Source organism: Bufo bufo, chromosome 5, assembly GCF_905171765.1.
Source record: "Bufo bufo chromosome 5, aBufBuf1.1, whole genome shotgun sequence".
NCBI classification, from domain to species: domain Eukaryota; kingdom Metazoa; phylum Chordata; class Amphibia; order Anura; family Bufonidae; genus Bufo; species Bufo bufo.
Window position 1 is genome coordinate 444091448 of NC_053393.1, and position 72089 is coordinate 444163536.

General features: G+C 43.0%; 1 protein-coding gene across 1 annotated transcript; it reads left to right on the forward strand.

Annotated features, from left to right (window-relative positions):
* Positions 1-19100: 19100 nt before the first annotated feature.
* Positions 19101-21066, forward strand: HOXA1 (homeobox A1). The gene is made up of 2 exons (XM_040432397.1): positions 19101-19770; positions 19999-21066. Exons 1-2 carry the CDS (start codon positions 19179-19181, stop codon positions 20352-20354), a joined length of 948 nt encoding a protein of 315 aa, XP_040288331.1. The 5' UTR covers positions 19101-19178; the 3' UTR covers positions 20355-21066.
* Positions 21067-72089: the final 51023 nt, after the last annotated feature.

Below are 72089 nucleotides of genomic sequence, written 5' to 3' on the forward strand. Positions count from 1 at the left end.
TCTATCTATCTATCTATCTCATATTGTGCAAGTCTGAGTACACAACACAGTGCCACACCAGACTTGCAGGGCTGCTTAAGCAATAATGCAATAATATCTAGATGTGCTGGATGCAATTCTTCCTCAAGTCATAAATCAAATGCTTTCTATGAATGAGAATGTCATCAAGGAGATCAATTGCAGCTCATACAAATATAAAAGCCCTCTCTTACGTATTGCTCCAGACTGGGGATTCCATCCAGAAGCTCAGAGCTACAAGGCGTTTAACCATAATTCATTTTTATTGCCCTATTAAAACAACAGCTTGGTTTTAGTGCTGCGGCGGCTGCAATAAGGAGAGAGCCTGTACTGTTCAGTCCTATTAGTGTCTGGGAGATCTTCCTCTCCTGGTAGGAAGGGGAGCCCTGTAATTAGAACCCAACCATTGCCTCGAACTGCACAATCATTTTTTTGTGGTTACAAAATTCTAAATGTTTGATATGAGAATCAGATTATTTTTTTCTATTTTGTGGTGTTTTACCTCGATGTATGCTGATGCACCAGTAAAAACTGTTGTTTTCCACGGACTACATTCATTTTCTCATTATTATTCCCAGAGTCTGTACATAGAACGTGGTTTTATTTATTTATTTTAATTTAAGTTTTGGCACAAAAGAATTCCAGGGATAGATGGTTGTGAAAAGAGACATTCCTTTCATAGTTTTGTGCTATATTCATTATAATTTGCATTGAACTCTGGATTCTGGCCACAGATTCCAGGGCTTTGTTGCTGACAGTAAAGACAAAAGATGTGTCTGTCTATGTAAAAGAGAAGCAGTGCGTTTTCTAGTGGAACCTGAACTATTGTCATGGTAGAATATAAAATGCACTTAAAAAATGTTAATATATATATATATATATATATATATATATATAAAATATATTTTATATTATACCATTAGAATTGTTCAGATCATACATATTCCACTAGTATAGGGTATATTGTTCAGGTTCCACTAGTGTTTAGATTGATTCCTAATTTAACTATAAATATTTACAAATAATAGAAACCTACCTGATATTTCAAGGAATAAATTAGTATGTAAATGCCTTGAACTATTTTTTGTTTTTTTAAATTCCATTAAGAAATTATTATTATGATTTTTTTTAATTTACTTTTTTACCAATATGATATAAACTATTTGGAGTCTGGGTGAAATTTACAGAATTTTATTATTAAGTGTATGGCTTGTTGTCTTTTAGCCTAAAACTTTTTCTTTAACCACTAAAGGCATTGACTCTAAACTATATCCAAGAGAGGGGGGGTGATATCAGATTACAGGGTATATTATTTACTTGGACACTCACTATGGTGTGGAAGCTATTTCAGGAGGATTAATAAAATATCTCATCTGACAAATAACAGAGTGAAACAGCTAGACTTAATGTCATAACTTAATAACAATAATACAATGCACTCATTATTGATTAGAGGTTTACAAATCAGAACTTTTAGGATTAATATAGACATATTTTACAGGAGCACTGCAGCTATACAGCCAGATAAATAAGAATGAATATATATATATATATATATATATATATATATATATATATAATTACATTACATACATAGACACACACACAAAGACATAGCTCTTTCAGCCACACACACACACAAGGCACTGGTTGCAGGGGAGCAGCTTCTCCAGGGAAACCACGCCTTTCCTGTGACGTCACACCACATCTCCCTCCTCCACAGCTTATTGTTAGGAGGAAATGGTGGTCTGCACACAGCAGGGCCCTCACTCCCATGCACAAGCCTTTCTCTGTGTAAAAGAGAATTCTACAGGGCTGAGATTGTCCTGCTTCTTTTTACTCTCCTTGTAAAATATGGAGCAGGGTGCAATATCATTCACTGAAAAAATACATCCTAGAATGCTAGAAACACTACCATATCAGGATGGGAAAAGCTGACTTGGGCTGCCTTCACACACAGCAGATTTTGTTGTAGAAATCACTTCCATTCATCTAAATGGGGCTTGCGGAAATCCATGTTCTTGCTACCAAAATGACCCCCAGTCAAGGGAACAGAAGTTATTCTCAGTCTAAGGCCTCTTTCACACCGGCGTGTGCGGCCCGTTGCCGTATTACGGCCCGCAAAATGCGGGCCGCAATACATGGGCGCCGTTCCGTGGGCATTCCGCATCACGGATGCGGACCCATTCACTTGAATGGGTCCGCAAATCCGGAGATGCGGAATGGTGCGAAACGGAACCACGGAACGGAACCCTACGGAAGCACTAGTGAGTGCTTCCGTGGGCTTTCGTCCCGTACTTCCGTTCCGCAAAAAGATAGAACATGTCCTATCTTTTTGCGCAACGGCCCAAATCGCGGACCCATTCAAGTGAATGGGTCCGCGATCAGCTGCGGTTGCCTCACAGACTGTGCTCGTGCATTGCGGCCAGAAAAAGTGAATGCGATAAAACAAATCTCATGTACATTTTGCTTTATTTTAGCCACAAAAATCTTTGCGGACATGGGATTAACTATTAGGGTAGCAGCAATGGCCCCAATAACTAAAGGAGCCCAGCTAATGATGTATATGGAAGAGTACACTGCTTGTTGCATTATTTCTGTGCTGAGACATCACGGATTCATTTCTGCACATCACCATGCGTATTATGATGCTATTGTGATATCACTGTGAGCCTTATTGGTGTACTGTGACATCATTGTGAACACTATGCCTGTGCTATAACTTCACCGATGTATGTGATCCCACCATTGTGACATCACTGTGTGCATTAGGAAAACCAGCATCATTAAACTCAGAGCTGAACCCGGACATATCCCCACTTTAACCAGTCCCCCTGATATGAGCATTGGCGCATTTCATGCTCCGATGCTCTCCTTTGCCTTGCGCTGAATCAGACAGGGCAAAGGATTTTTTTTTTTTAGATCCGGTGACATACTGGGCTCTCCATGGGTAAAGCTAGACGGAGGCTTCAGCCTGGCAGTGAGCCCGGTGCCGTCACTGGAACTAATGGGCGGGCATTAGCACTGCCCTAGCCTGCAAAACAACAAGGGCAACGCTAAAGCCCGCCCATCAGAGCGGGTGACATCACCGGAACACTGCTAGGCACAAGCCTCCGCCCGGCAGTGTAAAGAATATAAACAAACAGCCCTTGCTCTACGTGATACAGAGCAGGGCGAGGGATAGCATCGGAGCATGAAATGGGCATCTGGGTGAAAATGGGGATATGTCCGGGTTCAGCTCTGAACTCAAACAACCCGTTTAAAGATGATCCGTCAGCCTCACCTAGCATAAATGCCGGCTGTCGACTGGAGATAAAACGCTGCATGCAGCGGTATTTTAAATCAGGCCGAAACCCGGAATGCCAGAAAGCGGCCGGATCCCATTATAGTCAATAGCAGGCTGTTCTCTACCAGCAAAGCTTGCTGGAAATGTTCACCGGAGATGTGAACGTAGCCTAAGGCTCATTACGGGCTCATGCACACGACTGTATGTATTTTGCGGTCCACAAAAAATAAGAATGATATCTGTGTGACATCCGTATTACATCAGTTTTTTTTTTTACGGATCCATTGTAACAACACCTAAAAATAGGACAAGTTATCTTTTCTGCAGAATGGCCATGCGGAAACGTCCTTTCATTTTTTTTTTGCGGACCGATTGAAGTGAATGGTTCCGCATATGGGCCGCAAAATAAACTGAATGGACATGGAAAAAAAAATAGGTTCGTGTGCATGAGCCCTTAGAGTGTAGAACAGACAGCATCTGGGGTGAACATGGATCCATTAAACTCAATGAGCCAGTTCACATGTGCAATTTTCCATTAGTCTGCACAGAGAAAGGCCGAATGCACACGGCCGTGAGCGGTCCGTGGTATCCCGGCCTGGATTCCTGCTGACAGCAGGAGCGCACGGAGTCATTGGTTGCTATGACGCCGGGCACTTCATACACTCGTATGATCTATGTGTGCATTCGGCCAAAGTCGCAGTATGCACTAAGTATACGCAAGACTCGCCCTCTGAAATGAGTGGGTGCGCGATAAGAACAGACAGCACGTGGAGGCTATCCCTGTGCAGTCTGATTAGAAAGGGGTTTGAGTTTGCCGGGCAGAACATCCCTCATCTGAAAGGGCCCTAACTATGGTGAGGCTAAATAATATTACTGAGAGGAGCTCCTCCTGCATTTTCATGTATAAGGGCTCATGCACATGGCCGTAAATGTTTTGCGGCCCACAAATTGCGGATCCTCAAAACATGGATCCTGGCCAAGTGCAAGTCACCATTTCATTTTTTACTTTTGTAGAAATGTCCCTTGTCTGCAAAATGGACAAGAATAGGACATATTCTATCTTTTTGTGGGGCTGCGGAACGGATGTGGACAAAAACTACGGCCGTGTGCATGAGCCCTAAATGTAACTTATATCATCGTCTTTGTTTTGGACAACCTGTCCTTTTAGGCTGTGTTCACACATGATAGGTTCGCAGTAATCTCTGCAACTAAAAATCCATTCCATTCATCTTTGTTTCTGCAGAAAGTGCATGAATTTCCACAATTAATATTCAGATGATTGCGTCAACCTGTGGCGCAAATCTGCCGTGTGTGAAGATGCCTTAAAAGCACTAATAAATATATGACATTTTTATGTTAGAATCACACATGCAGTTTTTATGCTGTTTTTTTTTTTTTAACTAAAGCCAGAAGTGGATCCATCAAGGAGATGAATAACCTTGTTCACATTTCTGTTTTTCACCGACGTGTGCTGTCCACATTTTCACAGGTCCATGATGTGGACTAAGGCTGGGTTCACACCAGAGCGTTCTGAAAGGAGCGCTCTGTATGCGCGATTGTACGGGCGTTTACAAGCGCGCATACAGAGACAAGTGAACACACATTGTCGCGCGTTCCCGAAAGTCTATGTACGGGAACGCGCGACAAACGCCCCAAAAAAACGCTCATGTACTTGTTTGAGCGTCGGGCGTTTTACAGCGCGATCGTACGCGCTGTAAAACGCCCAGGTGAGAACCATTCCCATAGGGAAGCATTGGTTTCTCCTTGTTGAGCGTTTTACAGCGCGTAGGAACGCGCTGTAAAACGCTCAGGTCTGAACTGAGCCTTACATGCCCATCGAAGTCTACGGGTCCGTAAATATCACGTGGATGGAATCGGTGTTTGGTCCGTTTCTCACGGATAGGACATGCTTTTGAAATTAACTTTCAAGCAGAAAAGTGTATGGACACACGGACCAAACACAAATTGTTCACGGACATCTTCACGGAGGAAACGCAGACTGATCTTTTTTCACAGATGTCAAACGGATACGGAAATGCGAATGAAGTCCTTCTTTTATATTTCCGTTTTCCGTTTGAATCACCTCTTGGCTTTGACTCCAAAAAAACGCACCAAAAACGACACCAAAAATTGCACGTGTGATTCCAGCAGATTGCATTATGGTAAACCCTAACTTATCAGTGAATACAGTCAAGGTCCTTAGTCACATGATTTTTTTTCAAGCAAAACCCCCCCCCAAAAAAAAACCCACATAAGAATAAGGCCTCATTTTGTTTCTGTGTCCAATCTGCATTTTGTTTTGCACACGGACCCATTAATTTCCGCAAACCCCCCTCCCAAAAAAACAAACAAAAAACAAGCAAACAGCACACGGATGTCATTTTTGCACACAGTGAGGGATGTTTACTAAAGTTTTTGGGCAATATTGTGTAAAAAATTAGCAAATTGTGGCACATACTATATTTGTGCAATAATTTGCAACTTTTCACTTGTCTTTACACCTTTTAAAAAAGCTTACAGGCAAGTGTACAGAAACTGGCCTAAATGATAGTTCAAATCCATGGCAGCTCGTAGCTGGAGCCTATGTCTCCTAATAAATTTGGCGCATTCTGTGTTTGTGATGCCAGTCTTAGTATATCTCCCCCAGTTTGTTTTACCACTAGTGTTTTGTTCATGATATTTTCCCCCAATAGAGAAGATATGAAAATGCCTGAAAAAAAAAAAACACCCCAAGAGATACTGCATGCTGCACTTTTAAAATAAGCCAGAAAGACAAAAAACACCTAATGAATAAAAAATGCCAGTAGTAAAACACACACAAAAAAAAAACAACCACTTGTGTGTCCTGTGTTTTTTATATTTCCCATAGATCTTTAACACCTAAAAGCTAGCATTTTTACCACAATGAATGCATAAAAAAATGCAGGTGCAAAAAAAATGGCACTAAAAATGTGGGAAAGGGTAGTTTCGCACTGTGTTTTTCTGAAAAATGTTGCAATTTTTATGACCCTTTTTATGGCGGTGGATAAAAAGAAATTGGACATATAATTATTTCTAGCTGGATCCACTTCTGTCTTTGGCGCAAGCCTTATCTTCCTGTCTTTGCCTTATGTCTGAGCTGGAGACAACTGACGACAATTTGGCTATCCAGAGTATTATAGCTTTAAGTGGGGTACAGCATCGGACCTGACTCCAAAAATGCTGTTTGAGTCTATGCTGGATCAGCAGGCAAGGTGAGAAATGTATGGTAACCACGGCTGATCATGCAAATAGTTGGCTTAGGACTGGTCATCGATGCAGTGTAATGTGAGGGTTCTGATGATGGTGACCACAATCATCTTTGATAGATCTATACACAACTCAAGGCTTAAGGTAGATTTAGACACATCAATAATCGTCCAGATTATCGGTAAATAACCATTCCTATGAATGGTCGTTCCCGATCATCTGGCCATCTAAATCTGCCGCCGATCCTCTCGTTCATGCAGCTGATCATGGCTTCTGGGCAGCAGATCATGTGGTCTAAACGATAGCGATCCCTCGTCCTCATTCAGTGAAGGAGATCACCGCATGTAAATGCGCGGGCTCCTCCACTGAATGAGCAGCAGATCGTCAGGAAAGAACGCTTCCTTCCCAATAATCGGCCGCTCAGTCGGCCTGTGTAAATCCACCTTTATTGCTGGCTATATAGAATGAATGGTAGATGCCTCTGATTGAGGCCTCATGCACCCGCTAGTATGTATTTTGCGGTCCGTAAAAAAATGGATCCGCAAAAAATACGGAACAGAACAGCTGGCCCCTAATAGAACAGTACTTTCCTTGTCCGTAATGCGGACAATAATAGGACATGTTCTATTTTTTTGTGGAAAGGAAATACGGACATACGGAAACGGAATGCACAAGGAGTACCTTCCGTTTTTTTTGCGGACCCATTGAAATGAATGGTTTCGCATACGGTCCGCAAAAAAACCCGAACGGACACGGAAAGAAGATACGTTTGTGTGCATGAGGCCTTAGTTGGGCTTTCTCCATATCTAATGTGTATGCAGACCAATTAGAGGAAAGCATTTAACATGGCTGGATCCTTTGTTCCCCTGGGAGAGAAGCTGTTGAAATGATAAAGCTTCTGAACATGCCGGAATCTGCCGGAATCACGCAAGGCAGACAGGAGACACACAACTGACGGGGTGTCTGGGCAGTAGATGCCGGTAAATTGCATCTCAGATTCAGTAGTAGGTGCAGAAATAATGTGGATCACTGAAGGGCAGCTGCTGGATCCTACCAGAACACGACTAGGCCCCTTTCACACGAGCGAGTTTTCCGTGCAGGTGCAATGCGTGACATGAACGCATAGCACCCGCACTTAATCCTGACCCATTCATTTCAATGGGTCTGTGTACATGAGCGTTTTTTTCACGCATCAGTTCTCATATGTTCTATATTCAGCGTTTTATTACGCAGCCCATGCCCCATAAAAGTGAATGAGGCTTCAGGGAAAAACACATTGCATCCGGAAGCAAGTGGTTATAAAGGAAAATAATAGCATTTTTAATACAGAATGCTTAGTAAAATGTCGATTGAGGGGTTAAAAAAAAATACTAAAAAATGTACTCGCCTCATCCACTTGATCGCGCAGCCAGCATTGTCTTCTTTCTTCATCTTTCAGGACCTGCAAAAGGACCTTTGATGACATAATCGCGCTCACCACGTGGTGAGAGCGGTGACGTCAGCGCAGTTCCTGCTGAATGAAGATAGAAGGTCCTATAGGAAGAAGCAAGAAGACGATGCCGGCTGCGCGATCAATTGGATGAGGTGAGTTAATTTAATTTAGTTTTTTAACCCCTCAATCAAACAGTTTAGTAAGCATTCTGTATTAAGAATGCTATTATTTTCCTTTATAACCATGCTATAAGGGAAATTAATAAAATGAACAGAACAGAACACCTAACGCAAACCCGAACTTCAGTGAAGAAGTCCGGGTTCGGGTCTGGGTACCACATTCAGTTTTTTATCAAGCGCGTGCAAAACGCTGAACATCGGAACGCTATCGCAGTCAAAACTGACTGCAATTGTGTGCCTACTCGCGGAGTTTTCCCGCAATGCACACGCGACGCATCCGGCCTTACAGTATCAGGACTATTTATCTAATTGAAGCAAAATCAATTGTAAAAAAAAAAAAAGCCCCAAAACAAGAAACGCAATTCAGAGCCTTCACCCAGCCGACCACCCCAAATCATACTGGTTATATATGACAATGAACATAATGTGAAACAGCTTTCACATTTTTATTTGTCCAAGTCTTCCTTTTTTTTTTTATTGAATATAAATCCGTGTATAAATGAATTGTCCGTGATCAGAAAAACATGGATTCTTTCTTCCAAAAACAGCACCACACCTGTCCACATGTTGAGTGTAAGGCCGCATTCACACATCTATACGAGTGTATTACTGTACAGCGGCGGTGGCACGAAGTGCACGGCGTCATAGCAACCAATAACACCGTGCGCTTGTGCACTCAGCAGGATGGGTTTTCACGGACTGTGGTCCGTGAAAATCCACGTATGTGTGAATGCGGCCTAAACCTGTAGCTCAGCCCTATTTACTTCAGTGAAGCAGAGCAGTAATATCAGACACAACACATGGGAAGAAAAATCACCACAAACTTTAGCCCTTGTCTCGCCCCATAACCCAAAATGGAGACAGGATGGAAAGGAGGACCTATTTTAACAATTTATTTACTTGAATCTTGACATTTTCTCTCACTTTACCTCATAAAAATGGGTACAAAATAATGTATTTGTTCTGAAATAAAACTTGAACATCATTTTATGGATATTTTTAAAGGCTGTTTCATTGGGACACAGTTATGTAAACTGTGGCTTAGATGCTTTGTATGAGAGAGCCTGAATTGCCTGAAATCCACTTCCTTTCTCATCAGGGATTCAACTTCCTGCTCAATTAACTACCATGCTTTAAACTGCAGCTTTGCACCGCACCGCTGCGGCCAGTCACTGGCTGCAGTGGAACGTGTGAGCCCTCATCCACTGCAGAAGTTGACAAGTGGGAACCAGAGCGCTGAGACCACAGCAGTCGACAGAAGGAGATGGAACCCGGTGGTGGGGAGCAGGTGACTAAGCTTCCCTTCCCAGGTCTGGTGAGAAGTGTGGGGGAAGGGTAGGCAGAAATGCTGCCAAAGCTGGACAACAAGTTCAAGGAGCCCATACACATAAGGGTGAATTCACACGACCGTGTCCGTTTTGCGGTCTGCAAATCGCAGAACAGCAAAATAAGGATGTGGTCCATGTGCGTCCTGCACTTTTTTGGGGGGACCCATTGAAAAAAATGCCTATTTTTGTTTGCAAAACAGACAAGACAAGGACATGTTCTATCATTTGCGGCTCTGCCCTATAGAAATGAATGGGTCTCGTGCGATCTCCAAAAAAAGAGGATCATACGCGGACCGAAAATACGTTTGTGTGACTTCACCCTAAGGCCAGCTTCACAGATATTTGGCAGTCTGGCTCAGTTCCCCTTTGGCTGACTGTGCATCTCTAAGGAAAGGGTGGGGGGCAAGGATGGGAGAGAATAACCCACCTTGCATAGTTTCCAAAGGGATGTCTCGTAGTCATATATGGGGCCGGCGGTTTATAACAGTGACCATGCCAAGAAAGGATATAGGAGGATACTGCGTGGCTGCTGGCGGTTTTTTAGCACAGAATCTGTGCCACATTTCTGGTGTGAAAAGACACAGTGTGAACGGAGCTTTAGGCCTCTTTCACAAGTCTACGGACTCATGCACACGAGCGTAAGGGCTCAATGCCCATATTGCTGGCCGTTCCGAAATATATGGGCACTGGCCGTGTACACTTTGTGGTGCAGATGCGGACGCACTGACTAAAATGGGTTCGCAATCCGCAAGATACGACATCTTCTATCTTTTGTGGTGTGGAGGCACGAATCGGAAGCCCACTGAAGCACTATAAAGTGGGTCTGTGCCTCCACACCTCAAAAAGATAGAACATGTTCTATCTTTGGCCATACCTTGCCGATCGTGAACCTATTCAAGTCAATGGGTCAACATCTGCACCAGGAGTGCACACGGCTGGAGCCCGTGCATTGCAGACCTCTGACAATGTCTGCGAAGGGTCTGTTCTTTGTCCTTCGCGTGTCATCCATATTCCACATACACAACTAGCCTGAAAAAGAATTTCCAGAGTATCTTCTTCCAGTGGTCAGTAAAAAAATAAATAAATCACTGAGGCCGAACAGAAAATGCTATCGATCACTGAGAAGACGGCCCCTCTATACAGCTGAGATCAGAAAGAGCAGAGATATAATTGAATCTAATATAAGTTGTGAGTCCTCCTGCTCCATAACATGCTGCCTGCTGATTGCACTGCTTTTTGTCGCATGCCTTTTTCTTTAAACTACTTATATTCCACGTGAAATAATGAAGCTTCTTTTTTCCTAACTCTGCACTGTCATTTCTGTTATTCCTCCTGGAGATGTATGAATAAATTGGCAAATGGTTGTTACTATTCCCCTAGATCAGGGATGGCCATCCAGGGGCTCTCTAGCTGTGGTAAAACTACAGTTCCCACCATGCCCTGCTGTAGGCTGATAGCTGTAGGCAGTCTGGGCATGCTGGGAGTTGTAGTTTTGCAACGAGTGGAGAGCTGCAGGTTGGCCATCCCTGCCTTAGATAAAGGCACGCCCAGGTCCAGTTGATTGACTGTCGAGTTCTCCTCAGTGTCCCCTAAATCCCGTGCCTGCGCCGTCTCGTTTAGTATTCGGCGCAGGCACAGTGAGTGAAGGACGCGCTTCTGGTGCCGGCTTCCTTCCTTCTGCGCAGGCGCAGTGAGGAAGCTGGCAGCAGTAGCACATCCTTCACTCACTGCGCCTGCGCCGAATACTAAACGAGACGGCGCAGGCACAGGATTTTGGGGACACTGAGGAGAACTCGAAAGTCAATCAACTGGACCTGGGTGTGCCAGAGGGTGAGTAGACCGAGCCTCTAGGTCAGGCATGCTCAACCTGCGGCACTCCAGCTGTTGTAAAACTACAACTCCCACAATGCCCTGCTGTAGGCTGTTAGCTGTAGGCTGTTCGGGCAAGCTGGGAGTTGTAGTTTGCAGCAGCTGGAGGGCCGCAGGTTGAGCATGCCTGCTCTAGGTGCTGAAGCAATGCCCTAATAGCACATAGAGGCTCATTAGCATATTTTTAAAGTCTTTATTTTAAGGCCTATTGCACACGACCGTATGGCTTTTTCAGTGTTTTGCGATCCGTTTTTCACGGATCCGTTGTTCCGTTTTTTGTTTCCGTTGTGTTTCCGTTTCTGTTCCGTTTTTCCGTTCCGTTTTTCCGTATGGCATATACAGTATACAGTAATTACATAGATAAAATTGGGCTGGGCATAACATTTTCAATAGATGGTTCAGCAAAAAACGGAACGGAAACGGAAGACATACGGATGCATTTCCGTATGTGTTCCGTTTTTTTGCGGACCCATTGACTTGAATGGAGCCACGGACTGTGATTTGCGGGCAATAATAGGACATGTTCTATGTTAAAACGGAACGGAAAAACGGAAATACGGAAACGGAATGCATACGGAGCACATTCAGTTTTTTTTGCGGACCCATTGAAATGAATGGTTCCGTATACGGACCGTATACGGAACGCAAAAAACGTCCAGTAAACGGGAAAAAAAAAACGTCCGTGTGCAATAGGCCTAAGAGAACGGTGGCAGGCAGAGACTTGCATACTGTTATGTACTGCTGACATCAGCATATCGCTAATGTCAGTCACCTACATAACGTTATTTCTCATGACAGAAACTCTTTAAGAGCATTTTTTTCATGCTTTTTAAATGATAGGGGTTGTCCACTATATATAGATTTTTTTAATTCTCCCTCACCCAGCGGGACCTGTGAAGGGAACTGTACCTTAACTTACCTGCTCCCTGCCATTCAGTTCCAGGTGACATGTCCCCAAGCAGCATAAGGTTGTTTGGGGACACGTCACTCCTGAGGACAGTCAATGCCTGCAGCAGTGCACGTGACACTGCATTGTCCATCCAGAAGGATTACATATGGAGACTGAAAGTGCAGGGAAGACAGTCAGGGACCTATAGAGCAACTCCGCATAGGATTTACACATGTTTTAAAGGTATTTCCTTGGTATTATGAAAATCTACCCCCTTTAACAACACATCCGATGTAAAAGTATAACATAGTGCGAAGTAAAAATAAAAAAAAAACACAAGTATGCGCAGACTCTAAAATGCATTTTTTAGATGTATGGATCCCATAGAAATTAATTTGAGATCTGCAAACATGACGCTGGTTGTTTGGAACCGGTCAGTTACTGATTTGCATCCATATTTACACCAAAACCTAGAATGCATGCAAATAAATACAAAAAAATAAATAAATAAATAATGTTTCCATTACATTTTTCTACACTTTTTTCTGTGTTTATGACCCACTCCTGGTTTTGTCCTAATAATATGAATATCAAATAATGACATTTCTGCATCATATGAAATGGCCTATTCCTATAAAGTAATGGGAGATGTGGAGATGTCAGGAACAGTAACACCACAACAAGATTTCGGGCCAGATGAATCCACTGAGGTATGATAACCAGGCTCCCTGCCGGATGCTGCGCCTGATTTATGAAGAGGTGTAGAAGATGGCTTAGGGCTCATGCACACGACCGTATGCATTTTGCGTTCCGTGAAAAACGGATCCGCAAAAAATACAGATGACATACATGTGCATTCCGTATTTTGTGGAACGGAACAGCTGGTCCTCCATAGAACAGTACTATCCTTGTCCATAATGCGGACAATAATAGGATATGTTCTACTTTTTTGCGGAATGGAAATATGACATACGGAAACGGAATGCACATGGAGTAACTTCTGTTTTTTTTTTGCGAACCCATTGAAGTGAATGGTTCCGTATATGGTCCGCAAAAAAACCTAGAACGGACACGGAAATAAACTACGTTTGTGTGCATGAGCTCTTAGAAGATGATAAATGTGGCAGGGCTCCTGCCCCCACCCTCGTCACACCCCCTTTTTGGAAGAGTGGCATAGGCAGCGGAGTGATGGCAAAAAAAATTGCGCAAGTGCCATTGGAAAAGTCACATATGCGCAGTTTGCAACTTTTTCATGCCAGAAAACTGGAGGATTTTAATGATAAATTCCCCCCATCATCAAGTCAATGCAAGTCAATTGTCCCATTTACCCTTTTGTTGTAAAACTATCTCTCCAGCCTATTAACCCTTTAGATTCAATGGGACTTAAAGAGAACCTGCAAGTGAAGTGCAATCTACAGGCAGCATGTTACAGGAGGAGCTGATATACTGTAGTTCTGCAGGAGAAGATTCCGTAAAACTTGTAATTTATCAATTTATATCTCTGCTATTTCTGATTTCATTGTACACGGGGGAGGGGTTATCAGTGATAGATAGCACTCTCTGAATAAGGGTCCATTCACACGTCCGCAAAATGGGTCTGCATCCATTCCGCAATTTTGTGGAACAGGTGCGGACCCATTCATTTTCAATGGGGCCGGAATGTGCTGTCCGCACTTGCGGATCCGCACTTCCGTTCCGCAAAAAAATAGAACATGTCCTATTCTTGTCCGCAATTGCGGAAAAGAAAAGGCATTTTCTATGAGAGTGCCGGCGATGTGCGGTCTGCAAAATGCGGAACACACATTGCCGGTGTCCGTGTTTTGCGGATCCGCAAAACACATAAGGACATGTGAATAGACCCTAGGGCCTCTTGCAGACAAACGTATTTTCATTCTGTTTCCGTTCCGTTTTTTTTTTTTTGCGGACCCTGTATGGAACCATTCATTTCAATAGGTCCGCAAAAAAAAAAATGGGAGGTACTCTCTGTGCATTCCGTTTTCGTATTTCCGTTCCGCAAAAAAAGTAACATGTCCTATTATTGTCTGCATTACGGTCAAGGATAGTACAGTTCTATGAAAGGCCAGCTGTTCCATTCCGCAAAATACGGAATGCACACAGATGTCATCCGTATTTTTTGCGGATTTCTGTTTTGCGGACCGTATGAGGAACCATTCATTTCAATGGGTCCGCAAAAAAAACTTAAGGTACTCTGTGTGCATTCCGTTTCTGTATTTCTGTATATCAGTTTTGCTAAAAGATAGAACATGTCTTATTATTGTTCGCATTACGGACAAGGATAGTACTGTTCTATTAGGGGCCAGCTGTTCCGTTCCGCAAAATACGGAATGCACACTGACATCATCCGTATTTTTTTGCGGATCCATTTTTTGCGGACCACAAAATACATACAGTTGTGTGCAAGAGGCCTAAATGTGTATACAGAGATAACTGTCAGTCACTGATACCTGTACACAGGGAGGTGTTATCAGTGATTGATACCACTCGCTGTGTAGGTGCGTATACAGAGATAGCTGTCAGTCACTGATATCTGTACACAGGGAGGTGTTATCAGTGATTGATACCACTCGCTGTGTAGGTGTGTATACAGAGATAGCTGTTAGTCACTGATATCTGTACACAGGGAGGTGTTATCAGTGATTGATACCACTCGCTGTGTATATGTGTATACAGAGATAACTGTCAGTCACTGATACCTGTACACAGGGAGGTGTTATCAGTAATTGATACCACTCGCTGTGTATATGTGTATACAGAGATAGCTGTCAGTCACTGATATCTGTACACAGGGAGGTGTTATCAGTGATTGATACCACTCGCTGTGTATATGTGTATACAGAGATAACTGTCAGTCACTGATATCTGTACACAGGGAGGTGTTATCAGTGATTGATACCACTCGCTGTGTATATGTGTATACAGAGATAACTGTCAGTCACTGATACCTGTACACAGGGAGGTGTTATCAGTAATTGATACCACTTGCTGTGTATATGTGTATACAGAGATAACTGTCAGTCACTGATACCTGTACACAGGGAGGTGTTATCAGTGATTGATACCACTCGCTGTGTAGGTGTGTATACAGAGATAGCTGTCAGTCACTGATATCTGTACACAGGGAGGTGTTATCAGTAATTGATACCACTCGCTGTGTAGGTGTGTATACAGAGATAGTTCTCAGTCACTGATATCTGTACACAGGGAGTTGTTATCAGTAATTAATACCACTCGCTGTGTAGGTGTGTATACAGAGATGGCTGTCAGTCACTGATATCTGTACACAGGGAGGTGTTATCAGTAATTGATACCACTCGCTGTGTAGGTGCGTATACAGAGATAGCTGTCAGTCACTGATATCTGTACACAGGGAGGTGTTATCAGTGATTGATACCACTCGCTGTGTATATGTGTATACAGAGATAACTGTCAGTCACTGATATCTGTACACAGGGAGGTGTTATCAGTGATTGATACCACTCGCTGTGTAGGTGTGTATACAGAGATAGCTGTCAGTCACTGATATCTGTACACAGGGAGGTGTTATCAGTAATTGATACCACTCGCTGTGTAGGTATGTATACAGAGATAGTTCTCAGTCACTGATATCTGTACACAGGGAGTTGTTATCAGTAATTAATACCACTCGCTGTGTAGGTGTGTATACAGAGATGGCTGTCAGTCACTGATATCTGTACACAGGGAGGTGTTATCAGTAATTGATACCACTCGCTGTGTAGGTGCGTATACAGAGATAGCTGTCAGTCACTGATATCTGTACACAGGGAGGTGTTATCAGTGATTGATACCACTCGCTGTGTATATGTGTATACAGAGATAACTGTCAGTCACTGATATCTGTACACAGGGAGGTGTTATCAGTGATTGATACCACTCGCTGTGTAGGTGTGTATTCAGAGATAGCTGTCAGTCACTGATATCTGTACACAGGGAGGTGTTATCAGTAATTGATACCACTCGCTGTGTAGGTGTGTATACAGAGATAACTGTCAGTCACTGATACCTGTACACAGGGAGGTGTTATCAGTGATTGATACCACTCGCTGTGTAGGTGTGTATACAGAGATAGCTGTCAGTCACTGATATCTGTACACAGGGAGGTGTTATCAGTGATTGATACCACTCGCTGTGTAGGTGTGTATACAGAGATAGCTGTCAGTCACTGATAGTTGTACATGGGGTGGTCTTAAAGGGGTTTTCCGGTAGTAATGAATGTTTAACAAGTTTCTGCAGCATGGTCCTTCAACCATTAGTTTCCTACTTACCTGCTCCACGCCGCTCCGATGGTTCATGCTGCCTCCGCTCTCTCCATCTTCCTTTCCCAGAAAGTCAGTGATTGGCTGGAGCGGTGCATGTGACTATGCCCATAGCCAGCCAGATGTAGAGATAGAGAGAGCAGAGGCAGCGTGGTCCACCGGAGCGACGTGGCGAGGCAAGTATAAACCTTCTGTTTCAGGGGCCATGCTGCAGGAACTTGTTCGAAATTAATTTTTACCTGAAAAACCCTTTAATTTCAGAAAAATCTAAGGTTTAAGTGTATAAATGACATGTTATGCTGCTGAATCATTTACTAAAACTATACCTCAATCTGCTTAGAACCTCCTGCTCTGTAACCTGCTACCTGCAGACTGCATTGCATTTCATGGTGACAGGTCCCCTTTAATTACCAGAGGTCCTTTGGGGTATTCCAGGGTCTCATGCCACAGGCCTCCAATTTTTTTTGTTTAGCTAATTAACTAAATTGCAGAAATTTCTGTATGGGGTCTGCAGAAAACCATATGGCTGATGTGCTTGCTGCAGAATCAACTCCATTCTGACACATTTCCTGCAACAAACCAGCAATGTGTGAATTTACTCTAAGGAAGGTGAATAACGCCCTCTTGGCTGAGGTGTAGTACAAAGAGAGTCACTGAGTATATCACCCTGGTGGCAGTACCAGCAGAGGCAGTGCAGCCCAGGGGGAGGCAGGAGGGAGAGGGGCTCTGCACTGATGCACTCACCAGGAGTATACTGCCCACATACACACCCATTAGTGTACCCTGTACATGCCTATTGCATCGTGCGGTATACAGGACATGGAGGTGTATACCGTATACCCCTGATGCACTGAGTCAGCCACCATGTCAGCAATCCTCAAAGGTGTATAAAATAATGTATAATATTGTGGAGAAGAAGCACATGATACAGTAACAGACATGAGACAAGATACACACAGCACTGTCACCTACCTGTGCAGTCTCTGCTGGCTCCATGAAGTCCGGCCGGTGTGTGCTGTGTGTGAACTGTGCCCTCCTGATCGGTGCCTGCTGTGTGTGAACTGTGCCCTCCTGATCGGTGTGTGCTGTGTGTGAACTGTGCCCTCCTGATCGGTGTGTGAACTGTGCCCTCCTGATCGGTGTGTGCTGTGTGTGAACTGTGCCCTCCTGATCGGTGTGTGAACTGTGCCCTCCTGATGGTGTGTGCTGTGTGTGAACTGTGCCCTCCTGATCGGTGTGTGAACTGTGCCCTCCTGATCGGTGCCTGCTGTGTGTGAACTGTGCCCTCCTGATCGGTGTGTGAACTGTGCCCTCCTGATCGGTGCCTGCTGTGTGTGAACTGTGCCCTCCTGATCGGTGTGTGAACTGTGCCCTCCTGATCGGTGCCTGCTGTGTGTGAACTGTGCCCTCCTGATCGGTGTGTGCTGTGTGTGAACTGTGCCCTCCTGATCGGTGTGTGCTGTGTGTGAACTGTGCCCTCCTGATCGGTGCCTGCTGTGTGTGAACTGTGCCCTCCTGATCGGTGCCTGCTGTGTGTGAACTGTGCCCTCCTGATCGGTGTGTGCTGTGTGTGAACTGTGCCCTCCTGATCGGTGTGTGCTGTGTGTGAACTGTGCCCTCCTGATCGGTGCCTGCTGTGTGTGAACTGTGCCCTCCTGATCGGTGTGTGAACTGTGCCCTCCTGATGGTGTGTGCTGTGTGTGAACTGTGCCCTCCTGATCGGTGTGTGAACTGTGCCCTCCTGATCGGTGTGTGCTGTGTGTGAACTGTGCCCTCCTGATCGGTGTGTGAACTGTGCCCTCCTGATGGTGTGTGCTGTGTGTGAACTGTGCCCTCCTGATCGGTGTGTGCTGTGTGTGAACTGTGCCCTCCTGATCGGTGCCTGCTGTGTGTGAACTGTGCCCTCCTGATCGGTGTGTGAACTGTGCCCTCCTGATCGGTGTGTGCTGTGTGTGAACTGTGCCCTCCTGATCGGTGTGTGAACTGTGCCCTCCTGATCGGTGTGTGTGTGCTGTGTGTGGACGCTGATCTCCGTACCTGTGTATGTGCTGTGTGTGGACGCTGATCTCCGTACCTGTGTATGTGCTGTGTGTGGACGCTGATCTCCGTACCTGTGTATGTGCTGTGTGTGGACGCTGATCTCCGGACCTGTGTGTAGACGCTGATCTCCGTACCTGTGTATGTGCTGTGTGTGGACGCTGATCTCCGGACCTGTGTGTAGATGCTGATCTCCGTACCTGTGTATGTGCTGTGTGTGGACGCTGATCTCCGGACCTGTGTGTGGACGCTGATCTCCGGACCTGTGTGTGGACGCTGATCTCCGGACCTGTGTGTGGACGCTGATCTCCGGACCTGTGTGTAGACGCTGATCTCCGGCCGGTGTGTGGACGCTGATCTCTGCCCGGTGTCCGCTGCGGACGATGCGTTTACACAATGCGATAGATCAGCCCCTGCCATTTAAATGCCTGCGCTAGAGCGATCCATCACCGGGCTGTGCGGTGAAACTTTATCAGGCCGCGCTGCTATTGGCTGGCGCCGTCACGTGACGCAACTTGCCTGTACATTCATCTCTCGTTCTGCTGCTGCCCTATGGAGGAAGTGAGAAAGTTGGCACAGTCACCGTGGACTGGACAGACACCATCAGTCAGTGACAGATGGACTATGCCAGAATGAGCTCGTTCCTGGACTACCCCGGCCTGATGAGCGGAGAGCCCCGAGCCTTCCACCCCGACCACGGACTTACAACTTTCCAGTCGTGCGCCGTCAGTGCCAACAACTGCAACAGCGATGATCGCTTTCTGGTCGGCAGAGGGGTCCCGATAAGTCCTCATCATCATCCTCACCAGCCTGGAGCCTTCCAGAGCCACAGCAACCTGGCCGTGCCCTACTCCCACCCCAGCTGTGCCGCAGGCTATGGCATCCAGAACTTCAGTGCCAGCTATACCCACTTCCCCATCAATCAGGAGGCAGATGTCAGTGCAGGCTTCCCCAGCGCCGTGTACACTGGCAACATCACATCCACTGTGGTCCAGCACCAGAGCTATGTGGACGGCACCGGGTCAGCCCACTACCTCCACCACCCCTATGGACCAGAGCAGCAGAACCTGTCCATGGCAGGCTACACCAATAACGTCAGCAGCCTCCACCTCAGCCACCAGGAAGGGTGCCGCTCACCTTCTGCTGAGGTGTCTCCTCCAACACAGACCTTTGACTGGATGAAAGTTAAGAGGAACCCCCCTAAGACAGGTAAGTTGCTCCACTGGGCACACATGTGCTGGTACTACTACTGCCATATTGGCCCAGGCTTTGGTTTTGTACCTAACTCCACGTGTAGACACCAACCACTACTTGTATGAAAGTGCTGTATGGACTTACCTAAAACATAGACTCACTGTGGCCCATGAGGGGTTAACTTATTTTTTTTATTATTATTATTATTGTCCCCCCCAACTAATCTGTGCTTGTGTATTCCAGGTAAAGCTGGAGAATATGGATATGCAGGTCAACCCAACACAGTCAGGACCAACTTTACCACCAAACAGCTCACAGAACTGGAGAAGGAATTTCATTTCAACAAGTATCTGACAAGAGCCCGAAGGGTGGAGATAGCAGCTGCCTTACAGCTTAATGAAACCCAGGTGAAAATCTGGTTTCAGAACAGAAGGATGAAACAGAAGAAGAGGGAGAAAGAGGGTCTCCTGCCCATATCCCCCTCAGCCAGCACTGGAAGTGATGAGAAGTCAGAGGAGATGTCAGACAAATCCAGTCCCTCACCCTGTGCCCCATCTCCTGCTTCTTCTACCTCAGACCACCTCAATTCCTCCAACTAACCCCCCCCCCTTCCCCAAAGACTTCTCAAGCCTAGTTCTATATATGTGAAATGCCAGTTGGCATCAGTGTTTTGTTTGCACAAAAAGAAACATTTGGTATTGGAGCCAATGAACCAAAGACAACTCTATGATCAGTATTGACATGAAGACCAGGTATGAGCCCCTGGTCTGGTCACTGGAGATACCTGTCTGTCTACCTGCTTGGTGCCAATCTGGGTACCAGAACCTCTTGTTAAAAAAAAGGTGATGCACTATAGAGAAACCAAAGAAGTTTACAAAGCGGAAAGACTTATATTAATTTAAATGTGTTTTCTGGTTTATGTGTCAGATTGTAAATATTTCCTGCAGAGATTTATCTTGGAGACACTTTCTTTTTTTTGTATCAATTGTAATTATTAAAAATGATGATTTTTTTTGTCACTGGGGGGGAGATTATCAGGTAAATGAGGGCACACAATAAAACCATTAACTGTAATTCTTCCCCCAGGTTTCCCTGACTTGTGTCTGTACATGCATTTGGGTTCTGAATCATTCTTTCTCCCGGATTTAATTCCTGTATATTGTCTTTGGCAAATACTATGTATATGATGCGATCCCTGGATGAGTCTGTGCACGATGAAGAATGATCGGCTGTTTTCCATCTACACTGAGTTTTATCAGTTATTTCGATCCAGGATATGATGGTCAATGGACATGTGTAATATTCGGGAGGACAGGGTATAAAATGAGGGGTGCTAAGAACGAATAAACTTTTTAAAGTGCCAGAATTTTGTCTCATTCTTCCGATTATCTCAGAACTACTTCAGTTTTGTCTTTTATAGCAGGGACATTGTAGCGAGCCACCATCTATGAACTAAGGAGAAGGTTGCAGAAAGTTCCTATTTGTACAGATTCTTTTCAAGTGACACCTTAGGGGAACATCTTGGGTCAAGAACTGGTGAACTTTTCACCTTCACTTGAAAGTCTGACATGTGTAAACAGAGAAGACTGACAAAAATGTACAGCTTGTCTTCAGCCAGTCTTTCCACACATCAAACCATTTCAGGCTAAGTTCTCACATGGGTTCTTCATTCAAAGGGTATTTCTGCTGACTTTCTATAACCAATTCCAATCTATTCAGTTCCATAAATTGAATGAATACTATTTAACATGTGCACAGTTTCAGTGGGAAGTTGAGACTCTCTTTAAGTGAAAGTTTGTAAAGCCTGTCGGATTCTGCTAGGAAATAAGGAAACTTGCAGAAGCTGCTGCTAAACTTCAAAGGAAACCTGAGTGCAGCTCCTTGTTTCTTCTTCACAGTCTCTTTGTTAGCAGTTAGATACTAGGTAATGCAGATGTCTTTATTCTTACTTACTGTACTTTAATGTGTTAACTATCATTACCATATGAAGAAACCGGTTCCCCCTATCTGAAATCATATCTAAAGGGGACACTTGTGCTGCTCATGAGGCAGAAGCTAACTTCAAAGGAAGCTATAATTTAACCTGCAAGGAGCTATTCAGTTCATGGTAATGATGGCAAGACTTTACCTTGTAAGTCCAGAAGAAGAACATGGGAAAAAACACAACACATCACAAAGGGAGAGGTCACAGAAAGGACGAACATTGTATGAAATAACGGATTTCCTAGAGAGATTGGGTCCATATCCACGTTAAGTAGCATTGAATGGACTTCGGACTTGTCAGGACAAAAATCCCCCCCACTAGCATCAAGGATTGTGGCAGAACTTTCATGATCATCAGTGAATTTCAACTATCGATTCATAACATTGATAATAATTGTCATCAACCTCAGAAAACGTGGACACAATCTTTTTATTTATTTATTATTATTCGTTTCCACGAAAATATTTACATAATGTAATGTTAAAAAACAAAACAAAAAGCAAGCAAACAGGAAACGAAATAGCATTATTTATTTGTTTATGTAGAAAACTATAATATTTAATAATAAAATATTTTAAATATTGACAGCAAAAATATTCAGTCTATGTCGATTCAATAAACACTTCATCACTTTCTATCCCTCTGTGCAGTCTAGTTTATTTGGAGATATTACTGATGGTTACAATACAAGAGTATATATATATATATATACATATATATATATATATATATATATATATTACAATATACATAGTGTATATAATTCTATGTTCATATTTGTATATTTTCATATATTCCCTAGTTTACTTGTGAAGCAATACAGACACTTCGATGTCTTCCTCTGGGGTATTCAGATTCAGATTGAAACTGATCAATATTTGCTTTAGTCTAAAAGGTTTGTTGAAAAGGAATCTACAACAAAATGTTTAGCTGGCTACCCCTGTTTAATCTCAGGTTCACACAAAGTTCAGTCACAAATGAATTCAGGGGCATGTCCCATTACAGGGAATTCTAATGGGTTATCTGTCCATCAGCTACAGGCAGCAATTAACACAGGCTCCTCATTAGCCACTGCCTGCTAATCATCATTCCACCATGCACAATGTACAGTGTTACTTTCTAATGATCTGCCGCTACTTAGGGGCTATTATCAGCTGTTACATAACCCTGCCTACAGTTGCATTGTGCAGGAATATACTGTAATCATCTGCACACAAGGTTCATGGCATCAGAGTATAGATTGACATTTATGTTATGGTGATCCTCTAAATGCATTGCCCTCATTGTATGAGACTGACTATAATACTTGATATTGTTATATAATTATATTTTATTATAAGTTATTGTAATAATTCCACTTCTATATATATTACCAGGGTAGATCTATTGCTTTTATAGTTGCAGTGACAGCACACTATTAGCATGGTTTAAGAGTTCCCTATAGCAGGCTGCATAGCTTATTTTTTGGAAAGTCAACTGTAACAGAAATAAATTACATAATGGTTTTACATTTTTAAAAAGCTGCATAAAAAATGTCTCAAAATAATAATAACAATAATAATAATAATAATAATAATAATTAATAATAATATTCATATAGACTTTAATTGTCAGGATGAGGTATAGTAATGTAGATACAGTATATGAAAACCATAAAAAAAATTCTTAACATGTTCCTGTATATCATTTTCATCTTTAAACCGATAAAATTATTTTTAATGTATTATTAAAATATTATGGTGGGATTTCATGGACTTTCATGCGTCTTTTTTTCTGTCTCGATAAAAGTTAAAACTTCATACATGTTACAAAGGTAAACTTATATTTAAATCAGCTGACCTGGCTCCACTTAAAGGGGTTGCCTCACTTCAGCAAATGGCATTTATCATGTAGAGGAAGCTAATACAAGCCACTTACTAATGTATTGTGATTGTCCATTTTGCTTCCTTTGCTGGCTGGATTCATTTTTCCATCACATTATACATTGCTCGTATCCAGAGGTTACGGCCACCCTTCAATCCAGCAGTGGTGGCCATGATTGCAGACTATAGAAAAAGCTCCAGCCTCTCTGGTGGTTGGGACAGTGCGAAATCATATAGGCACGCATGCGCAGAAGCTCCCAATCCCAGGGCACCTCATATCTGCACTGCAGCGGTGGCCATATTTCTTGGAAACAAGCAGTGTATAATGTGATGGAAAAAGTAATCAAACCAGCAAAGGAGGCAATATGGACAATCACAATACATTAGTAAGTGCCTTATATTAACTTTCTTTACATGATCAATGTCATTTGATGAAGTGACACAACCTCTTTAAGGAACAGGTGAAATACTTCCCTTTTAGAACCGATGGTTTGGTGACTAGTTCATATTTGTGAAGTATGTTATTAGATGTGAAGATAAAAGATTATTTTTCTACTTTTGTGTAACTAATCTACTGTAAACCGATGGCCAACTGATGCATAACATGATGTCATTTTTTTTGGAGCAGGTTCTATTTTCATTTTAAGAACCAAAGACTTAGCGTACAGTTTCTGTCTCCTGTGCTCAATACATCCTGAAAGATCTTGACTGAGCCGAGACAAACGTATTAAAAACACCAACTTGTTGTGCAATACACATGATTTTTGTAGCAAGGTTTGTGACGGCCTTCATGAATACACCCTAAGGCCTCCTGCACACGGCCGTTTTTTTTCCCCGTTTACTGGCCGTTTTTTGCGTTCCGTATACGGAACCATTCATTTAAATGTATCCGCAAAAAAAACGGAATGTACTCCGTATGCATTCCGTTTCCGTATTTCCGTTTTTCCGTTCCGTTTTAACATAGAACATGTCCTATTATTGCCCACAAATCACGTTCCGTGGCTCCATTTAATTCAATGGGTCCGCAAAAAAATGGAACACATACGGAAATGCATCTGTATGTCTTCCGTTTCCGTTCCGTTTTTTGCTGAACCATCTATTGAAAATGTTATGCCCAGCCCAATTTTATCTATGTAATTACTGTATACTGTATATGCCATATGGAAAAACGGAACGGAAAAACGGAACAGAAACGGAAACACAACGGAAACAAAAAACGGAACAACGGATCCATGAAAAACGGACCGCAAAACACTGAAAAAGCCATACGGTCGTGTGCAACAGGCCTAACTTGAAGGGCTGGCTGATTTAGAAAACTTATTTTCAAAGACACTATAAAGGAATTTGGAATACATAGATAGTGGGCCCTATTCAGGATTCTCTTCTATCATCCTGTGTGCAGAATAGCCATACGTATCATCTCTCCTTCTAGAGGACTCATGCATTACAATGACAACCCATTGATTTAAAGGGAACCTGCCACCGGGATTTTGTGTATAGAGCTAAGGACATGGGCTGCTAGATGGCCGCTAGCACATCCACAATACCCAGTCCCCATAGCTCTGTGTGCTTATTGTGTAAAAAACCCGATATGATACATATGCAAATTAATCAGAGATGTGTCCTGTCCCTGACTTATCTCACGTACAGGACTCATCTCAGGTTAATTTGCATATGGATCAAATCGTTTTTTTTACACAATAAAAGCACACAGAGCTATGGGGACTGGGTATTGCGGATGTGCTAGCGGCCGTCTAGCAAGCCATGTCCTCAGCTCTATACACAAAATCCCAGTGACAGGTTCCCTTTAAAGAGGACCTTTCACTGGTCCTGACATAACAATATTAGTACCTGGCAGTGTATGGTATGATCAATACATGTCCCTTTGCTAATTTTTTTTTCAGATCAGCTGCTCCGTTGGGGCGCTGTGCCCCTCATTCTCTTTTGCCGCCCTGTATGCTAATTAGTAGGAACGGTACAGGGAGAAGGAGACGGCCGCGTTTCTCAAGGGAGCTGTCCAAACACAGCGGAGCATGTCACAGCCATGGAGTAGGAGAGCTTTTTTTTCGCCCTGGCTGTCACGCACTCCGCTGCAATTGGTCAGGGAGAAGGAGACGCCCCTTGTGAAACACGGCCATCTTCTCCTCACTGTACCGATGCTACTAATTAGCATACAGGGCGGCAAAAGAGAACGAGAGGCACAGTGCCCCAACAGAGCAGCCGATCTAAATAAATAAATAAATTAGCGCAGTGACATCTACTGATAATGCCCTACACTGCCAGGTGCTATTATTATGTCAGGACCAGTGAAAGGTCTTCTTTAAACGGAAATGGTGTAATGCCACATTTTCCCTGCGGGGGAGCTGCAGGCAAATTGTACACTTGCTGATGGGTTCCTCTATAACATTTGATCACTGAGGATGGGGTCTGAGAAGAAAAATGCTATTTCTTGCACTTTTTGCCATGAATGTTGTTACCTTCCGTTGGAAAACCCATCCCTGGTTGCAAAGACGTCTGAGACTGAATATGTCAATTAAAAAAAAATATAAACTATACAAGGAAAATAAGGTAGATTTGCATATTTGTCCAATATCTGTAGCATGGACTGTCATAACACATAAAAGTGCTTCTAGGAACAGATGAACTAGATGCTGGACAAGAATTGCATCCAAACATATAGACTGGTTGAATTGGCTTAATCTCTGTTTTAGCAGATTGATTGGCGAGATTGAATTATTTCTGTCAGTAAAAGACACTTTGCAGGAAACATTACATTAGAGGTGGGACTTAACCCTAACCCTGTCCAGTTCATGTGCCCCCTTTCCTCAGTCACTTGGTGAAAGATATTGACATCTATAGATCTTGGTAAACAGTAGGTTTTGCAGGAGATTTAATAGCACATGTGTTCTTCATCACCGCTTACCATTGAAGACCAAACTGAAGGCAGCTCCTTCATCAGCCTGTTAATCTTTCAATATCCACAATCCCAACTCCCAGATAAATTAGCAGGGAATCTATCAGAAAGCGTGCACTATGGGACCTGTTCACCTGACGCTGTGCTTGTGCAGAGGTCAAATGCCGGCGACTAAACATAAACATCCAATAATTAGTACAAATCTGAAGACCCATTTCCAAGTTAAAAATTGGCATTAGGATTTGTATGCTTCTGAGTAATGGCAATGATAGCTGCTGAATGCACAAAGTGAGCAGGAATTAAAGACATTCATACAAGGAAATCATACATTTGTCAAATTGCTAAATATTATTGTTCCCTTTCTTTCTCTACACTAGTACATCGTGGAGCTGATTTCATTTGTATCCAAAAATTTCAATTTATAATGGTTTAGGATCCATTCCTATATATGTTTTTTTTCTTCTGTTGTTGTAGGGAAACGCTAGCGGGAAACTGGTGACAAAATTGATTTAATTATTTTCCGTGTGATCATTTCTGGCATCAGTAGTTTTGCTGGATGTGGTGTTAGACTGGCCCACCAGAGTAACAGAGGATCCTGGTGTTGAGGCTCTGATCCAACAATGTACTATATAACAGGGCCCCCAAGGTCCAGCAGAAGGTCCAACTTGGAGCTGAAATTAGAGCCAATCAAAAAGTCAACTTCTAATGCAATTAAATTAGCTAAGAAGTTGAATCGAATAGATGGATGATGGGTCATCAGAATCTTTTATTTGGTATACCTTAAAAATCTTATCTGGATAGATGATAAAAAGGAGCTGTTCTGACTTAGAACAAGCGGTTTCTATATTTAGTAGTTCAGGTCTGGGGTCAGCAGAATGTGGGTATATCCATATCCTATTTATCCCTACATTCATGACCCTACATTCATAAACCGGACAACGGTGGAGCAAGTCCCCCGAGACCACTAGACAAGCACTGGAAGATAGTCCCTACTCTCTCTATAGCACCCTGCATGCTAAATACCCTATGTCCTATACATTTCACTGGTGTAACAGACCAGGCTCATCAGGGAGGTAACCGGCAGTGTGACCACGTTGTTAAGTGCAGTTGGCTCTTGCTTTTTTTTTTTTTGCATTAAGGTTTTTATTGGTTTAGAGACTTTTTTTTTCAAAGTAGGGAAATAACATGGTTATAAGATATAATCAATCCTGTAGTGAAGACAATCGGGGAGATTTATCTAAAAAGTGGTGTAAAGGAAAACTGGCTTAGTTGCCCATAGCAACCAATCAGGTTGCTCAAAGGAGCTCTGAACGATGAAAGGTGGAATCTGATTGGTTGCTCTGGGCAACTGAACCAGTTTTCCTTTTCACCACTTTTGATAAATCTCCCCCAATATGTTGCTAAATATCGAGAGAAAAAAAGAGTATACACGGAGACAGCGATATAAATATAACAACATAATACAGAAGCGTACAGAGATATTTGCTAATAACCAGGTAAAACCACTACTGAGATATAGCTAAGAATGCTAGGGGAAATAAGGGAATTGGGAAAAAAAGGAATAGGGTAATGGAATGAGAGAGGAAGGAGAAAGAATATTAAAGAGAATGTGTGATCAGAAAATGATCTATTGTTTAAATCATGTTTTTATGTTAAATATATATATATATATATTTCGAATTTTTGGTGTTTTTTTTATTTCTTTGTTGTCACTATCTGTATAAAAAAAGTATATAATCCTGCAATTTTCACACTGGCCTAATAATATGTCATGATTTCCTGTTCTTTACAGGTAACTATTCAGTAGCTATTATCATTAATACCACATGCAGGATTACAATGACAAGTAACATCTCTATATGGATAACACAGAATCCACCATTCACAATAGGTGATATCACAGCTTATCTACTCCCTCCTGGACTCTGCACAGGGCACAGAGCATGCCTAGAAAACTGTCCCATAGAAGTCAATGGAGTCCATTGTGTCTATGACCCATGTAGCTGCTCTCAAAAAACAGGAAGTCTTAAGATATTTTAGGCCTTGTGGCCAGTGTGAAAACTGCAGGATTATACACAATTTTTGAAATATAGATAGTGACAGAAAAAAAAACCTCACCAAAGATTCTAAAAATATGTTTAACATAAAATCTGTTTAAACAATAGGTACCTTTCTGATGACACATTCTCTTTAACCCCTTAAGGACCGGGCTCATTTTCATCTTAAGGACCAGGCCTTTTTTATGCAAATCTGACCAGTGTCACTTTATGTGTGAATAACTTTAAAACGCTTTAACTTATCCAGGCCATTCTGAGATTGTTTTTTCGTCACATATTGTACTTCATTACACTGGTATAATGGAGTCAAAAAAAGAACACTTTGCCACTTTTCAAAGTGGTCTATGTTTAAGGGATAAAAGTGAGATTAATCCTGGATCATAGCTCATTTACTACCGTATGTGTGACTTTACAAAGTTGCACAAAGGTCGTATTTCCATACAGGGAAACCCCATGGTGTACTTTTAAACATATAGGTGTAAGCCACATTGCAGTCACACCAAATATATTGTTCAAGTTTGCCATTTCATGAATTTGGTGCAAGCACAGTAACTTTTCAGTCCTCAAGTACTCCCAACAAATAATGTTTTCAGAATCTCCTTGTGCAGATGATAGAATTATTGTTAAAGGGGTTGTCTCACTTCAGCAAAAAGCATTTATCATGCAGAGAAAGTTAATACAAGGCACTTACTAATGTATTGTGATTGTCCATATTGCTTCCTTTGCTGGCTGGATTCATTTTTCCATCACATTATATGCTGCTCATTTCCATGGTTACAGACCACCCTCAAATCAATCAGTGGTGGTCGTGCTTGCACACTATAGGAAAAAGCGTTAGCCCCCCTGGTGGCCGGGTAAATGGGAGCGCACATAGGCTAGTGCTTTTTCCTATATTGTGCAAGCACGGCCACCGCTGCTGGATTGCAGGGTGGTCGTAACCATGGAAATGAGCAGTGTATAATGTGATGGAAAAATTAATCCAGCCAGCAAAGGAAGCAATATGGATAATAACATATTAGTAAGTGGCTCGTATTAACTTTCTCTACATGATAAAAGCCACTTATTGAAGTGAGACAACCCCTTTAAGTCCTTTTAGGATTATAGCAAACTTTCTCTGTATACCATGTCCCCAAATTATAGCTGGTGGGGGAATACTTGGAGGACTGATGTTAAAGAGGACCTTTCATCGGTCCAAACATTGCGAACTAAGTATCATAATCTGTAGAGCGGCACCCAGGGATCTCACTGCACTTACTATTATCCCTGGGCGCCGCTCCGTTCTCCTGCTATGCCCTTTGGTATCTTTGGTCACTTGGTTATAGTAGGCGGAGACTTAGGGGACTTGGTTATAGTAGGCGGAAACTTAGGGGACTTGGTTCTAGTAGGAGGAGACTGCCCTTGTTCTCCTGGGCGTCTCCTTTTCCCAGGCTGTAGCGCTGACCAATCGCAGCGCAGAGCTCACAGCCTGGGAGGTTTTTTACTCCCAGGCTGTGAGCTCTGCACTGCGATTGGCCAGCGCTACAGCCTAGGAGAAGGAGATGCCCAGGAGAACAAGGGCAGTCTCCGCCTACTATAACCAAGTGACCGAAGATACCGGAGGGCACAGCGAGAGAACGGAGCGGCGCCCAGGGATAATAGTAAGTGCAGTGAGATCCCTGGGCGCCGCTGTACAGATCATGATACTTAGTTCACAATGTTTGGACCGATGAAAGGTCCTTTTTAAGGAACTCTTGCCTAGGAGGATTAACGTGTGAAATTATCAAGATATGCCTTCATTTCATCTATATATATTGGAGGAGCACCTCCATGTTTGGCCACCTCTCTAGTGTACGGCATACATATTAGGACATCCTCAGACATTATCCACAACTCACTCCTCCGTCAGGCAAAACTCTATCAGTCCTCCTCCCTCAGATCAAACTCCCTCCTCCGTCAGGCTAAACTCCCTCCTCTGTCAGCCCAAACTCCCTTCTACCTCAGACGTCAGCCAAAACTCCCTCTTCCTTCAGACGTCAGCCCAAAATCCCTCCCCCCTAACTCAAAACTCCCTTGTCCCTCAGACGTCAGTCAAAAAAATACCTCCTCCACCAGCCCTCAGCTTAAACTCCATCAGCCGTCAGGTGTCAGCTTCAGCCGTCAGGGGTCAGAAATCAGTTGTCATCCTTCAGCCTAAACTCCATCAGCCGTCAGGGGTCAGACATCAGGTGTCAGCCCTCAGCCAAAACTCCATCAGCCGTCAGGGGTCAGACATCAGGTGTCAGCCCTCAGCCAAAACTCCATCAGCCGTCAGGGGTCAGACATCCGGTGTCATCCGTCAGGCATCAGCCATCAGCCAAAACTCCATCAGCCGTCAGGGGTCAGACATCAGGTGTCAGCCCTCAGCCAAAACTCCATCAACCGTCCGCCGTCAGGCATCAGACATCGGGTGTCATCCATCAGCCGTCAGCCATCAGCCAAAACTCCATCAGCAGTCAGTCGTCAGGGGTCAGGTGTTAGACATCAGGTGTCAGACATTGGTTGTCTGGGGAGGGGGCGGCACAAAGCATAATGTCATGTGTACTACTGCCAGACCTTTTCTTCATGCAACCAAGCCTGGAGGGGAGGAGCCTATAATTAAGTCCCCACGATTTCAGACGGATCTTTATGCCTGGGCAAAGCACTTAGATGCACGGATCCACTACACAGCGGTCACAGACCGAGACCCCCACCCTGAGTCCAACCATATACAAAATGTATACAGAAAAGGTCCGACAGTAGTACACGTGACATTATGCTTTGTGCCGCCCCCTCCCTAGACAACCAATGTCTGACACCTGATGTCTAACACCTGACCCCTGACGACTGACTGCTGATGGAGTTTTGGCTGATGGCTGACGCCTGACACTTGACGGTTGATGCCTGACGGATGACACTGGATGTCTGACCCCTGACGGCTGACGGCTGATGGAGTTTAGGCTGAGGGCTGACACCTGATGTCTGACCCCTGACGGCTGATGGAGTTTAGGCTGAGGACTGACACCTGATGTCTGACCCCTGACGGCTGACGGCTGATGGAGTTTAGGCTGAGGGCTGACACCTGATGTCTGACCCCTGACGGCTGATGGAGTTTAGGCTGAGGCATGACAACTGATGTCTGACCCCTGACGGCTGAGAGCTGACACCTGATGTCTGATAGAGTTTGGGCTGAGGGCTGATGGAGGAGGTATTTTTCGAATGACGTCTAAGGGACGAGGGAAGTTTGAGTTGGGGGGAGGGATTTTTGGCTGACGTCTGAGGTAGGAGGGAGTTTCGGCTGACGGAGGAGGGAGTTTGGTCTGAGGGAGGAGGACTGATGGAGTTTGGATGATTTCTGAGGATGTCCTAATATGTATGCCGTACTAGTGGAAGCAGATTGATTTTTAGATTGGTGGAAGTCGAAGCTTCCAGCAGCAGAACTGCTGCATTTGACAGACATGTAAAGGAGCCATATATTCATGTAGGATAGGAAATGCTGATGAGAGAGACGAACAAAGTGGTACAAGTAAATGGCAGCGTACCTCCTGACTTTTTGGACGGTCAAAGAGGGACACTTATTGTCTGAAAGATCCGTGTTACCTGAATATCTATACACTTTAATAGTTTTCTATTATGAAATAGTGCAAAAATAATCTTAGTATAGAAATGTCTAAAATTCCAACTACATTAAATAATGAAATAATATACAAGACAAGCTCTAATATACAGAGAGGAACCAGAGAAACACTTTCTGGGTCAATATTGCGAATTTAACCACCTCAGCTCCCCTAGCTTAAACCCCCTTAATGACCAGACCACTTTTTACAATTCTGCACTACACTACTTTCACGGTTTATTGCTCGGTCATACAACTTACCACCCAAATAAATTTTACCTCCTTTTCTTCTCACTAATAGAGCTTTCATTTGGTGGTATTTCATTGCTGCTGACATTTTTACTTTTTTTTATATTAATCGAAATTGACCGAAATTTTTGCAAAAAAATGAAATTTTTCACTTTCTGTTCTACATGTCTTTGATTAAAAAAAAATGCAATAAGTGTATATTTATTGGTTTGGGTAAAAGTTATAGCGTTTCCAAACTATGGTGCAAAAATGTGAATTTACGCACTTTGACTTTCTGAGCACCTGTCATGTTTCCTGAGGTTCTACAATGCCCAGACAGTAGAAACACCCCACAAATGACCCCATTTCGGAAAGTAGACACCCTAAGGTATTCGGTGATGGGCATAGTAAGTTCATGGAAATTTCTATTTTTTGTCACAAGTTAGCGGAAAAAGATATATATATATTTTTTTTTCTTACAAAGTCTCATATTCCACTAACTTGTGACAAAAAATAAAATTTTACATGAACTCACCATACCCCTCATGGAATACCTTGGGGTGTCTCCTTTCTAAAATGGGGTCACTTGTGGGGTATTTATACTGCCCTTGCATTTTAGGGGCCCTAAAGCGTGAGAAGTAGTTTGGAATCCAAATGCGTAAAAAATGCCCTGTGAAATCGTAAAGATTCTCATTGGAATTTGGGCCCCTTTCCGCACCTAGGCTGCAAAAAAGTGTCACACATGTGGTATCGCCGTACTCAGAAGAAGTAGGGCAATGTGTTTTGGGGTGTATTTTTACATATACCCATGCTGGGTGAGATAAATATCTCTGTAAAAGACAATTCCCATTTTTTTATACAAAGTTGTCATTTTACAGAGATATTTCTCACACACAGTATGGGTATATGTAAAAATACACCCCAAAACACATTGCCCTACTTCTCCTGAGTACGGCGATACCACATGTGTGACACTTTTTTGCAGCCTAGGTGCGCAAAGGGACCCAAATTCCAATGAGAATCTTTACGATTTCACAGGGCATTTTTTACGCATTTGGATTCCAAACTACTTCTCACGCTTTAGGTCCCCTAAAATGCCAGGACAGTATAAATACCCCACAAGTGACCCAATTTTGGAAAGAAGACACCCCAAGGTATTCCGTGAGGGGCATGGCGAGTTCCTAGAATATATTTTGTTTGTCACAAGTTAGCGGAAATATATATTTTTTCTCTTACAATGTCTCATATTCCACTAATTTGTGACAAAAAATTAAATTTTACATGAACTCGCCATGCTCCTCACTAAATACCTTGGGGTGTCTTCTTTCCAAAATGGGGTCACTTGTGGGGTATTTAAACTGCCCTGGCATTTTAGGGGACCTAAAGCGTGAAAAGAAGTCTGGAATATAAATGTCTAAAATTTTTTACGCATTTGGATTTCGTGAGGGGTATGGTGAGTTCATGTGAGATTTTATTTTTTGCCACAAGTTAGTGGAATATGAGACTTTGTAAGAAAAAAACAAAAAACAAAAAAAAAAAACAATTTCCGCTAACTTGTGCCAAAAAAAAAAATCTTCTATGAACTCGCCATGCCCCTCAAAAGTGATCTTTATAGCGCCGCAGCGATTTTACGGTGTTTTTGCAGTGATCAGAAAAAATATATAATTCTGTCACTGTGGTGGGGCGGACTGAACGCAAGTGTGCGCACAAGATCAGGCCTGATCGGGCGAACACTGCGTTTTTTGTAGAGCCTATAGAACATGTCCTATTCTTGTCCGCAATTGAGGACAAAAAAAAGGCATTTTCAATATAGTTCTGGCAATGTGCAGATCCGCAAAATGTGGAAAGCACATTGCCAGTGTCCGTGTTTTGCAGATCCGCGGTGTCCGTGTTTTGCGGATCCGCAAAACACATACGGACGTCTGAATGGAGCCTTACAGGGGGTGATCAATGACAGGGGGGTGATCAGGGAGTCTATATGGGGTGATCAGGGGTTAATAAGGGGTTAATAAGTGACGGGGGGGGGGGTCTAGTGTAGTGTGGTGATTGGTGCTACTTTACAGAGCTGCCTGTGTCCTCTGGTGGTCGATCCAAGCAAAAGGGACCACCAGAGGACCAGGTAGCAGGTATATCAGACGCTGTTAACAAAACAGCGTCTGATATACCTTTCAGGGGTTAAAAGAATCGCATCTACAGCCTGCCAGCGAATGATCGCCGCTGGCAGGCTGTAGATGAACTTGTTTACCTTCCGATCCTGTGAACGCGCGCTCCTGTGTGCGCGCGTTCACAGGTAATCTCGCGTCTCGTGAGAGGACGCGCCGATGCGTCCAGGAGGAATAACCCGTCCGCCCGCAGGACGCATTCCTGCGTTAGGCGGTCAGGAGGTGGTTAATAATGCAAATCTATACCTCAGAAACCGAAATACCCATAAGACGGACATTTAAGGAGCAAAGAGGGACAGAGGGACTTGGGTCTAAAAGAGGGACTGTCCCTCCAACAGTGTCACACCTAGTTCTGCAGGAATGGGCTTTGTCTCTCTTGGGTTTCTTTTCTCATCTAGTGGTCCATGTTTGTGAAACCTGTGCTGGTAATCTTTTGTGATGATTGGTGATGTCTTTGTGGTTAGCTATGGTCAGATTTCTCATCTTGAATTTACATATAGGCCTAGAGGGCATCTGTCAGAAGATTTGCACCTATGAAACTGTTTGACCTGTTACATGTGCGCATGGCAGCTGAAGGCCTCTGTGTTGGTCCCATGTTCATATGTGCCCACATTGCTGAGAAAAATGAAGTTTTAATATATGCAACTGAGCCTCTAAGAGCAACGGGGACATTGCTGTTACACCTACAGGCTCTGCTCTCTCTGCAACTGCTGTGTCCTCTCCACTTTGATTGGACTCTAGATTCTCCATGTTGGTTCTGCCTTCCAAACAAAGTAACACAACAAGAGATTATGGTGTAATTAATATTTTAAAAAAATCACTAAATGCCACACCGCTTGCATTTGGCTGAGTGTTATAGGTGCCTTTGATATTGTAATATTTCTAATATCCATTAACTGATAACATTATTGGGTCAGCAAATCACTGACGCAGGACAAAAGGGAATGTGCCATCATAAAATGACCTATTGTTTAAAACACAATTTTATGTTAAACATATTCATTTTTATTTTTTTAATTTTTGGTGATTTTTAAAAAATGTTTTCCATGCCAGAATCTATATTTAAAAAATGTATATAATTTTGCAATGTTTTCACTGGCTACAAGGCCAAATAATAGGTCACAATTTCCTTTTCTGTATAGGTAACTTTTCAGTAGCTTTCTCGTTATCATGCCTAGAAAACCCTCCCATAGAAGTCAATGGGGTCAGCTCCTGTTGTGTCTATTGCCCACGTAGCTGCTCTCAAAAGACAGGAAGTCTGAGGGCCATTTCACTCAGAGGTTTTTGATACAGATTCTGGAGCATTTGAGCCTCAAAATCAGCTCCAAAAACAGTTCAAAACAGTCTCCCATTAATTTTAATGGGAAGCAGCACTTGCTTTTTTTCTCCATATGGAAAAAAGAAGTGTGGAAAAATGTAGCATCATGTTCGATCTTCGGGCAGAATCTGTGCTGAATCTCCCGTTGAAATGAATGGCAACTCTATGTTTTTTTTTTTACCTCGGATCCTGAGCAAAAACCTTGAGCTGAAAATGCAGCTTTGTATTGAAGTGAACACCCATTGGTTAAAAAAAGACATGTCAAAAAAAGCATAAAAAGTGAGATAAAAACCGCATGAAAAACGTGCTAAAAAAATAATGCGTGGATTCAGCGCTGATATTTTTCAGTTTTATGGGAACATTCCCTTAGCGTATTTTGGCCTTGTAGCCAGTGAGAAAATTGCAGAATCATATAATTTTTTAAATATGTTTACCTTAAAAACATGATATAAACAATAGGTCATTTTTGTGATGACACGTTTCTTTTAAATATTTGTAGTTCTTGCTATGAACTTGCCATTGATAACATAAGCTCTGTGCAGTTGTATCCAGCAAATTATTGTATCTGTTATCTACTATATAACTCCTTCTCTAGTTGCTCCAGATCTGTGTAGTTTAGTTATTATGATTATTTATAGTCCATAACTTTTTTCTGTCTTGTAGTTTGTAGTTTGCTTGTGTCCTTGCTGTTTTAATCTATTTGCTTTGATTCCATTTCTGCTCCACTCAATTTGGTTTTGTTGTGGTCCTAGCTCCCTCTTATTTAATGCTAGGGGTCAATATTTCAGTATTACTATAGGGATATCTTAAGAGAACTTGGGTGTAATTGGTGTTTGTTTTAAGGGCCATATCAGACCTCACAATTTTGAGTCCAATTATAGGGAAAAAGTGTTTATCTCCCGATAATTAGCCCATATAATCGAGCATCTGATCAGCCAATGAATGGGCAAATCGGCTGATGGGCATCTTTCATCACAATGAAAGATGCCCAATTATTGGCAGCACATCTCCATGTGTAATCAAGGATGTGCTGTTAATAATGGCTAGAAAAGAACGAGGGAGGACCGAATGCGGTACCAATCGTTCCTCCTGCATTCAGTTTCCATCAGCTTTCCCTGTATTAACATTAGGCAGTGTAATAGAACCCTATGGGTCAGTGTTCAGGGATAGATCTATGGAAAGATTCAGGGAAAGCTACAGACAGGGTTCATGGTTATCTTCATCTGTCTGCTTCATTAGCTTAGTGTCATCTTCTTCTGTCTGTTTCATTACCTGACTGACATCTCCAGGGGTGTAGCTATAGAGGGTGCAGAGGTAGTTGTCGCTACCGGGCTCAGGAGCCTGAGGGGCCCAAAGACCCTTGTGCCACATAAGACACTGGCATTATAGAATGTGCATGCAGGTCAAGTTACACCTATGGCTGGAGGGAAGGAGTTAGGTAAAGAATTTGGCATGTGGGGGCGTTTCAATTTTTGCCTCAGGCAGCACGAAGGCTATGTGCTCACCTGCCCCTGGCCATAAAGCCCTGAGGGAAGGGGGGCCCAAGCTGAACTCTTGCACCAGAGCCCACGAGACTTTAGCTACTGCCTTAGACATCTCCTTCCTCCATCATTCATTTACCCAGGGCTTTTTTTCTGGCGGAACGCACCGGAACGGCGTTCCGCCACCTTTTGACATCGCAGCCTGCTGTGCTCCAGCATAGCAGGCTGCGATGTATCAGCGGGGAGGGACTGGGAGGAGGAGCTGGGGGCCGGTGCGTTCACTGTGCTCCGGCCCCCAGCTCCAGTACAGTTAGAATGTGTAAAATGAATAATGATTCTATTCATGAGGCCCCCTCTGTAGTAGAACATTCAATATATCCATCCTACTCACAGGGCTGTTATCGTAATCCAGGCCGGCCGGGCAGACAAGCTGCAGCGTCACTGACTGACGTCACGTGCCTGCCCGGCATACTTTATGAATGAAGCAGGCGGCGCAGGCACGTGACGTCAGTCAGTGACGCTGCCGCTCGTCTGCCCGGCCGGCCTGGATTACGATAACAGCCCTGTGAGTAGGATGGATATATTGAATGTTCTACTACAGAGGGGGCCTCATGAATAGAATCATTATTAATTTTACACATTTTTATAACTGTACTGGAGCGGCAATGGGGGGGGGGGGGTCTGTGGATGGCAGTGTTATGGGGGGGGGGGGGTCTGTGGATGGCACTGTTAAGGGGGGGTCTGTGGATGGCACTGTTATGGGGGGGGGGGGTCTGTGGATGGCACTGTTATGGGGTGGGGGGGCTGTGGATGGCACTGTTAAGGGGGGGTCTGTGGATGGCACTGTTATGGAGTGGGGGGTCTGTGGATTGCACTGTTATAGGATGGGGGGGTCTGTGGATGGCACTGTTATGGGGTGGGGGGGTCTGTGGATGGCACTGTTATGGCGTGCGGGGGGGTCTGTGGATGGCACTGTTATGGGGTGGGGGGTCTGTGGATTGCACTGTTATAGGATGGGGGGGTCTGTGGATGGCACTGTTATGGGGTGGGGGGGGGTCTGTGGATGGCACTGTTATGGGGTGGGGGGTCTGTGGATTGCACTGTTATAGGATGGGGGGGGGGGTCTGTGGATGGCACTGTTATGGGGTGGGGGGGTCTGTGGATTGCACTGTTATAGGATGGGGGGGTCTGTGGATTTCACTTGTATAGGATGGGGGATCTGTGGATGCCATCCCCAGATCCCCCATTAACAGTGCCATCCCCAGATCCCCCATTAACAGTGCCATCCCCATCTGGGGGGTTTCTTTGCTGGGCTGGACTTTTATAGCCCCCCCAAATTTTACTTGCATCCGTGTTCTCTAAAGGGGCGGTTTTAGGGGGCAGTCCTAGGGGTGGGTAGGGGCGTGGCCAGGGGAGGGGGGCTGAGTTCCACCACCTTTTCTCTGAGAAAAAAAGCCCTGCATTTACCACCATCATTTCATTCCTGTCATCTATCAGTGAGTTCCTTTTGTATATTTGTTACTTACCAGTATTAATACTTGCTTTATGATGTTATTCTGATCATTGTATTAAAAGAGGTATAGAGTGGAGAAGGTTTGTGGAACATGCTTTAACGGGGGAGGAAATAGAGGAACTGATGAATCCCTTTATTCAGACAAAATGGTACCTAGAGGCAAAGGTTAAGGGTACGCTTGGTAAACTGGAGATATAGAGGCGATGGAACATAGTGAGTAGTAAGACTGTTAGCTATATTACTTATACTCGCAGCAATTTAACATGAGTGACAGGTGTTGGGGGGGGAGTTTGGGAGGGAGGGGAGTTATGAAGATCATTGATTATTAAAACTGAAATGAAAAGGAGAACAATAATTGTCCTTGTATGCAAATGTGCTTCATGTATCGCTACCATTGTTATTTAAAAGGATGTACTTTATGTGATGGATATATGGCATGCTTGCCAAAAATGTGTATTAACTGAGATTTACGTCCGAATAAAGAAAGTAATAAAAAAAAAGAGGTATAGACAAAAAAAAAAAAAGAGGTATAGACTAAATACAAAGCATTGGTGCGGCCTCAACTGGAACACGCTGTTCAGTTCTGGGCACCAATCCATAAAAAGGATGCCTTGGAGTTAGAAAAAGTACAGAGGAGAGCAACTAAACTCATAAAGGGCCTGGAAGATCTTAGTTATGAGCAGTGATGGTCAGTTCGCAGTGTTCGCCTGGGAACACATGCGGGCTGCCATCTTTAGTAAGGTAGACTCACCCGTCCGGCGATTCACAGGTAAGCCCTTACCTGTGTCTGTGCCGGGAGCCGGTCTGAAATCAAATGCAGTCACCGAGAGCAGGCAGTTCCAAGAACAGCCGCAGGGGGCCTTCATCGGGCTGTTCTCAGAACTGCCTGCTCCCGGTGACTGCATTTGATTTCAGACAGGCTCCCGGCACAGACACAGGTAAGGGCTTACCTGTGCATCGCCAGACGGGTGAGTCTACCTTACTAAAGATGGCAGCCCGCATGTGTTCGCTGGTGAACACTGCGAACTGACCATCACTGGATATGAGTAAAGATTAAAGGAACTGTATTTGTTTTGCCTTGAAAAAAAAGACGTATAAGGGGGGACATGATTAACCTGTACAAATATATAAATGGCCCATACAAAAAATATTAAGAGAAGCTATTCTGTGTTAAATCCCCTCAAGGGTCCACTCCCTACACCTAGAGAAAAAAAGATTCACTCATAAGAAGCGACAAGCATTCTCTGGAATAGCCTGCCACAGGAGCTGGTCACAGCAAATACAGTAGATGGATTAAAAATAGGTTTAAATGACTTTTCAATTCAAAATAACATTAAGGCTTATGATAATGTATAGAACTCTTGTTCTACGCACCCTTTCCCTTTGGCCCAACCCCTTTTTAAAAGGAAGATGGACATTGATCCAGGGATTTGTTCCGCAGGATTACAGTTTGGATTTGATGGATTTTTGTCTTTTTTCAACCTTAACAACTATGTAACTATGTAATTGTCCACTTGTTATATAGTTTGGTCCTAATGTAAATACTGGGGATAATTGAGTACAGGGAGACACCATTAGCACCCAGAAAACTCAACTGCTATAGGTGACATCCAGCTCCAAAGTTTTGGTAATAACTGTGGTTGTTAACGACTACTGGTTGAAATGTTATGTCTATAGCCAGCTCTAGGGGGACACACAAGTAAACCAAATAAACCTACTGTAAGTATATTTTTGGAGTAGTTGAAGGAAACAAACAAACAAACCACATGGAGGGGTTGCCCTGATCAGACAGTAACACGCTTTGTCCTATGACTTATGAGCCATCTATAAGTTATTGTCACATCAGCGTCCTAATACAGCAAATATCTCTGTGTTTAAATGTAGTATAGCTAGCTTCTTTATTTAAGTATCACTTAGAATTCCCCACATCCTGTTAGTTGGGATAGGTTTGTCACTTGGCTGACTGACTATGTTCTGGTCTGCATTATTCATGTGAGCCTGGCAGCTGATGAAACAGTGCAGTCAATAAAGACGCATCCATTCTTTTACTGCTAAACAGAGATGTACTGTACACTGATGTCTGTGTCCGATCTGAGACAATTAAAGTAAGTGGGATACAGTTAGCACAATGAGCTATGCCCAGTGGGTGCTTGATTTAGCTAAATTGGAAAAATTATACTCAGTGATACGCAGCAACATTCCTTACAAACCTGTATGAGAGCTGATCTTCTAATATCTTCAATAAAGCGTGAATATTCAAATATCAGTCTCAGCGGCATACACAGAAATGAGGGGACCCCTTAAAACTGGGCCCTTTCCTGGTGCTGCCTATTATCATGAAAAGAAAGAAATCCAGCAGCTCGTTTTTCGTGCTTGACGGTATTTATTCCACAAACCAAGTGTACAGCGGTAAAAGAATCCTCAAGGTAAAAGCCCCAATACGGTCTACGTGTTTCGAACCAGGTGGTTCTTAATCATGACCTTCATGGTGCTGGATTTCTTTCTTTTCAAGTACATATGCCTGGGTCTCTTCCCATCCGTGCACTCTCCAAATTGCTGATGCAGGTGAGCTGGACTTTTACTATTGTTTGCTTAATATCATGAAACTCTTAAAGGGGTTGTCCGGTTTCCTATATTGATGACCTATCCCCAGGGATAGGTCATCAATATCAGAATAGCAGGGGTCCAACTCCCGCCAGCCCCGCTGATCAGTTTGTGCAAGCACTGCGTTCTCTTCACTTTTTACCTGCTCTCTGTTGACATTGCAAAGGCAATCAGAGTAATAACAACTTCTCCATCCCATTCAGTTGAATGGGAAGGAGCAGTTGTAGTTACAGTTGACGGCGGAGCTGTAATTACACCTGCAGCCGTCGACATCGACAAACAGTAAAGAGAAGAGCTCCAGTCTCTTCAAACAGCTGAGCATCAGGGGTGCAGGGAGTTGGACCCCCACTGATCTGATATTGATGACCTATCATGAGGATTGGTCATAAATATAGGAAACTGGACAATCCCTTTAACCATCCAGGATGAGCTGGTTGTTTATCCCTTAAGAATTTACCATAGCTTTTTTGGCCTGTAGAGAGGGGATCCTTGAACTGGTTTTCAGTGCCCATTAAAGCAGATCTGTCAGCTTAATATACAAGGGAAGCTACTAGTGTGTACTAGTAGCCGCCCTTAGTGTGTACTACTAGTAGCCAAAAACAGCATAAAATAATCTTGTTCACTGAATACAGCGGTCTCATAGCTTGAGTCTGGCTCTGTTTATAAGTAGTGCTCTCACTCCACCTCTCCATGCCTCTTGGTATGGTGATTGACAGACAGCTGCGTATGCGCTCACATACAGTAGCCTGATAATCACCATCCCGAGGGGTGAGGAGAGGAGGGGAGAGTATTCTGTTCATGAATATAGCTAGGCTCAGGCTATGAGACCGGTATATTCTTTCCACTCTGCTAGTAGCTACATGGCACATTATTTTGTGCATTTTTGGCTACCAGTATTACATGTCTGTAGCTAGTTATACCACAAGAGAAATTAGACTAGAACCTGTAGCTAGTTATAGTTAGTTATAATCCATATATATATACAAAGGGGAAATTTTAAAAATTTTCGTAAAACTTTTGATCACCATTAGTGTTGAGGGAGGTTCTCTAAAATTCGATTCGGCTTCTTCGTTGAATTTAAAAAAAGATTATAGAGTCTATAACAATAATTAATAAAAAAATCACACTTACCTCATCCATTTGTTCACGAAGAGCCCACCACCGACATCTTGATTGAAGATTCAGCGCAAAACCTTGCACAGCCCGTGATGACGTCATCGCATCAGCCGGCATGGTGACGTCATACTTCACCGAGCATGGGATTTCGTGGGATCATCAATCAAGATAGCAGTTGCGGGCTCTTCGAAGCACAAGGATATTCCGCTTTGTGGCTAATTGAATTTTTGAATCAATGTCAAAACTGAAGTTACTAAAGTAAGGAACAGTTATCTGACTATACGTCATTTTGCAGTGCTTTTTTAATTACAAAAAGCATCACCAGCATAAGCGAGAAAACTTCATGTTTTTTACATTATATTGAAAAACAATGACCATTATGTTGTGAGAGTTATCGCAAGAACCCTTTTTCCTTGCTGTCTGTTGAAAAAATATCGCCCTTGGTCATAATGCCCGAATTATACTGTTATGAATTGTTCTATATCCTTTATGAGTTATATCTGATTTGTGAAAATTGTTATGAATCACATTGTATCATGTATATATTATTTGTATAAATTCAGATACCAAAATTACACCTGGATTGTCTGGCCGATTGATTTTAAGCATGGATCCCTCATCAATCTGGCACACAATTTGTTATTTTATCGTTAGTTTATTTCTGTGCTGTTTGTATAACTGTATGTCATTTTATTGTCATCTTTTTGTAACATTTTAAGCACTGTTGGGAACAGTTTTTTTCAGTGGTCTTGATTCCCTCTGCGCAGCTGGAGTTTGCGCCAAAGTTATGTAGAGGCGAGTGCGTCTCATAGATTTGTCGTATCCTTCCACTGGCTGTGCAACAGACTTACATTTACGGCAGCCTTCTAGATGCCATATATTTCTGTCTTTGCTCACACCAGAAAACTGGCATGAATAAAGAAAATTGGCCATGCCCACTTTTCTTGCCACTTCAGAAAATTTGCGTGAAGGGGGAAAAGTCAAAAATTTTGCTGCAAAAATAGCATGAGACAAAATTTGCGTCTTTTTAAGGGCTCTTTCACACTTGCGTTGTTCTGTTCCGGCATAGAGTTCCGTCGTCGGGGCTCTATGCCGGAAGAATCCTGATCAGGATTATCCCCATGCATTCTGAATGGAGAGAACTCTGTTCAGGATGCATCAGGATGCATCAGGATGTCTTCAGTTCCGGAACGGAACGTTTTTTGGGCGGAGAAAATACCGCAGCATGCTGCGCTTTTTGCTCCGGTCAAAAATCCTGAACACTTGCCGCAAGGCTGGATCCGGAATTAATGCCCATTGAAAGGCATTAATCCGGATCCGGCCTTAAGATAAACGTCGTTTCGGCGCATTACCGGATCCGATGTTTAGCTTTTTCTGAATGGTTACCATGGCTGCCAGGACGCTAAAGTCCTGTTTGCCATGGTAAAGTGTAGTGGGGAGCAGTATACTTACCGTCCGTGCGGCTCCCGGGGCGCTTCAGAGTGACGTCAGGGCGCCCCACGCGCATGGATGACGTGCTCGCATGGATCACGTCATCCATGCGCATGGGGCGCCCTGACGTCATTCTGGAGCGCCCCGGGAGCCGCACGGACGGTAAGTATACTGCTCCCCCGCTCCTCCCTACTACTATCGCAACCAGGACTTTAATAGCGTCCTGGGTGCCATAGTAACACTGAACGCATTTTGAAGACGGATCCGTCTTCAAATGCTTTCAGTTCACATGCGGTGTTACGGATCCAGCGGGCACCTCCGGCAAATGGAGTACACAACGGATCCGGACAACACAAGTGTGAAAGAGGCCTAACCCCACTAAAGTGGCGTAAATAGCATAGTAAATTCCCCCCTGTATCTTTTGTAAAGTAATTTTTAAATGTAATAAGACCGGTCATTTCTGCTTTAAAAGTATTCACACTCTCCTAGTACCTCTTTGCTATGTTACCATTGAAGGCCAATGTGCCAGAGGCTTGTCTGAATCCAGGTATGCTAGAATCCAGTGGGTGCCTGTGAGTTCTTTTGCATTTGTAACCTAGTGCCATTTCGGCTGTACTGATGGGTGGTGGAAGCGTTGTTTGTGGGTGTGTGGACATGTCTGGGGTAACTTAATATATTGGTAGCTTAATGTGTTAGATGAGTGTGTAAGCGAAGTACCCCCTCACAGTCACAGTCTTTGCTAATTTAAAAGGAAAAACTAAAATCATGCATTGACATAAGTATTGTGGGGGTTCGCTCTGGTAGATAGGGTAAGCGGGCGCAGTACAGAGGCAAAATACAAGTTCTTAACTCAAAACGTCAGTGTTTATTCACACTTGAGGCAATTGCACAAAACAGCATGTAACTTTGCAGTCTTGGTGTTAATTCACACACAATGGAAAGTTCATATAACATAAATCACCTTGCTGGCAGTTCTGCCTCCAGTAGTCCACAGCAGGCTTTAGGGGGCCTGTTTCCCCAGCATGCGTCTCTCAGCCCTCCAGCACAAAGCCTCAGATCCCCAAAAACAGAGACATCTCTGCTGCGCCCAGCTGCCTATTTAAGGACAGCCAGGTGCTGCCAAAACCCCGACCGGCACTTACTCCGGTCCGGTAATGACCTCACCTGGCTGGAAACCAGCCCAGCCGCACATGTTGGGAGGAAAATACCTGCCTTTCCAGACACAACTCCTCACTGTGTCACAGTATTCAGACCCTTTACTCAGGACTTACTTGAAGCAACTTTGCAGTCATTACAGCCTCTTCTTGGGTTCAAGTCAGGGCTCTGGCATTCAAGGATGTTCACAGAGTTGTCTCTAAGCCACTTCTGTGTTGTCTTGGCTGTGCACTTAGGGTCACTGTCATGTTGAAAGGCAATCATTCGGCCCAGTCTGAGGTTCAGAGCACTCTGCATCAAGTTTTCATTAAGAATATCCCTGTATTTTGCTTCCTTCAACTTTCCTTCATCCCTTATCAGTCTACCTGTCCAAGTTGCTGAAAAATACCCCCACAGCATGATGCTGCCACCACCATGCTTTACTGTAGTGATGATATTGGGCTGATGATGAGCAGTGCCTGGTTTCCTCCAGACAAGACGCTTAGAATTGATAATAAAAAGTTCAATCTTGGTTTCATCAGAGCAGAGAATACTGTTTCTCACAGTCTGAGAGTCCTTTAGGTGCTTTTCTTTACAACCTCCAGGAGGGCTTTTATGCGTCTTTTACTGAGGAGAGGCTTCTTTCTGGCCACTCTGCCATAAAGCCCAAATTGGTGGAACGCTTCACCTTCTGGAGGTTTCTCCCAATTGCACACAGGAGCTCAGCCACAATGACCATTGGGATCTTGGTCACCTTTCTTACCAAGGCCCTTCTTCAACAATTAGTTATTTTTGATTGCAGTTGCTCCAAACTTCTTCCGTTTAAGAATTATAGAGGCTACTGTGCTATTGGCAACTTTCAGTTCAGCAGAAAGTTTTTGTACCCTTTTCCAGATCTGTGCCTCCACACAATCCTGTCTCGGATCTCCACAGGCAGTTTTTTCCTACTCATGGCTTACTTTTTGTTCTGATGTGCATTGTCAGCTGTGAGAACTAATATAGATAGAGTTGTGTCTTTCTAAATCATGTCCAGTCAACTGAATTTGCCACCAGTGGACTCCAATCAAGACATAGAAACCTCTCAAAAATGATTATGAGAAATTGGAGTCCCCTGAACTAAATTTCAAGTGTCATCGCAAATGGTCTGAATTCTTGTACATGTTAAATTCAAAATTTTCCTTTTTAATAAGAAAACAATTCCCAAATTCTGTTTTCACTAACTCCTTATGGGTTACCCTGTGCCGGTTGATGAGGGAGAACTTGAAATTTGTTTTATTTTGGCACAAGGCAACAACATAATAAAATGTGAAAAAAGTGAAAGGGTCAGAAGACGTTTTAAATGAAATGTAAAAGGTAATGCATCTGAATGGTTGCCATGTAATTCTACATGTAATATTGGGCAAGAAAAGGCTCCCCCTTGTAAATCAGCTGTTTGCTGGAATTGCTGGCAGCTGGAACGGCAAATGCAATATGAATAAGATTGTCTCTTATGGATCCTTTAAGATTTTTTAAATCTGTTTAATTTGCCACAATGATTGGGTCCATCTGATCAAATTTTTAGGGCCAAGTTATTTATAATCTATCACAGTTATTGTGATAAGGGTACGGCTACACATCAATTTTGGGTGTGATGTGTTGCGTACCCAAATATAGTGTAGATGGGCAGTGATAGAAATTATTGGGGTCGCAGTGCGACTCAACATTTGACACAACCCCAGAATCACAAAAATACAGCAGTGTTGGATTTTTTGTGAATCTGGGGTTGCGATCGCAACAAATGTGTGAGTCATGCTGTGACCCCATTCATTTGTATGGTTGTCACACTGCATACGACACACGTTGTGCCAAAAATTGCATTGTAGCTGTACCCTAAACCTGACTGACCAATGAATTAGAAATCTCTTTCCAGAAAATTGCAGATTTTTATTTTCCTGCGATGGGAAGAATTCTATTCTATTCCCACGAAACTCTCTGAATTAAATTTTTGCTGGTACCAAATGACAACGCAATGGGACAGATTTATGAAGACTGGTGTTTTCTACGCTGGTCTTGATATCCCATGCACCACTGGAGAATATGTTTAATTTATAACAAGGCTCATCCCTGATCATAAATTAAGATCATTCTTTGACAGTCCATACACCTAGAATAAAATGTACGCCAACTTATAGCTGGCTTAGATTTAAGTCATCATTTATGCCAGGAAGCTGTCTGGCCTTACCAACACCATGCCCAAGCCATGCTCCCTTTTGAAAAAGTGGCAAGGGCAGCATAAAAATGCAGTTTCTGCAAAAAAAATTGCACAAATGGTGTTTAAAAAGTTGTAAACCTGTGGTGTGCAATTGTTTTGCTCCAGTTTTTTTTTTTTAACACAGGAGGTTGAGAATTCTCCCTCAATGTGTATGGTAAGCTTTCGACTCTCCCCCAATAGATGGTGTAGGGAGGAGGAAGGATCGCGTGTGTTCAATTTCAGTGCCTGATCTTTTTGTTGTACTAGGAAATAAGCCTACCAAAGAGGTGGTGCAGCAGCTTTTTCTTCTCTCGTCATTTAAATCACACACAAGCTCGGCCAAGTCCACTGTGTATGTGTATGGGGGAATTGGGAAAGATTGCTTTCGACCAAATAAGCCTTCGGCTGACAACTATTGAAATCGTATGGACACCTTTTTTTGTTGCTGATAGACCAGTTATATTAAAGGGGTTGTCCAGGTTCAGAGCTGAACCCGGACATATTCCTATCTTCACCTCTCCGGCCCCCCTGATTAGAGCATCAAAATATTTCATGCTCCGATGCTCTCTTTAAGGCATTTTTTTGAGATCCGGTGACGTACCGGCCTCTTCATGGAGACTGCTATGTGGAGGCTTCCACCTAGCAGTCAGTGAGCCCGGTGACGTCACCGGCACTAATGGAAGGGCTTTAGCACTGCCCTAACCTGTAAAACGGCTAGGGCAGTGCCAAAGCCCACCCATTAGAGCAGGTGATGTCACTTGGAACACTGCTGGGCGGAAGCCTCCGTCTAGCAGTGTGCCAGTGTAAACAAAGAAGCATGCTCCAATGCTCATATCAGGGGGGACAGAGGGGTGAAGATGGGGATATGTACAAGGTAAGCTCTGAACCGGGACAACCCCTTTAATATTTACACAATGCCTTACGGAGAGTCTTTTCACAAACCACTTCAATCCATTCTTATGCCATTCATAGGGCATCCCATGTTGGACTTCACTAAATGTCTCAAATGGTACCTAGTCAAATATAACCTTCTATGGCATGCATAACTAAACACAACATGGATTATATTTACAAAATGTCTGATTGTTAGCAAAAAAACCATTTTTGTAAGTTCCACAATTGTGCAATATCCGCAAAGCTCGTCCTAAAGTCAACAGGGAATGTATTTTTAAAGCTTATGGTAACATTTCCCCACCGTTCCAGTTTTTGGATGGGTAAATGTTAAACATTACAGCAATTAACGGTAAAAAGCATTAAAGTTTAATGCGCTCATGCAGCTTTATTGACATTTAGTCATTGTTTACCGCTGCGATAAACACTGTCCTTTGCTTGTATGATAATGGGTACGGTATATTTTAATTTGGGTTATATACAAATTACGTAGTATACTTTTATAGTCTCAGTTCATATCAAAAGCAATTATCCTTTCTGCTTCACCAAATATTGTGTAACTCAAGTGACTGAATTGTTTAGTTAGATTTTGAAAGCCTGCAGTGTACAAACGTGATAACTGATGGATATGTGCTGCGAAAAGAATTGGTTTTGTGTTTATAAATTTTCAGATTGGGAAGCTTTTTCCTTTTTTTTGGAGATGCCATCTGTGACTTGGGTCAGGTGGTCTACTGACAGCCTTCAGCCTTCCCAAACTAGTCCGCCCTGAGAGTGACCCCGAGCTCAGCTGGTAGTGAGCCACTTAAGCCTATTAAGGACATGAGATCAAGGAGATTTTGTAATGTATCCTGGGGATTTGGAGAGAAGAAAGTGTGTTTAGATGCGCTGCACAAGTTTACCATGCACAGTTGTGCAAATTGTGTTAGTGCATTTTCATGGAGAAGGAAGCCTGTTTCACCTTGAAGGATAGCAACATGAGGAAGTAAGTTACCATGTGAAATAAAGAAAGGTCTGAGTTTAAAAGGAGTCATGTGTCAATGGTGTCATTTGTAATTCGCTCAATGGCAAATTTAGAAATGCGGCACTCTGTGTAGATTTATCTCAGCAAAAATTAGCAGAGAAGCCAATGTGACGGGTCGAGCCTGTGTGCTGGTGGTGGGAAGCTTGTACAGCAGGTCTAGCCTGTAGTAGATGTATGCCATTTATGTTACAATTACAAGTTATACTCAATTTACTACAAAGCTCTATATCAATCTGCTAAGCTCCTTCTGCTTTAAGGCTCCATTCACACGTCCGCAAAATGGGTCCGCATCCGTTCCGCAATTTGGCGGAACGGGTGCGGACCTATTCATTCTCTATGGGGACGGAATGGATGCGGACAGCACACAGTGTGCTGTCTGCATCCGCAATTGTGGAGCGCGGCCCCGATCTTCGGGTCCGCAGCTCCGCAAAAGATAGAACATGTCCTATTCTTGTCCGCAACTTGCATTTCTATAGGGGTGCCGGGCGGGTGTGTGGCGGATCCGCAATTTACACCACGGACGTGTGAATGGAGCCTAAAGAGCATCTGTCAGCAGACCTGAACCTATGAAACTGGCTGACCTGTTGCATGTTCACATGATAGTCAGCATGGGCAGCACATTGGCTCAGTGGTTAGCATTGGTGCCTTGCAGCTCTAGGGTTCTGGTTCAATTCTGACCAAGGACAACATCTGCATGGAGTTTCTATGTTCTCCCCATGTTTGCGTGGGTTTTCTCTGGGTACTCTGATTCCTCCCCCAATCCAAAGACCTACTGATAGGGAACTTAGATTGTGAGCCCCATTGGGGACAGCTGGATGCTAATGTGTGTAAAGCGCTGCAGAATATAGTAGCGCTATATAAGTGCATAAAATAAATAAATAATATGTGCCAGCATTGCTGAGAAAAATGATGCTTTAATACATGCAAATCAGCCTCTAGGAGCAACAGGGGCGTTGCCATTACACCTAGAGGGTCAGCTTTCTCTGCAACTGCTGCGCCCTCTGCACTTTGATTGACAGGGCCAGGTAGTGTAAGGGTCCATTCACACGTCCGTTTTTTCTTTCCTGATCTGTTCCGTTTTATGCTGAACAGATCTGGACCAGTTCTGTACCCATTCATTTTCAATGGGTCCTGGAAAAAATCGGACAGCTCAATGTGTGCTGTCCGTTTCCGTTGTTCCGTTCCGCATGTCCGAAAAAATATAAAACTTGTACTATTCTTTTCCGCAAAAATCGGATCCTGGTACAATACAAAGTCAATGGACCTGCAAAAAACGGAAGACATTCGTATGTCATTACGTATGTCATCCGTTTTATGCGGATTCCGTTCCTGGAAATTACATTTTTATTTTATAAACTTTATTCACTTTTTTTTTTTCAATTTTTTTTCAAAGAAATCCAAACAACTTTATTTGCTTATTGAAATTTATACATGTTTCCGTTTTTTCCGGATCCGCAAAAAACGGATGACATACGGATGACATACGGAAACATTTTCAGGAGCAATGGATCCGCAAAAAACGGACCGAAAATCGGGATATAGAAAAATACTGACGTGTGAATGTAGCCTAAGGCCTCTTTCACACTACAGTATTTCCATTTCAGTGTTTTGCTTTCCGTTTTTCCGTTTTTTTGTTTCCGTCGTGTTTCCGTATCCGTTCCGTTTTTCCGTTCCGTTTTTCCGTTCCGTTTTTCCGTATGGCATATACAGTATACAGTAATTACATAGAGAAAATTGGGCTGGGCAAAAAACGGAACGGAAACGGAAGACATACGGATGCATTTCCGTATGTGTTCCGTTTTTTTTTGCGGCCCCATTGACTTTAATGGAGCCACGGAGCGTGATTTGCGGCCAAATATAGGACATGTTCTATCTTTCAACGGAACGGAAAAACGGAAATACGGAAACGGAATGCATACGGAACACATTCCGTTTTTTTTGCGGAACAATTGAAATGAATGGTTCCGTATACGGAACGCAAAAAACGGACCGCAAAACGGAAAAAAAAAACGGTAGTGTGAAAGAGGCCTAAATGTGATCATAACAGGCGTGACTTCTAAAGGCAATCAAAGTGCACAGGGAGAGGCAGCTGCAGAGAGAGCAGAGCCTCTAGGTGTAAAACACCCCGGTTGCTCCTAGAGGCTCATTTGCATATATAAATGCACCATTTTTCTCAGCAATGCGGACACATATGAACATGGGACCAACACAGAGGCCTTCAGCTGCCAAGTGCACATGGAACAGGTCAGCCAGTTTCATAGGTACAAATCTGCTGACAGATGCTCTTTAAATCAGATATGTTCAACATGGAAAGTTTGCTTTAAGGTAAGAGTCTATTGCAATTCTAAATTCCTCTATATGGTCCACAGAATATTATAATTTTTGTTGACTAAAAAATGAGAATGACAGCATCAATCTAACGTTTCTTTACTGAGATGGTTGTGGAACGTAATCTGTCATTGATGAGAGAAAGCTTGTCTGTTGGAGATGTTGGTGAGCAGACGGCAACCGCAGGAACTTGGTGAGTCATAGACCTCGATCAGTTGGGGTGGGAACCCTCAACAAACAGAGATCAATTTCCCACTGCAGCAACACTGCACACCATGGACTTAAATCTACAAAAAAACGGTAAAGCTACTTTCACATCTGCGTTTTTGCTGGATCCGTCATGGATCAGCAAAAACGCTTCTGTCATGATAATACAATCGTCTGCCACTATTATGAACGGATCCGGTTGTATTATCTCTAAAATAGCCAAGACGGATCCGGCACTAAAACCATTGTAAGTCAATGGGTGCCGGATCTTTTTTCTTTTGTGTCTGACAAAACGGATCCGGCATCACTGACTTACATTGTGTGTCATGCCGGATCCGTCTTTCTCCGCATCCCATGCCGGACAGAAAAACTCTGCTTGCAGCGTCTTTCTGTCCACGATGGGAATGCGACTAAATGGAACGGAATGCATTCTGTTGCACTCTGTTCCGTTCAGTTCAGTTCAGTTTTGTCCTCATTGACAATGAATGGGGACAAAACTGAAGCGTTTTCCTCCGGTATTCAGATACTGTGATGGATCTCAATACTAGAAAGGGAAAACTCTGGTGTCAAAGTAGCCTAAATGTTTGCTGTTTCCTTGGCCAGAAGCAGAATGAGACCAGAATTGTCCCTGGTCAGAACATCTCCTAAAGGTATCTTAAAGTGGTTTTCTGAGCTTTTAATATTGATGGCCTATCCTCCGGACACTCAGAAATGAGGTCAGGACAAATTTTTAAACTGTGCAGATAATGCCCGGCTAATCCTTCCATGCACAAAATCATGTACAGCCAACATTTTTCCAAAAACAAAAACTGAAAAACCAAAATGAACTATAAAGATGATAATTTAGGCTCGTTTCCCACCATGAGTTGGTCCTTTGAATTCATTTTGCACTCATTATATAGTTGTGCTCAGGAGCACTTGCCAACTTGTCAGGAAAATCGCGTTCGAAGTAAATAGAGGAACTTTCCCAGGAAACTGTATTTCCCTATTTAGACTGCCTTCTCCTAGGATTTTTCAAAAAATATATTTGTTAGAAAATGCCACCAAAAATGAAAGAAAGCTCATTTGGCATGTCTTTGAAATGAAATAAATAAATAAAAGTCCCTATTGCTATTTAAATCGAGTTAACTAAACAGGAAAGAAGTTATCTTCATTATTAGGTGAGTGCATTCATCCCTTTCTGATTAGATATACAGCTCCTGGTGCTAGAGGACTATGCGGATGGACAGCTGCGATCAAATTATGGGAAAGTGCAGTCTTTTTGAGGTTTGGCTCAGGCACACAGCAGAGCCCTGTGCATGGAGCCTGTACTGCAGGAGATGGAGGCACAGAGCTCCTTAGTATGGTGCTGTACACCCTCCATGTTCTACTGCACAGACTCCGCCAGGTATTGTATCAAAAGTAGGGATGAGCGAATCGACTTCGGATGAAACATTCTAAGTCAATTCGCATAAAACTTTGGTCCAATACTGTACGGAGTGAGCGCTCCGTACAGTATTAGACTGTATTGGCTCAGATGAGCCGAAGTTATTACTCGCGAGACTTCAGGTAATAACTTCATAGATTCATTTTTACTGTAAAAAAACATTTCCCGAACTCGGAAAATGGTTGGAACCGAACCCGATTTCAGGAAATGTTTTTTTTTACAGTGAAAATTAATCTATGAAGTTATTACGCAAAGTCACACGAGACTTCGCGAAGTAATAACTTTGGCTAATCTGAGGCAATACATTCGCTCCGTACAGTATTGGACCGAAGTTTTATGCGAATCGACTTCGGATGTTTCATCTGAAGTCGATTCGCTCGTCCCTAATCAAGAGATATTCTTCCAGTAGTATTACTTCAAGGGGACTGCTGCTATACATATCTCAACCATTTGTAGGGGATGACAGAAACCCCCCTGCATGCCACCGTATAAAATAAAAAACAGACCCGCTACCGCCACAACAGCATCGCGCATAAGCACTTCTTATAAGGTTTCCAGAAAGCAAAAGTTTTTTGTGCACTATATGGAATGAAATGAACTGAAATATGTATGAAACATAAAATGGTAATAAAAATATATTAGAATGATGGTAGATTTATAGACTATATACCGGTAACTGATATAACTGCCACACAATAACTACACTAACAGTAAACATGTTGTGTGTAGACTTTACAATATTTTCCCTAGAGTTTAAAGAAACATTTGTCTATAGCATTTTTGAGCAAAATAAAAATTCTGTGAAATACACTAATAAAAACAACACAAAGTGTTAAACTCTGTGTGTCAATCCAGCCTTAAAGGGGTTTTCTAGCTTTTTTCTTTTACATTTCCACCCCAGCCTGTAGTATATCTGGAAAAATCCTTATTCATTTGCTTTGTTTCGGCTTTCTGGTTCTCTTTTTTAGTCTTCCGCTCCCCGTCTGTAAACTTCTGGATGGACAGGGTCACATACGTCACTGCAACCAATCACTGGCAGTAAGATGACCAAAGAGTAATGTGCCGCTTGGGTATAGGTGAACACTGAGGCCAGTCATTGGCTGCAGTGGCATACATGACCCTGTCAATCTGGAAATTTACAGATGGGGACCACAAGTCAAGTGAAGACAGTCAGGGAGCTATAATGGAGCAATGGGGAACAGGCCAGTATGGATTTTTCCACAGGTGCCACCGGCTGGAGTGGAAATAGTAAAAAATAAAAACCTGGAAAACCCCTTCAAAGCTCTACTTCAAGAAAAGTAAGATTGGTCAACGTAACTGATGTCAAAGGCAAGCTTAAAGGATCATTGCAATCTCAGCCTTTAAAGTGCTGGCTGAGTATAGGAAGAGTTACAGAAATGGTGGAGCGGGCTGTGCGCCACTGTTTCCATAACTCCCATAGCAGTGAATGGGGACTATGCAAACAGTACTACAACTAGTTACTTTGTTTCCATAGCTCCTGAGTTACTGGAAACAGTGTAGCTTGCCGTGCTACGTTGTTTGCATGGCTCCTATTTACTGCTATGACGGTTACAGAAACAGCAGATGCTTCCGTAACTCTGGCCATCGTGGCCAACACTCACATAGGTTATTCCCAACGTGGCCACAAAAGGCTGAGATGGGAATACCCCATAAAAGGACTATGAAATTTATTTGCTGTTGCAAAATGTATGTGAAGGAGCCCTTAAGTTACATCAGTTACTGGTATATAGCCAACAAATCTACCATCATTCTAACATAGTTTTATTTTAAGGGGAAATTGTGTTGCAAACTGTTGGGGACCAGCAACATTGGACTGGATTTAACTTGGCACTGCTATGGAGATTGAATCTTCAACAAAGATCAGAATATTGGTGAATGCATTTAGCAGGCTTGATTCTGTCTCAATTTGCATCGGCAAATTGGTCCATGTGTCTTGTGCCAGATTTATTAATAAATATATTATTTGGTATTTAGACACTTCTTGCGCTTCACTAGACAGTTTTTTAAAAATATCTAAAAAATGGCCATGGCTTAAAAAAGGGACATGGTTTCAATGCACTAAATTGTGCCAACATTTTGGCACAAAATATTAAGGGAAAATGAGGAAACTAAAAACTAGTGCAAGGAACAAAAAAGTGTTGTTACAGCAGTGGGTGTGGAAACACTGAGTCAACCAACAACCGATTTGGGCTAAACCTAAGGGCGTTATCCTGGCAGTCTCCTGTCTGGAGAGAATTAGGGTGTGCGTAATGGCCTTTTAAGAGCTGGGAAGTATGTGTGTACCCTAAGAGCAGAAAAATGAGGCCTATACTGGCTGCTGGGGAGCAGAGGAAGGCCAAGGGGTCCAGAATGCAGGAGCAGCAGCAGGGTAAGTGGAGCGTTGACTGTGCCCACCCCAGGGAGTGTGATGGAGGTGGACACGCACTGCTGACATGTCAAGTGTCTTAGGCTGCATTTACATTGGCACTATTTATTTCCAATGTTCTGCTTTATTATAGCGGACACAAACAGCACCCTTGGACCCCTTTGACTATAAAGGAGTCCATTGGGTGTCCATCAGGTGACCCATTCTTGATGGAAGATGTGATCACAACTTAACATATCTAGCAAGGCGCACCATATCAAGCAACGTGAGCGTCTGTGAATAATTTGGTAAATCTTCTACCTGCCTGGTCTAGTTTAAAAGGAACCTGTCACATTGAACATGATGTTTGAGCTGCATGAACCATGTTATAGATCAGGAGGTACTAAGCAAATTGATATATATGGTAGTTTTGTGGGAAAAGATTGAGTAAAACTTTTAATGTATTCATTAAAATTCCTGTCCATTCTGGGCTTTGAAGTCAACAAGGCAGTCCTATCAGTGATTGACAGCTTTCCCTCTATGACTGTGTATACAGAGATAGCTGTCAATCACTGATAGGACCGCCTCCTGGACTTCACAGCCCAGAATGAACAGGAATTTTAAGAGGACCTGTCACTACTCCTGACATGCCTGTTTTAATAGCTTAATGCATTCCCCATGTAATAACAGTTCTGGAACATTTATTCTTATGGCTCTATGTGGTGCTATTCCTTTATTATTTCTACTAGAAGTTATGAATGAATTGCTAGCAGTCTGCAGTAAGGGTACAGAGGGGAGGTAACCAGTTGGGGGGTTGTACCTGCACAGTCTGAAAATGGCAGCACTGATTGGATAGAGTGAGTCTGTGCAGGTACACCCCCCCCTAACTGGTTACCTCCCCTCTGTTCCCTTACTGCAGACTGCTAACAATTCATTCATAACTTCTAGTAGAAATAATAAAGGAACAGCACAACATAGAGCCATATGAATAGATGTCTCAGAACTGTTATTACATGGAGAATGCATGAAGCTATTAAAGCAGGTATGTCAGGAGCGATGAAAGGTCCTCTTTAAATTGATGGAATGCAAATTTTTACTGAATCTTTTCCCATAAACCCATATATCAATCTGCTCAGCTCCTCCTAATCTATAAGATGGTGCCTGCAGATTACACAGCATTTTCATGAAGACAGGTTCCCTTTATGCTGTCTAAATGTAAGGCAATATTAATACATTTGGCACAGTATCTAACAGAGGTTCATTCTGTAGTACTATTGTTCTTTAATAACAAGCCAGCATTTTTGGGAGTTTGGGGAAAAACTTGCATAAATATGGGAGGAACATGCAAATGTGTTTGCACCATCTTGGGGAACAATAAGTAAACTGTGAACTCCATATAATTTTGTTGGCAGCTAACATCCAGTAAAGAATATTTTTTTGCCCGAGGGTTGATATGACTAGTTTAGATGTACCAACATCAAGGATGATTATATGAAGAGGAGGGAAGGAAAGAAGTAGAAGAAAAACAGATGAGGAAGACAAAGTATAAAGTAAGACAACTGGCCTTAAGTCCAAGACTTGCTGCTTATAGACATTATGATCGCAAGTACTGAATGGGCTACTGAACACATGTAGATGATCGGACGAATGCTTGTTACTGATAATTGTCCCATGTAAATGTTCCAGGATCAGCCATCAAGCAAATACTTGTTTATCAAGTGATTGGATCCTTTATGTGAACATGAAATGGTTCGGACATCTCCCAATGAACACGTATGTACAAGTATGGGGTGGAGGTGACCATGCACTTTGCAACTGCCTCTGTAAAGGCCTTCATTTGAGCACCAATGAACTTGTTTCATCGCCAATTGGTGCTTGTTATGGCCCAGTATCGGGTCATGTAAAAGGATGCTTAGGCTTTCAGAATCAAAATTCAGGTCTGACATATTATCTTTGTACACATGAGAAAGAAGGCAATTGACCCTGGTGATATTGATCAGATCAGCTCTCGATCTGCTGTGTGTTGGGGTGTGCCAAATGTTTCTTGACAGTAAATGTCGGGCAAAGTAGAATCTGGCATGCTGGATTTCAACATGACCACCACTCTATTGTCACAGAAGATAGGCTGCTGCCAGGCCCAGAACTGTCCAGCAGTGGCTTCTTCTTTCTCCACCACATTGAAATAAACATGCACCCTTGGCCAAAATCCTTGGTTCTACTGTACTTCTAAATAACCATAGGAAAAGGCAAACACTGCTCATAATAGATGCATTATAATACATTTTTAAATGCAATAGTATATTCCATTCTCATACATGCGGCACTGGAGGTGATGTTATAGGGGATGTATATGGAATTGAAGATACTGGAATGACATAAAGCAACTTCTTCACCGACAAGCACTGTCAAGTCACTTTTGCATATCATTGTATATTCTTGCTTAAGGCACATAGTGTATGTTAAACTATTCAGCCCACCCTAAAATAATTAAACTGGTATGTCAAGCTTTACTGAGTATTAAGACATCACATTTATCCAGGGCCACCATCGGGGCACTACAGATGGTGCTGCTGTCAGAGTCCCAGGCAAATAACGGACCCAAACCTGACATCTACATCAATGTGCTGTTCCCTCATTGCTACATGGAAGCTAAAAAGTTTCACTAATAAGATTAAAGGACCATGTTTAAAATAACATGATGGGCAAATCTGGTGCCCTTTATCACATAAGGGTAAATGTGTATGCCCCAATCAGTGTTTTCTTTCTCATGGCCCTGAGAGGTTGTACCTAGATCATATGATTAACCTTCATTTACAAATAAGTATATAATAGGAATATGGATTCTATGATGTTTCCAGATCCATACTATATATTTGATAGGTCCCTTGAGATTGAGAAAGTAGACTAAAGGAGTCAGTCAGCAGGTTACTGACAGGGTCTCCAGGCAAGACAATGTGAGGCAATGGGCTACTACTGAAAAAAAATGTTTTTGGTTCAGTTTTAGGGATTTAAAAAAAAAGGAGAATCAGGTAATATTTGCATGTAGCTGTACAGTTGGACCCCAGAATGAATCATACATATGGGCCCTAGACACCCCAATTCAACACTGTCGAGGACTAGTGACTATCATATGGAAATGTTAAAACATGATGAATTTATTCTGGAATTTGTTGTTAAATTTCATTTGATGAATAATTGGATGGAAATTGTCCATTTCCAAGTAGATTGATATGCATCTTTTTGCAGCTTGTGAATTTAATGGCACTTATGTTTGCATGTTATTGCCTACTAAATGGGGACTGTTCATTAAGTGTAATTATTTGAGTCCCATATAGTAAAATGTTGGGGTTCACTGGGCAGCTGATCAGTTAGTGTGGACCCTTTGTTCAAACTCAAATACTTAGAGTCCTGACTATAGTACCCCTGATGGAAGCCCTTAGACCGATCCATTGTGTACATTGCTGTACCATGACTGGATGATTTACTTTTTTCTGCTGTTTGTATCACAATGAGACCTTGATGAGGCATGTGTAATATGAAACAATGTGTTGACCTCATCCCACATCTCTATCAGGGGTGCAGCTAGAGTAGAGGAAAAGATAGCAGTCACACATTGGTCCTGGTGCCTGAAGATTCCAAAGACCCCTCTGTTGTTTAGGAAGACATCAGTATTATTAAAGGGGTTGACCACTTTCCGACTACTGTTGATCAAAATGACTATATGGCACCTACTTATATAGTCTTTGTTGACATTCTGCACCATTTTCTATATTTCATAAGGTATTCTCTCTTGTTGCTATCCACTCAGCAGTCTTGTCTACAAATTGGCCGCTGATAGAGGGTCAGGTGTCCAGGTAAATTGCTCAGTCTCCTTAAAATACACTACACCTGCACTAAACTCTCCAAATTTCAAGTGCAGATGGCAGATATGATGTATTTGAGTGGCGAAGTCTGAGTGACGTGTCTGGAGTTATTTTTGCCTAATCACATGACCCTCCATCAGCGACCATTTTATGGACAGATCACCTATGTAAACAGCACAGAAGACTTGCCCAACAAGGGGACACAACTTATGAAATATAGCAAATGCCACAGAAAATCACCAAAGGCTATATTAGTAAGTGTCATATAATAAGCTTACAGACACATTGGTCAACAGTAGCCAGACAGTGGCCAAGCCCTTTAATAGCACGTTGTAGGCGAAGGGCTTAGTTACTAATTTTGCATTGGGGTCCAGGTGGTTCAGTCCTCTGTTCACTAATAGTGATGGGCGAACATCTACCGGGACGGTTCGCGAACGCGATCAAGCGAACACGATCAAATGTTTGCGAACTGCAAGTTCGCGCCAGGTCCCATTCATTTTAATGGCAGGCGAACCTGAAAAACCTTCAGCTCATATTTGCAGCCAAGAAATAATTACTTGAAGTGCACAAACAGTCCCACAACATGGACAGTGACATACCAGATGTATTATTCGAATTTGCGATCTCCATTCATTATTTTTTTCAATGCGAAATATCGGCAAGATAATTTTCGCGTACGCGCATGCGCAAATGCACTATACAGTACCCAAATGCACTATAAAGAACGTATATTGGTATATAACACCCCGCTTCAATCAGTTTTTTTGGGGACGACTGGTATATCACACCAGTAAAAATTATTTGTTCCAATAACGCTTGTCCCTCTATATACCTGCAGTATCGCAGCAGAACCGCACACAACGGCCGCACAATACAAATGCACTATAATATACTTTCTAACAAGAAAGTATATTATAACATTGTACACGGAAGGCAATCCGTTAGAATATACATGAAGATAAAACGTAACCTTTAATAATGTTACTATGAGGGTCCATTCACACGTCTGTAAGTGTTTTGCGGATCCGAAAAACACGGACACCAGCAATGTGCATTATAGGACCGCACATCGCCGGCACTATAATAGAAAATGCCTAATCTTTTCTGCAATTGCGGACAAGAATAGGACATGTTCTGTTTTTTTTGCGGAAACGGAAGCACGAATGCGGAAGTGTGGATCCGCAAATGCGGATGCGGATCTGCAAATGCGGTTGCGGACAGCACATTCCGGCCCCATTGAAAATGAATGGGGCTGCACCCAAAAATGCGGAACGGATGCGGGCCCATTTTGCGGACGTGTGAATGGAAAAGATATCCCGCAAAATGAAAATAAATTAAATTATTAAAGTTAAGCAAAAAGCATAGATGTGGTAGGCAATAACAAGTGCTCGGCGGCACCAAATCAGAAACCATATGTCCTACCACAATCCGGGGGGTTCCAGTGCACATCGATGAATCCCGGAGGGAAAGCAAAAAACATCCATCCCTGGGCTAGATGATGATGTGGTATTGAAGGACAGGGTGGGCAAAGAACCCATGAGTCCCTGATATTGCCCTACAGGGGGGTGTGCTATTCTGGCCCTGATAGCCTAACCACAGACCACCCGCCCTGATAAGAGAGACCCTGTCCGGAACCTTACCCTATATAAAAATGGCCCTAGTAAGCCCCTAGCCCCTAGACTTCCAGGTGATCACTATATAGATCTATGGCGGCCAGATCAGGTTTATTTATAAGGTAGGGGGTATGTCCATGTTGAAACGTCTCAATTGGCTGTCCTGTACCACCTGATGGATGTGTCATGGGTCAAAGTTCTTCACAATGTAAAAGAATATGGCGGGCGCGAATATCTCCATATGTTCGCATGTTCGGCGAATAGCGAACACGAAAAGTTCGCCGTGAAATGACCGCCGGGCGAACCGTAAGGCCATCTCTATTCACTATGACCTACATATCGAGGAATGAATAAAGTTATAAAGATTACCTGGTGAGTGTTATTGTAGATGACAATCTGCACAATGTCTGTTTTCTTTGTGACAAAAAAAAAGTGCTTGGCCCAAGCTGAAAAGGACAACTGCTATGGCTGGTCATTTTGGATCCACCACATGAGTGAACGTATATACATTCTAGATGAGTACAAGATCCATCCAGCTAAAATATGCATGAATGTCATGTTTAGCTGGATAAATGTATATTCTCTAGGGCTATGAGAAACCTAAGCGCTTCCACACTGCACATCTTTAGGCAAAGCTGTTTTCCTCAATCCTTTTCATATATTTGGCTTGATTGTCCTGTCTTAGTCCTTTATGTACAATATAACATTTTTGTGCAACCCATTTTTCTTTCCAAACACAATTTAAAAGGCATTAAGTACCAAATTTGTACAATATGTTATATTTACACTAGAGTCTAGGTCACTCCAAGCTGAGCTATAAGTCACCGTGCAACACTTACCTTCAGGCTGCTACTCAATCTTTCACTACTTCCAACATGTCAAAACCATTTTGTGAAGATCAAAGTAAACTGTAGAAGAAAATAGCAAGGTATTCACTCAATGTAAAAGAAAGAACCTGACACAACTAAATAGATAAAAAAAAAGTCTACAGATTGTGAATTATAATTTTTTATTTATTTGTTAATTAATATAATCTTCTGTTGTAACCTCTTTGGTTATATCTTTGTTATATTTGTTTGGGGACAATTGGGTGACAACCAAGATGGCTGCTGTAACAGCTTATCTAGGAGTTGTCACCCAGCTTCATGATCAGCACGTCTTCTTAGAGGTGTAGTAATGGGGGAAGGTTTGGAGTGAAAGTGTTATATTAAAGGGGTTGTCCCATCTGGACATTCAGAAATTTCTGATAACTGAGTAAGTACACTTGGCTATTTTCAGACATTTTATAGCAGTGAATGGAGAGAACCACGCATACAGGGAGTGCAGAATTATTAGGCAAGTTGTATTTTTGAGGATTAATTTTATTATTGAACAACAACCATGTTCTCAATGAACCCAAAAAACTCATTAATATCAAAGCTGAATATTTTTGGAAGTAGTTTTTAGTTTGTTTTTAGTTTTAGCTATTTTAGGGGGATATCTGTGTGTGCAGGTGACTATTACTGTACATAATTATTAGGCAACTTAACAAAAAACAAATATATACCCATTTCAATTATTGGGAGTTGAGCTTGACTCCATCCTCAACCCGAAAAGGCCCCACAAGCTCATCTTTGATGATACCAGCCCAAACCAGTACTCCACCTCCACCTTGCTGGCGTCTGAGTCGGACTGGAGCTCTCTGCCCTTTACCAATCTAGCCACGGGCCCATCCATCTGGCCCATCAAGACTCACTCTCATTTCATCAGTCCATAAAACCTTAGAAAAATCAGTCTTGAGATATTTCTTGGCCCAGTCTTGACGTTTCAGCTTGTGTGTCTTGTTCAGTGGTGGTCGTCTTTCAGCCTTTCTTACCTTGGCCATGTCTCTGAGTATTGCACACCTTGTGCTTTTGGGCACTCCAGTGATGTTGCAGCTCTGAAATATGGCCAAACTGGTGGCAAGTGGCATCTTGGCAGCTGCACGCTTGACTTTTCTCAGTTCATAGGCAGTTATTTTGCGCCTTGGTTTTTCCACACGCTTCTTGCGACCCTGTTGACTATTTTGAATGAAACGCTTGATTGTTCGATGATCATGCTTCAGAAGCTTTGCAATTTTAAGAGTGCTGCATCCCTCAGCAAGATATCTCACTATTTTTGACTTTTCTGAGCCTGTCAAGTCCTTCTTTTGACCCATTTTGCCTAATATAGGGTGTTGATGACATTAGACCACACCCCTTCTCATTACAGAGATGCACATCACCTAATATGCTTAATTGGTAGTAGGCTTTCGAGCCTATACAACTTGGAGTAAGACAACATGCATAAAGAGGATGATGTGGTCAAAATACTCATTTGCCTAATAATTCTGCACGCAGTGTACAGCCCTCCACTCCATTCCAGATGGCACATGATGGAGCTGGTCCCAGAGGACCCCCATCTATCGGACATTTACGGCATACCCTGCGTATAAGCCATAAATGTGCAAATGGGACAACCCCTTTAGGGTTGCAAATGTTCCAACAGTAAATAATTATTTTTATTTTTGGGTTATTTGTATATTACTTATGTATCTACTTATATTTATTTTGGGGTTATTTGTATATTATTTATGTATTTAATTATATTCATTTATTTATATTTTTTTGTTAACCCACAAATAAAAAAAAAACTCTCTGCAATTATTGAACAGCAAACCCCCCTCCCCCCACTATTGCTGCTAATTTACTTCCCCCTTCACAACGGAGCTCTGTTCATTTTCTGTGGGCAGGCAGCAACAAGCCACATGTGATTCTCAGGCCACTGCCTCCCCCAGCTGTGCTTTACACTTAGCTTAGAGATCAATGTGTGGTTCTTGACTGGACATACAGAAGGGAAGGCACTACAGGTGTGTCCACTGCTGCCCAATGCAGAAGGTGCCCAGAGAAAACTATTGGAGGAGCTGGCACCGAATTTTTAATAGATTTCTATTTTAAATCGATTTAATAGATTGCTCTTGCTAATATACTTAGTTTGCAACATTCTTTTGAGTGCAATACAATAATTTTTATGTGATAAGTGATAACTCCTTTACACAGAAATAGAAATAAGTTTAGTAGCAGAAGAAGAAAATAACATATTTTGCACTAAGGAACTACATGAAGGACAGGAGAACATGATAAGGCAGAGTATGTTTCTTACCTGTAATGCACCTGAATTTAGTTTACAGCAAATACCTAGGAGTGAAGACAGATTGACAGCCATGTGGTAAAGTGCCAGAAGGTAATTTCAGTTATTTAGAAATTAGACAGTGTGACAGGTTTAAGATAAGCAAATGAAGATTATCCTTAGGTAAAGATATTTCAACATTGAGCAATGAGGCTAAATCTATTTTAAAAGGTAGAAAAACATAATTTTCAACCAAGACAATAGAACATTTAACTCTTGAAGAGGTCTTCTCTGACATGTTATCAGGACAAATCTGAGGCAGATGTCAAATTAGACACTGTGCGGGAGATTAAAGTATTTCAGAAGTAGCGTGACACATGTATGAAACTGTTTGATATTCCCATAACAATTTAAGCCAAGGTTACGCCATGGTGGTTTTCTCCTGTACATAACGTTCCTTATGAGAACTGAAGAAATGTATTTTATATACAAACATTTCCACCTACTTCAAGCATTCGGAAAAATGAACACTTTGTTCCTATAGTCTCCTTATCTCCTGTAGATTGTAAATGTATCCATTATATTGTAAACTGCCTAATTCTACTGTGACACTCTGTAGATCATATATTCCCCTCAGATTTTGTACATTGTATGATCCACTCATAACTAGATTATAAACTTGTCTTCTTTACATTGTAAGCCCCCTCACATCTTATGTAGATAGTGAACCCCCTCATCTTCTGTAGACTGTAAGCTCCTCGTTTGCTCATTTATCGGGCAACCAGCAGCAGTATTACACTGCAAGGTGATCGCTAACAAGCGTTCATGCAAACGCTCATTAGCGATTGTTGACTGAAAAATCGGCCAGTGTAAAACAGGCTTAAGCCCCTCATTTTGTGTAGATTGTAAAACCCCTCATCTTCTGCTAATTGTTAGCTCCTCTCATCTTCTGTAGATTGTAAACGCCTCATGTTCTGTAGATTGTAAGCTCCCCATCTTCTGTAGATTGTAAGATCCCTCAATATAAGCCTATTCATCTTCTTTGGACTGAAAGCTCCTTCTTCTTCTGTAGATTGTATGCTCCCATAAAGGCTGTATTAGACAGCACGATCAGGCAGGCGATTGTCGGGAGGGAAGTGTTGCTTCCCAGCTATTGTCTGCTCATCAGTGGAGGAGACCACTGCTATTACATGGAGCAATCTCCTCCTCAGTATAGGGAGGAACGATCGTTATGTCATCGCTCTTCCCTATACTGAATCACTTTTGGCCGGCAGCAGATTGAGATTACACATCACGATTTGCCGTCTGCAAACGATGATCTTTAAACCTGTTGAAAGATTTGGATTACCTGATTACGCTTCCTTCCAGACAATCGCCTTCATAATCTAGCTATCTAATCCAGCCTTTAGCTCCCTCATCTTCTGTAGATTATAAACTCCTCTGGTATTCTATACATTGTAGGCCTCCCTCATCTTCTGTAGCAAATTCAGTTATATTAATTCTAAAAACAATAAAACCTCAGTAATTTGTACGGTAATAATGATTCCCATGAAAAATCTTAACCTTCTTGGTCTGTTTCATTTTATCTGATAGCTTTTCATCTAGACCTTTACATGACAAATAATAATTGTGTGATCAAGTGAAGCATTTGATTATGATCCAAAAATAATAAGTGTGGTTACTCATAGAAATATTTGAAATCTGGCTTAGACTTCACACAGAAGAAAATGTATTGGCAGAGTAGACGCGTGCATGCATAGCGCCATCCTTACCATGTACCAGGTGCAAAATTTAGAATGTAGAGCATCGGTGTAACGGGGTGCCGAAGGCACACTCGGTCTCCCATCAGCCGCAGACCTGCTGCTTAGCTTCGGGGGCGAGGATCTGTGTTTGACCTCGTTCCCAGGGCGGCTTTGCTAGCTGGGAGGCTCCTTGCTCCTAAGTCTGCCTTGAGCACCGAGCTGATCACTCGGTGCTCGACTGGTCGGTCTGTCGGTCATGTGACGCTGGCCACGTCACATGACCCTCACTCCCCACTATAAATACAGGCAGCCTGCTGGCCACATGTTGCCTGTTAATTTAGGTTCCTGGCAGTTGTTGGATACCTGTATACTTACCTGATCCTGTTCTCCGACAATCCTTTGCCTGTTCCTCCTGTACTGCGCATCCTTCCTGGTATATTGACCTCGGCTTCCACCTGACTATTCTTTGCGGACTCCTTTGGTACTTCTCGACTCTCCTGGTATTTATGACCCCGGCTTCTCCTGACCTTTCTTTGCTTATCCCTCTGTTCTGCATTATCCTCTTGGTTTTGACCCGGTCCGTTCACTATCCGTTATTTGTCTTGTCTGTCCTTCCCGCACATATACTAAGTTAGGGACTGCCGTCTAGTTGTCCCCTGTCATCAGGACTCGTGAGGCAAGTAGGCAGGGCCAGGGGTGAGGGTGGAGCGCAGTGGTCACTATCCTCCCCCCTGTGTATGTGTGTACGTGACCATTACAGATTAACAGGCCCAATAACCACTGTATAATGAATCCTCTGGTGACCCTGACTGACCATGTCTCTAATCTGACGCAGATGGTGCAGGAGCTAGGGGGAAAACTCTGTTCTTTCGAGTTAGGGCAAGGTTCTTGCACTCCTCAGGCCTCCAGTCCGCATTTTGAGCCCCAGATTAAGCTCCCAGAACCCTTTTCTGGAGACCGGAAGAAGTTTCTCTCTTTTAACCTCCTCAGGACCGCCGTACGCAGGATTGCGTCCTGGCGGCGGCCCTGTTATTCCTCCTGGACGCGTTGGCGCGTCCTCTCGCGAGACGCGAGATTTCAGGCAGAGCCGGCCCGCGCATGCGCAGTGCGGGCCGGGAATCGTTGCATCAGAAGTTCGTCACCAGCCTGCCAGCCAATGATCGTCGCTGGCAGGTTGGTGACTTTAAAAAAATCTAATCAGAAGCCATTTAACACATTATATTTATAAATATAAGGTGTTAAATGGCGTCTGTGCTCCTCTGCTGGTCCTTTTCGTCGGTTGGTCCCAGCAGAGGAGCAGACATCACTGTGAGTACACACCAAACACTACACTTAGCTGCCCAGATAACCCCCCATTACCCCAATTAACCCCTTGATCACCCCTTGATCACCCCTGTCAATCACTAGTGAAAGGGAAAAAAGTGATCAGTGTAAACTGTCACTTTTTTCCCCCACTAGTATTGACTGTTAGGTTTAGATTAGTTTAGGCCCCTTTGTTAGGTAGTTAGCGTCGGTTAGCGCCCAGCCCACCACACCGCAGTCACTGATTCGCTGATTAGCGTATCGCTAATCAGCATTGGTACTTTTATAGTATCTGTAAGTGATCAGAACTGATCACAGTCAGATCTATAATAGTATTAGTGTCACCTTAGCTCGCCCTCCACCCAAAACGCAGTGTTTGCCCGATCAGGCCTGATCGGTCGCCCACACGTGCGTTCACCCATGCCCGCCCCGCCACAGTGACAAAAATAGTATTTATTTTTTATCACTGCACAATCACTTTACAAGTGCTGCGGCGATAAAAAAAATCAGTTTTGATATTTTTTATCAATCGCAGCGGCCTCCGGTACTTCGCTAGCCTCCCATTTGTAAGACAGGCTTGCTTTTTTTCTTGAGTAGTCTCAGGGAATACCCCCTAAATTTAGTTGACCAAATGGCAAGGAAGGGGTATTGTTCTGAAGAGGCCTACAGGCTTCTGACCCAGTCGGATGAGGAATGGGAACCCTCATCTGACAAATCCAGTGGGTCAGAATACGAACCTGTAGAAAGCAGTGGCAGTCTGACCCAAAGTTCGGACGAGGAGGTTGAAGTCCCTGATAGCACCAGGAGTACCCGGCCCTGTGTTGCTAGACCACAGGTTGCGCAGGATCCGCTTCAAGGGCAGCAGAGTGGGGCTGGCGCTGTCGGATTACGTGGTGAGGCATACACCAGCTGCGCAGCCCATCCTGGACCTAGTACCAGCACTGCCGTAGATCATGGTGAAGTGGTGAGTACCAGAAGGGCAGTTGAAGCTGGTACGGTGGCACGTGCAGTAGTTTCCCCGTCGCAGCCACCGCACAGACAGGCCCGTAGAGCCCCTAGAGTCCCTGAGGTGCTGGCAAACCCTGATTGGCAGCCCCCAACTTCAGCCGCACCAGTAGTTCCCCCTTTCACCGCCCAGTCTGGAGTTCGGGTTGAGACAGCTCAGATCGGATCGGCACTGGGGTTTTTTGAGCTGTTCTTGACTGCGGAGCTCTTGGACTTAATCGTGGCAGAAACAAATCGGTATGCCACTCAATTTATAGCCGCCAACCCGGGAAGCTTTTATGCCTAGTCTTTCCGGTGGAAACCCGTCCAAGTTTCCGAATTTAAAACTTTTCTGGGCCTTCTCCTCAACATGGGCCTGACAAAAAAGCATGAATTGCGGTCATATTGGTCCACAAACCCAATTCATCACATGCCCATGTTCTCTGCTGCCATGTCCAGGACACGATTTGAGACCATCCTGCGTTTCCTGCACTTTAGTGACAACAGCACCTCTCGTCCCAGAGGCCACCCAGCTTTTGACCGGCTCCACAAAATTCGGCCCCTCATAGACCACTTTAACACCAAATTTGCATATTTGCATACCCCTGAGCAAAACATCTGCATAGACGAGTCCCTTATATATTTTACCGGGCGCCTTGGCTTCAAACAATACATCCCAAGCAAGCATCGGTATGGGGTCAAATTGTCTAAATTCGCATAAATTTTGAGTCTATGAGGGTAAAGATCAGACCCTGGAGCCGGTCGGTTGCCCTGACTACCTGGCGAGCAGTGGGAAGACAGTCTGGGACTTGGTGTCACCCTTATTTGGCAAGGGGTACCATCTTTATGTGGACAATTTTTACACAAGTGTGCCCCTCTTCAGGCATTTGTTTTTAGAACAGATTGGCTGCTGTGGCACCGCGCGACCTAGTCGCCGGGGCTTTCCCCAACGGCTCGTTACACCCGTCTTGCAAGGGGGGGAGAGGGCTGCCTTGTGTAACGAAGAACTGCTCGCGGTGAAATGGAGAGACAAGCGTGACGTTTACATGCTCTCCTCCATTCACGCAGACACGACAATCGAAATTGAACGAGCAACCCGTGTCATTGAAAAGCCCCTCTCAGTCCACGACTATAATTTGCTCATGGGAGGGGTGGACTTCAATGACCAGATGTTGGCTCCTTATTTACTTTCCCGCAGGACCAGACGCTGGTATAAGAAGGTGTCTGTATATTTAATTCAATTGGCGATGTACAATAGTTTTGTTCTCTACAGTAAGGCTGGGAGAAACGGATCCTTCCTTAAATTTCAGGAAGAGATCATCGAGAACCTCCTGTATCCAGGAGGTTCCGTGGCCCCAACCACCAGTGTAGTGAGCCGTCTACACGAGCGACATTTCCCCAGTGTCGTTGCTAGTACCTCAAACCAAACGCCACCCCGAAAAAAATGTCGTGTCTGTAGCAGGAGTGGAATAAGGCGTGACACCCGCTATTTCTGTCCTGACTGCCCTAACCACCCTGCCCTATGCTTAGGGGAGTGTTTCCAGAAGTACCACACACAGGTACACTTAGCATAGGGATTGCATTACACAGGACAGGCACACAGGGCTATTAGGGCCCTTTCACTCACAGCTGCTGCAAACCTCTCCTTTCACCTGGGACAAAGTGCATAATGTACTTCGCCACATCTCTGGGCGATTTGCGCTTTGCACATTGTCCCATGGGGAAGGAGAGGTTTGTCCTATAAAGGTAAAAAAATAAAATAAATCACCGGTAAGCAAAAAAGTTAATGTTCTGTTCCAAAAGTTCAATAAAGTTTATAAAAGTTAATGTTCTGTTCAAAAGTTATATAAAGTTAATGTTAATAAATTTATTGCGTTGCAGCCTGTTTTTTTTTTTTACCTTCTAGGTGGACCAACCGATGAACGAGCTGCAGCACTGATGTGCATTCTGACAGAAGCATTGCGCTGCTGTCAGATTACACAAAAGTCGGTGTATGCGGCGCTGCAAGACGAGATTTCTCCTCTGCAGTAAAAAAGATACGTTTGCGGAGGCTTATTTGCTGAGGGGCAGTGTTCATATGCTTTGGCAAACACTTTGTATATAAAAAAAATATATAAAAAATCCCTGCAATGATTTATTCATCCACATCTATTTATGTGAATGGAGAAATCGGGTTTGCCAGGGCATACTGGCAGACGCCTTTCCCCTCCTTTTTTTTTTTGGGCAGAGATTTTTCATCCACATTGATCGATGCGAATGAAGAAATCTGTGCCATTCATTTTTTCTTTCAGCCCAGAGGCTGAACGGAAAAAAAAAATCTCATTACCCGTATGCTCAATATAAGGAGAATAGCAGAAACTCCTTATGCTGGGCATACATGTAATGATTGCAGAGACCCTCAAATGCCAGGGCAGTACAAACACCCCACAAATGACCACATTTTGGAAAGAAGACACCCCAAAGTATTCGCTGAGGTGTATATTGAGTCCATGAAAGATTGAACTCCTTGTCCCAAGTTAGCGGAAAGGGAGACTTTGTGAGAAAAAACATAAAAAAATTAAATTTCCGCTAACTTGTGCCAAAAAAAAAATCTTCTATGAACTTGCCATGCCCCTCATGGAATACCTTGGGGTGTCTTCTTTCCAAAATGCAGTCACATGTGGGGTATTTATACTGCCCTGGCATTTTAGGGGCCCTAAAGCGTGAGAAGAAGTCTGGAATCCACATGTCTAAAAATGCTCTCCTAAAAGGAATTTGGGCCCCTTTGAGGACCTAGGCTGCAAAAAAGTGTCACACATGTGGTATCGCCGTACTCAGGAGAAGTTGGGCAATGTGTTTTGGGGTGTCTTTTTACATATACCCATGCTGGGTGAGAGAAATATCTCTCTAAAATGTCAACTTTGTATAAAAAAATGGGAAAAGTTGACTTTTAGAGAGATATTTCTCTCACCCAGCATGGGTATATGTAAAAAGACACCCCAAAACACATTGCCCTACTTCTTCTGAGTACGGGAATACCACATGTGTGCCACTTTTTTGCAGCCTAGGTGCCCAAAGGGGCCCAAATTCTAAAGAGCACCTTTAGGATTTCACAGGGCATTTTTTAGGCATTTGGATTCCAGACTTCTTCTCACGCTTTAGGTCCCCTAAAATGCCAGGGCAGTATAAATACCCCACAAATGACCCAATTTTGGAAAGAAGACACCCCAAGGTATTCCGTGAGGGGCATGGCGAGTTCCTAGAGTTTGTTTTTTTGGCACAAGTTAGCGGAAAATGATTATTTTTTTTTTTTTTCTTACAAAGTCTCATATTCCACTAACTTGTGACAAAAAATAAAAACCTTCATGAACTCACTATGCCCATCACGAAATACCCTGGGGTGTCTTCTTTCCAAAATGGGGTCACTTGTGGGGTATTTATACTGCCCTGGCATTTTAGGGGACCTAAAGCGTGAGAAGTAATTTGGGGTCATTTGTGGTATGTTTCTACTGTCTGGGCATTGTAGAACCTCAGGAAACATGACAGGTGCTCAGAAAGTCAGAGCTGCTTCAAAATGCGGAAATTCACATTTTTGTACCATAGTTTGTAAACGCTATAACTTTTGCGCAAACCAATAAATATACACTTATTGCATTTTTTTAATCAAAGACATGTAGAACAATAAATTTAGAGAAAAATTTATATAGAAATGTAGTTTTATTTGAAAAATTTTACAATTGAAAGTGAAAAATGTCATTTAAAAAAAACAACTGTAAATTTTCGATTAATAACAAAAAAGTAAAAATGTCAGCAGCAATGAAATACCACCAAATGAAATCTCTA

What these genes read in the sequence shown, in the direction of transcription:
- HOXA1 (XM_040432397.1), top strand. Translation starts at nt 19,179, where the DNA reads ATGGACTATGCCAGAATGAGCTCGTTCCTGGACTACCCCGGCCTGATG. An exon ending in GAGGAACCCCCCTAAGACAG is followed by an intron (nt 19,771 to 19,998) that starts GTAAGTTGCTCC and finishes TGTGTATTCCAG; the next exon opens with GTAAAGCTGGAGAATATGGA.